The sequence below is a fragment of the Meriones unguiculatus genome, chromosome 3 (genome assembly GCF_030254825.1).
Source record: "Meriones unguiculatus strain TT.TT164.6M chromosome 3, Bangor_MerUng_6.1, whole genome shotgun sequence".
NCBI classification, from domain to species: domain Eukaryota; kingdom Metazoa; phylum Chordata; class Mammalia; order Rodentia; family Muridae; genus Meriones; species Meriones unguiculatus.
The window spans coordinates 81,664,736-81,736,824 of NC_083351.1; positions in this window are offsets into that span (position 1 = coordinate 81,664,736).

Here is a 72,089-nt window from a genome sequence, read left to right on the forward strand (position 1 = left end):
CTAGAAATCATTACAATAAATTCCCTTTTTAAATATAAATAAGATTCATTGCATACGTTCTGTGACTAAAGAAACCTAACTAACACATTCAATTTCAATCATAAGAAAGGAAAGTAGGTAAAGCTAGAATGACTACAGCTAGACTAGCATTTGAGCTGCAAGGTGAGGATTAATCATTTTAATTTCATGGAATATTTCCAAAGATGACAAAATAATGAAAATTTCTCATGCCTCTAATTATCATAGTATTTATCTTATATATTGTTCAAGCTTAAAAAAGAAACATCAAATATGCATATAATTTTTTGCTGTATTTGAGCCAATGAATCTCATTGATACATCCTTATAAACCATCTTCTGAACTTTTATCCTAATGAGGATGAAGTTTGTTTTGCAAGAATAATGTCATCATTTGAAGAGTCTACTTTGAGAAGCTGGAGAAGTCATTGTGGAAGTTTTGGTTTATGATATGTAAACATGTTTATTTTTTTAACCCAGGTGTATGATAAGGGACTACTGAGATTGTCCACAGCAGCAAAGTATTTGCCTCATGTAGGCTCTAGGAGGGGCTCTTTACCAACTGCTAATAGTTTAACTCTGAGGACTCTGAGAAGAAAAAAGGCCAAAGCCCAGTGAGAGAGAGTGCTCCAAGAAAGAATATTGCTTCTCTCTCCTGCTGCTCTCCGTTTCTGTTGATACAGTTCAAGGAGAAGAAGTTGGAGATATACTGAAACAAAGATTGGATATGCCCCAAAGAATCCAACAACCCTAAATAGCAGGAAGTAGCTAAGGAAAACCATGCCCCCTCTTCTCACTAATCTTCTTTCTCTCCTATTTGGTGTTTAGGTGTTAGAAAAGACTGGGGTACAGAAGGGAGGAAAAGGCACCAGAAATATAAATAAATCATTTTCGAAGGTAATACCAACAAAAAGTAAGTACCTCAGTAAGTAAAATGTTTCACGAGCATTAATGCATCCTGAATTTCAATCCCAGAACCCCATAAACTGGACAGAATTGTATACACATGTAAGTTCAACACTTGGGAGATGGGGTTATTATAAATATAAAGCCATCTTTGGCTAAATAGGAAGTTCAAAGCAATCTGAGCATCATAAACAAAAATAAAATAGTAAATGTATAAATAACACTATATTCAGAAATGAAGTACTAAAGGGTTGATGGCACAAAAGGTATCTAAAAGTATTGATTATAGAACCAGATCTCCATCAATACTCTGGAAGGCAATTTGTACTTGAATGTTGCCCAAATGATTATTTTTAAATATATGTCTTTCTGCTTCTGGGATAGCTCACTCAGGATGATCTTTTCCAGTTCCTACCATTTACCTGCAAATTTCATGATTTCCTTGTTTTTTATTGCTGAGTAATATTCCATTGTGTAGATGTACCACAATCTCTGTATCAATTCCTCCACTGATGTGTCATCTGGGCTGTTTCTAGCTTCTGGCTATTACAAATAAGGCTGCTACAAACACGGCTGAGCAAATGTCCTTATTGTGTACTTGAGCCTCTTTTGGGTATATGCCTAGGTGTGGTATAGCCGGATCTTGAGGAAGTGCTATTCCTAGTTGTCTGAGAAAGCACCAGATTGATTTCCAGAGTGGTTGTACAAGTTTACATTCCCACCAGCAGTGGAGAAGGGAACCCCTTTCTCCACAACCTCTCCAGCATGTGTTGTCACTTGAGTTTTTTATCTAAGCCATTCTGATGAGTGTAAGGTGAAATCTTAGGGTCGTTTTGATTTGCATTTCCCTCATGACTAAGGACGCTGGCCATTTGATATTCCTGTATTGAGAATTCTGTTTAGCTGTGTACTCCAAGACCATAATCTCTTATTTGGTTCTTTTCTACTTTTTTTGATTTTTTTCCTATTTATCTTTTATATGAAGCACTGTTTTCCAACCCTCAAACACATTCAAAAACTCCATGTAAGAATTAAAATATTTTTTAACCAATATTATTATAAGTCCTACATTCAAAAGTGAAGGAAGTGGCATATGTTTTAGAAATTTTATCTAAGAATCGATTTTATGAATGTTATTATTAGGCTATAATTATCATTCTCAATATAACTTTCAAATTCACATTGTCTTTTTCCTCTTCTAAAAACATTCACACACATGCACGCACACACACACACACACACACACACACACACACACTAAACAATTTGTATTTACCTGCAGAACTATTTTTTCTCATTCTATAATAAATACTTAGATTATTCTTAGATTTAAAAAGAGCTAAAAATTAAACAGGGAGTGTGGGTCCGTGATAAAGTACTTATAGAAACCAAATACAGTCAAATATGGTAGACTGCATCTGTAATCCAAGCACTTCTGTGCATAGCTGGGAGGGATGAAAAAGAATGTTTGAAAGCTGGGGGCCAGCTAACCTGGAAAATATGTCATAAGACCCTGTCTCAAATAAAGTAGAGGGTTGTGGATAACACAAAAAGTTCTGTGATCTCTACATATATGACAATGCATACACACACACACACATACACACCCAAAAAGAGAGAAACGCTAATAATATATAAGCTTAATTGCTTTGGAACATGCCATCTCTTGAATATTTCAAAACTATATGGTGGAGGGAAATTGTATTAATTTTATGGGATAGAACTTATTCTTCCCAGGAAACAAAACTACCTATAACTTCAATTTTCTGTTTATTTAGTAGGTGGTGAGACTTTCTGGTGACTGAACCTCCTAAACCTGAGAGTTTAGAGAAGATACTTCAATATTGAAGAATAACGTCTCTTGTGAAAATTTCCTTCCTTCCCATCAGTCCAAAGGAGAAGTCTTATATTTGTGATCATCCTTTCATTATCAAGATGATAATGAAAGATCATCCTTTCATTATCAATGAGTCTTATATTCAATGATGCAAATAATGGACATAAAGAGTATTTTGAGGAAACTATGGATAAGGTAAGAACTTTCTTCCAAAGAGCTTTCAGTGTCAGAATACCAACAATAGCAAAGTGAAGCAAATCCTGCCATTCACTCTGTGAAATAAAATCTGTTGTTGTCTTAAAGTTTCTAATATAGTACAGTAAGAATTATGTCTAACCATTTGCCCACAATAGAATAATTCCAATTTCTGTGCTCAGTACTTTGGATAACAGACAGTAGCAAAATGAAACACCACAGGTTATACTAAATGATGGTTGGGTTTGTTGTTGTTGCTTGTTTTGTTTTGTTTGTTTGTTTGTTTTACTTTTTACTTTCTTCCAAAATAACACTTTATCTCTTTTTATTATGTCCTCCATGGATAAAGTAAGAACACTTGGGAAATATTTTATGTGTTTTATAAATACCTGTAAATAATAAATATCCTATTAAGATACAAAAATACCATTATCTTAAAATATATAAAAATATCACCTGTAATTTTACAAATTTTTAGCTCCCAATTATGTGATGTGAAAGCTTCAGCTCTGTGGAAGCTGAAAGCAAGGCATAATGGGTTTTATTGATTTATGACCAATGTTCTCACCTCAAGAGCTTAATCATCTCAATATCACACTGAAAAGTACAAGAGAGAAATGTCTATTTTATTAGTTAATCTGTCCCTGTCTCACAATATGTAGCAATCTTATTTTTACTTTATTTTGAATTCCCCTGCAGAGAAACTGAAATTAATTACTCTTCCCAAACCCAAATGATTTTTAGTACATTATTTTGTTTAAGGTGCTATTATGAAATATGAAACAGATGTGTTGCATAATTTTAGTTTTATCAAATCTAGCAGCTACAAAGTCAAATGTATTAATTTTTAAACAATTCTTGATCTTTATTTTATATTTAAAACACAAAAGAAATATAATGTTCTACTTCTAGAATGACCGTCTACTAAAACTATTGATTGAATTAGCATGATAATACTATTAGACATAAAAACAGGTTTTGTGTAGCCTGACAAAAATAAATCAGCCACAGTCCATCCTAATGCAATGCCTTCTTCCCATCTCTCCTCCAGAATTGCAGGAAATAGTGCCCTGGCTTGAAAACTACCCATTCTAAGAGTTCTGACACCAGAAATGACCATCCTTTCTGAGAACAATTTAAGACTATTTCTCAGACTCTTGACTCGTGCTCACAGCTGAACCTACATGTGAATATGTTCTGGGGTTTGTGCCATCCTTTCTATAAATTGCAATTATACTGTGAGCCATTCCTAGACAGACTGGCAAGGCAATTTTTTCCCCTCACATTTTGGAAAAGCCTTAAAGAAATTCATTGTTCCAAATAGCCACATGAAAAAGTTCCCAGTATCACTTACTGTTGTCATCCCACTGTTGCAGGTTTGTGTCACTAGACTTAACATTTCTTCTTGGTTCATGTTTCAAAATTTTAAATGGTAAACACAGGTCAGTAACACAAAATAATTCCACAGGCCTCGGGACTGGCAACAAAGTTGAACACCAGATTCCACACAATGGAAGGAAAGAAGCAACTCCCGTAAGTTGTCCTCAAACCTCCACATGTGTTTCATGGCACATAAACCCAACTGTAAATATAATTTTAATTTAAAAATTAAAAAAGAAATAGTCATGGAAAATGATAGTTAATTGCTGTCTTTAAATTTAGAATGTATATGCAAAGATGTGCTCTTGACAGAAAAGGAATAATGACTAACACTCTAGAGATTCAAAGCAAAAAGTCATAGACAATTTTTGGTGAAAAATTATCCAAGAGAAGAGAGACAATATTCCTGAGTCTCTCACTTAGGTTTGACAGGTGAAGTGTGTGTGTGTGTGTGTGTGTGTGTGTGTTTGTGTGTTTGTGTGTGTTTTGCAGTTGGCTTTGTTGGTTTGATTTTTATTTTCATTAATTAATTTATCTATTGAATTTACATCCTGATCTAAATTTTTCCCTTCCTGCTCTGCTCATAGTTCCTCCCTCTCACCTCCACTTACCTCCCTTTTTGCCATCCTCTCTAGATACATGTTCTTCTATTGAGGCTAGGCAAGACAGTCTGGATAGGAGAAAGGGATTCAAAGTGAGGTAACAGATCAGAGACAGACTCTGTTCCTGCTGTTCGAGGTCCCACCATGCTGTATATGTTACATATGTGTGGGGCACCAAGGTCTGTCCCATGAACGTTTTCTCAGATTCAGAATTAGGAGCCTAATCAATTGTGCTATCCAAGCCTTTTCCCATAGATGATCTCTGGTTGGTGCTTCAGTCTTTGTGGATGCCTATGGGCCACGTTAGTTGATTTTGTAGATTTCCTTGTGCTGTTCTTGACAGCTCTGGATCTTTCAGTCCTTCCTCCCCCTCTTCCACAAGATTCTCAGAGCTTTTTTTCATGTTTGCCTATGAGTCTTTGCATCACTTTTCATCAGCTTCTGGTAAAGCCACTCAGATGACAGTTATGCTAAGCACCTGTCTGGAAGTATAGCAGAATATTATTAATAGTTTCAGAGGTGGGCACTCTCACTGTATGGGACTCAACTTGGGCTAGTCATTGATTGGCTGGATCAAAGATTTTGTGGATGGGTTGGTGTACCCCTCCCTCCACTGGAAGTCCTGTCTGGCTACAAGGGGTGGCCATTTCAGGCTCCCTATAACCCTGTGCTAGGAGACTCAGCTAGGGTCATCCCCATAGACTCCCTGGAACCTCCCTAGTCAGTCAGTCCCTCTACTGATTTCTGTTCTCTCTCCTAGTCCTCTCCCATCATCTTCCCACAACTGATCCCCACCCCAGTGCTTATCCACACCCCCTCTCACACCCAGTTCCCCTTCTCCTTCTACTTCAGATGTCTCTTTTATTTCCCCTTCTGAGTGAGATTCAGGCATCTTCTCCTTGTTACTTAGCTTCTTTAGCTCTGTGGATTGTAGCATGGTTATCCTGAACTTCATGGCTAATACTCACTTACAAGTTAGTACATACCATAAAGTGACTTTCTGGGTCTATGTTGCCACACTCAGGGTAATATTTTCTAGTTCCATCCATTTAAATGCAATTTTCAAGATGTCCTTCTTAATAGCTGAGTAGTATTTGATCATGTAATCCATTCTTTATCCATTCTTTGATTGAGGAACAACCAAGTTGTTTTCAGTTTTAAGCTAATACAAAGAAAGCTATTTTAAACATAGCTGAGCAAATGTCCTTGTGGTATGGTGGAGCATCTTTTGTGTGTATGCCCAGGAGTGGTATATATACCTTACAAGCTGGCTCATAAGGTAAATCTAGTTCAAATTTTCAGAACCACCAGATTAACTTCCAAAGTTGTACAAGTATTCCTCCACCAGCAATGGAAGAATACTCCCCTTTCTCCACATCCTCACCAGCATGTGCTAGTACTTGAGTTTTTGATCTTAGCAATTCTGATGTGTGTAGAATATTTCTTCAAGTGCTTCTCGCCATTAAAAATTTCTCTGTTGAGAATTTTCTGTTTAGTTCTGTACTCCATTTATTATTTGTTTTGTTGGAGTTTAATTTCTTGAGTTCTTTATATATTTTGGATATTATCCCTCTATCAGATGTAGGGTTGATGAAGATCTTTTATCCATTCTGTAGGCTGCCATTTTTTTTCCTGTTGATGGTGTCCTTTGCCTTACAAAAGTTTTAGGTTTCATGAACTCCCATTTATTAATTGTTGACCTTAGTGCCTGAGCTGTTGGTATTCTGTTTAGGATGTTGTCTCCTTCTAACAATGAGTTCAAAGCCATTCCCTACTTTTTCTTCTGTTAGATTTAATGTATCTGGTTTTATGTTAATGTTTTAATCCCTTGGGCTTGAGTTTGTGTAGGGTGGTAAATATGGATCTATTTGCATTCTTCCACATGCAATATTTAGTTAGATCAGAACCATTTGGTGAAGACATTTTGTTTTTTCCATTGTATGGTTTTGATTTCTTTTTCCAAAACAAGTGTCTATAGGTAGGTGGGTTTATTTCTGGGTCTTCAATTTGATTACATTGATCAAGTTGTCTGTTTTTATGTCAATACCATTCGATTTTTATTACTCTTGCTCTGTAGTACAGCTTGAGATCAGATGTTGGTACTCCCAGATGTTCTTTTATTGGACAGGATTGTTTTAGCTATCTTTTTGTTGTTGTTGCTTTTGTTTGTTTGTTTTTTTAAATATGAAATCGATGGTTGCTATTTCAAGGTCTGTAAAGAACTGTGTTGGAATTTTGATGGGGATTGCATATAATATGTAATTGCTTTTGGTAAGATGGCCATTTTTACTATGTTAGTCCTACCAATCCATGACTATGGGAGATCTTTCCATCTTTTGATATCTTCAGTTTCTTTCTTCAGAGACTTAAAGTTCCCATCATACAAGTTTTTCACTTGCTTGGCTAGAGTTACAACAAAATACTTTATATTATTTGTAGTTATTGTAAAGGGTTTTTTTTCCCCTAATTTCTTTCTCATCCCTATTATCACATGTATAAAGGAGGGCCACTGTTTTCTTTCTTTCTTTTTTTCTTTTTTTCTTTCTTTCTTTCTTTCTTTCTTTCTTTCTTTCTTTCTTTCCTTCTTTCTCTCTTTCTTTCTTTTCAGCTAACTAAATTTGTATCTAGCAACTTTGCCAGTTGTAGGAAATCTCTGGTAGAATATTGGGTGGTCACTTATGTATACTATTACATTCTATGCAAATATTAACACTTTGACTTCTTCCTTTCCAATTTTTATTCCCTTGATCTGCTTTAGTTATCTTATTGCTCTAGCTAGAACTTCAAATACTATATTGAATAGATACATAGATACAAAGACAGTCCCTCATTTTACTGGGATCGTTTTAATTTCCTTTCTGTTTAATTTGATGTTGGCTATTGGCTTGCTTTATATTGCCTTTACAGTGCTTAGGTATGGGCGTTGTTTCCCAGATCTCTCCAAGACTTTTACCTTGAAGGGGTATTGGTTTTTGTCAAAAGCTTTTTCAATATCTAATGAGATGATTCTTTATGGTGTTTTTTCTACAGTTTATTTATATGGTAGACTATGTTAATAGATTTTTGTATATTGAACCATCCTGCATCTCTGGGAAGAAATCTATATAATCATGGAGGATGATGGTTTTGATGTGTTCTTGGATTTTGGTTTAGAAGTATTTTATTGAGCATTTTCCCATCAATATTCATAAAAGAGTTCGATATGAAATTTTCTTTCTTACTTGGGTCTTTTTGTGGTTTATATATCAGGATGACTGTGGCCTCATCATAGAGTGTGTTTGGCCATGTTTCTTCTGTTTCTATTTTGTAAAATAGTTTAAGGAGTATTTGTATTAGCTCTTCTTTGAAAGTCTGGTAGAACTCTGCACTGAAACTATTTGGCACTATTTGGCTTTTTTTCTTTTCTCTTCTTTCTTTTTTATGGGGAAGCTATAATTGAATGCTTCTGTTTCTTTAAAAGGTTATAGGACTATTTAAAGGTTTTACTTGATGTTGGTTTAACTTTGTAAATGAAATCTAGTAAGAAAATAAATTATTTTGTTTAGATTTTCCAATTTGGTCCAGAACAGGCTTTTGAAGTAAGATCTAAAGAGTCTTTGGATTTTCTCAGTGTCCGTTGTTATGTCCTCCTCTTCATGTCTGATTTTGTTAATTTGGATACTCTCTCATTACTTTTTACTTATTTTAGCTAAAGATTTATCTATCATGTTGATTTTTATCAAGGAGTCAGCTCTTGGTTTTGTTGATTCTTTGTATTGCTCTGTGAGTTTCTAATTTATTGATTTCAGCCAAGAGTATGATTATTTCCTGTCATCTACTCCTCCTGGTTATATTTGTTTCTCTTTGATATAGAGTTTTCAGTTGTGCTTTTACATTGTTATCATGAGATCTTTCCAAGTTCTTTATGAAGTCACTCAGTGCAATGAAATTTAGGGTATGTTGCACCTTCATTTTCATTGAATTCTAGAAAGTCTTTAATTTATTTCTTTCCTGACTCAGTGGCCATTGAGTAGAGAGTTTTCAGAGTTGTTCAGTTTCCATGAGTTTGTAGCTTGTTGTTGTTGTTGAAGTCCAGCTTTATTCTATAGTAAGCTGATTAGATGCAAGGAGTTATTTCTATTTTCCTTGCTTTGAGATCTTGCTTTAAGATCTAGTTTATGGTCGATTTTTGAGAAGGTTCCATGTGACACAAAGAAGGTGTATTCTTCTGTGTTTGGTTGAAATGTTCTGTAAATATCTGTTAGATTCATTGGATTTATAAACTCTGTTATTTTCATTATATCTGTTTAGTTTCGTTCTTGATTACCTGTCCATTAGTGGGAGGGAAGAAATGAAGTCTCCCACTTTGTAATGTGTGTAGTCTGATGTGTGATTTATGCTTTAGTAATGATTCTTTATTAGAATGTGTGTGCTTTTGCATTTGGGACATACATATTCAGAACTGAGATATTATCTTGGTAGATAGTTCCTTTGATGAGTATGAAGTATCCTTTCCCATCTCTTTTGAATAATGTCTATCTTGTAGATATTAGAGTGGCTATTATAGGTATCTTCTTGCATTTATTTGCTTGAAAAAATTTTGCTAGACCAACTATGCCTTTCTGGGTTGAAACCCTGTTGACCATAGTATATAATCTTCTGCTTTTGTTTGTTTGTTTCCCTCCACCCATACTCTGTGTTGTGAATAAGTACATAACAAGCACTTGATGGTGAAAGTGTGAAATGCACAGTGAAACTCCACATTTTTACATGAATGTTTTAATTGTATAAAACTATTCTGAAAAGTACATACTTTGGCTGTGGCTAATTTTGCTACATGTTTTTTTTTTAATTTGCAAAATTTTTGTACTAAAATTTTCATTTCAGAAAAAGAGGGCTCTCTGGCTAAACACATATAGTAAAGGGAAAATAAGTTATATATTATGGAGAAATGTTATATATCACACATTGCATATGAATGTCCAGTGGCCTTATCTGAAACTGAGAGTGCAGAAAAGTGGGATTTGATGTCTCAAGTTGAAATGTTGGCCCTTAAATGAAGCATGAAATTTGTTTCCAAAAAGGAAGCTTGAGCTTGCGGCCAGTAGTTCCCTTAAGCTCAGGGCCTTGCTGCAGAGAGCTACTAGCCAATAGCATTCACCGATGGACTTACAAAACACAGTATCAGCTGCTGCCCAGCCATGGTATTTTGGTTTCTGCCTCTTTAGCTAAACTTCAGAAATAACCACAGTAGGATTGTTATTGGCTACTTATCCTGAAGGGAAATGTACCTAAAACCTAAGCAGAGATATCCCACTTTACTAAGACCTCAGATGTTTTCAAAGACATGGCTAATTTCATCCTTTCCCTGAATGCTACATGCTCTGTCTCCTTCCCTGTAGCTAGGTATTCATCTGATCTAAGTGGCTTTTCTGTATCATAAAGGGATCTGGGCTACCACTGATGATGTTTTGCTCAGACTGTGCCCATTGTGTTTGTCCTTTCTTTGTCGCCTACACAAATCATTGGATCACTGAAGGATGTAACATATTCTTTTCGTCTCTCCACGTGTAAGAGCAACCTTTCCTCTTCTGAAAATCATATTCAATCACACTTGCTAAGACACTGGCTTCTCTTTACACCTACTACATTCTACCAATTAAGAGCTCAAAGTAGCCCCATTTATTGATTGTTGCTCATAGAGCCTGTCTTGTAGCTGTTCTGTTCAGGAAGTTGTCTCCTGTGCCAATGAGTTCTAGGCTCTTTCCCAATTTTTCTTCTAACAGATTCAGTGCATCTGGATTTATGTTGAAGTCTTTGATCCACTTAGACTTTGGTTTGGCTCAGGGTAATAAATATGGATCTATTTGTATTTTTCTACATATAGACATCCAGTTAGACCAGCACCATTTGTTGAAGATGCTATCTTTTTTCCCATTGTATGGTTTTGGCTTCTTTGTCAAAAAATCAATTTACTGTAGGTGTGTGGGTTTATATCTGGGTCTTCTATTCAATTCCGTTGTTCCACCATTATATATTCTATGCCAGTACCATGAAGTTTCCATTACTATTGCTCTGTAGTATAGCTTGAGATCAGTGATAGAGATACCTCCAGATGATCTGTTGTTGTACAGGATTGTTTTAGCAATTCTGTGTTGTTGTTTTGTTTTGTTTTGTTTTTCCTTATGATATTAAGAATTTTTCCTTCAAGGTCTGTAAAAATTGTGTTGCTGTTATTATGGGAATTGCATTGAATCTATAGATTGCTTTTGGCAGGATGGCCATTTTCCTTATCCTACCAATACATGAGCATGGGATTACAGGCATGTGCCACCACACCCTACATGTAGCTACATGTCAATTTCTTAATTGAGCATAACCTGAATTCTGGGACCCAGAGAGGTTGTGGGGATGATTAATTTCTGGTGTTCACCTTTAAATGCAATTTGTCCTGTTCCATTGAAGCCATCTTTCATGAGAACATAGAGTTGTATCATTTGCATAGATGATCACTTCAGAGGACATTATCTTTCTACAGGCAAAAAGGTAAATTTTATCAAAATTCAAAATGATTTTCTGTTCCTTTTAGGGCAAAGATACATAAACAAAGGATTAAACTTTTCAGTAAAGTTTTTAGCAAACCTGTAACAGAGTTGGATTAATTGCTTGGACTGATGTAATTTTCTCAGAGATAGACATTTAATCATGTTTATATACACATCAGTTATGGTAAGTGGAGAACTTGCTTTTTGAAACTAAGTATAGTTTCTATCACCCATATGACTACATTCTAGTCTTTATTATGCCAGCAGTTCTGGTTGTCTGCCCATTATTTCTTTGTAGAAGCTGTTGGCTGGGCTCTGTTATGTCAACTGTGTATACTTGTTACCTAATGCATTTTCCACAACAGACAATTCATGATAAACTTTGAAAAAACAAATTCAAAGTCTTGTCTAAGAGCTGATGTATAGGGTTGATATACCCCTGCTCCATAATAACTTATTTCTGATTCTTAAATAATCACCTTTCGACACCCTAGACCAGAAAGCAAGAGCAATAATTTTTACCCATGAATGTACCCTCCAGATATGTACTTTTCTACTTAAAATGGATAATCCTATTTGCCACCAGTAGCTTGGCTATTGAAAGAATTTATTCTTATTTCTATCCCTCCAAGCTATTTCTGCTAAAGAGAGGCAAAATACAACCAGAGGAAAATTTCAGTTTGAGTGTATATAATGAGCTAAATCAGCAGATAATCAAACATACTCTTATTCCCTGCATTTCCAGCTTGTAATAAAGGATGTGCATCTTGTGGAAGCATACTATAAGCTAAAGATTACTTCGGTCTTTATTAATGACAAGGGACTCTCGACTAGTTTCTTCCAGTCATGTTCATGACTGATTGCTAATCAACAACATTCTTGATAGGATGATTTCCTGCTAGAGTTTTGTCTCAATCTCATCTACCATATCTTTAAAAAAAAACCAGTGGGTTTTCATTTTACTTTATTAGCCACGAATGGGAATATTAGAGTTTTCCACTATGGTTCTGCATATAACCCTGCAGTTGTGCATTTTTCCCAGGTCACCAGCAGACTTTTAAAGAGATTGAATACTGATATTTGTCATTGGTGGCACTTCTCTAGGATGAGGATACAATATTTTAGGACCTGACAACCTGGAAATCATGGTAAGATAATACTAATTATGTGTAATAAGATATCATTTCCTGACAACTGGATAAGTTGCAGTTAAAAAAAAATGAATGTATTGTAATCAGTGTAGGCCAACTCATTCACTGTTGGTCAGAAAACAACAATATAATTGATTCAAAGGGGCTGTATTTATAATTAGCCATACAATTTAAGACACTCAAATAAGAGATAGGAAATGATGTGAAAAATAATATATCTTAAAATATTTACTCATTATAGTGAAAAAAAGTGAGAAAGTACACAGATACCCAATAAAAGATGATCATATCAATTGTATAATAGCTATGCATTCATACAATAAATGTTTCATAAATTTAAAAGACTTAACAGTGACATATGAAATAATATTAATAGATATCTTTAAAATCACCTAGAATAAAAGAATTCAGTGAATACAAAAGACGTACTATATGACAAAAGTTATGTGAAATACAGTAGCAGTTCAATGCATAAAAATCAAAATTTTAGTTCCATCTGAGTATGAATATTGATTGGAAAATGTCACAAAAAATAATACGAAAGAAGCAAATGTCCAAAGCTGTGAAGACACGGCAAAATTCATTGACCTATCTACCTGTGATCTGTATATTTACACATGTTCAGTTTTATTCTTAAACAGATAAATGAAATAAGAATGTAATGCAAATCAAAACGACCCTGAGATTTCACCTTACAGCCATCAAAATGGCTAAGATCAAAAACTCAAGTGACAACACATGCTGGAGAGGTGGTGGAGAAAGGGGAACCCTCCTCCATTGCTCGTGGGAATGTCAACTGGTACAACCAATTTGGAAATCAAATCTGTCACTTTCTCAGACAATTAGGGATAGTGCTTCCTCAAGATCCAGCTATACCACTCCTAGGCATTTATCCAAAATATATTCAAGTACACAAGAAGAACATTTTCTCAACTACGTTTGTAGCAGTTTCATTAGTAATAGCCAGAATATGGAAACAACCCAGATGTACCTCAACCGAGGAATGGATACAAAAACTGTGGTACATTTACACAATAGAATACTAGTCATCAATTTGAAACAAGAAAATCATGACATTTGCAGGCAAATGGTGGGATTTTGAAAAGATCATCCTGAGAGAGCCATCCCAGAAGACACAAAGGGTATATACTCACTTATAAGTGGATACTAGACCTATAAGATAGGAATAACATACTAAAATCTGTACAAGTAAAGAAGGTAAACAAAAAAGAGGACCCAGGATAAGGTGATCATTCCTCACTTAAAAAGGCAAATGGGATGGACATTGGAAGTAGGAGAAAACAAGTGACAGGACAGGAGCCTACCACAGAGGGTCTCTGAAAGACTCTACCTTACAGTGTATCAAAGCAGATGCTGAGACTCATAACCAAACCTTGGGCAGAGTGTAGGGAATCATATGAAAGAAGGGGGAGTGCGTAAGACCTGGAGAGGACAGGAGGTCCACAAGGACCAAATGTATCAGGGCACAGGAGTCTTTACTGATACTGTTTCTCCAAACAAGGACTAAGCATAGATATAACCTAGAACCTCTGATCAGGTGTAGCCCATGGTAGCTCAGTATCCAAGTGGATACCCTAGTAAGGGGAACAGGGACTCTTTCTGACATGAACTCAATGGCTTGCTCTTTGACCTCCCCACCCTGAGGGAGGAACAGCCATGCTAGGCCAAAAAGGAAGACAGGACATTGCAGGCAGTCTTGAAGAGACCTGATAAACTAGGGTCAGATGGAAGGGGAGGAGGATTGCCCTTAACAGTGGACTTAGTGAGGGGCAAGGAGGAGATGAGGGAGGGAGGGTAGGATTGGGAAGGAATGAGGAAGGGGGCTAGAGATGGGATGCAAAGTAAATGAACTGTAACTAATATAAAAAATAAAAATTTTATTAAGGAGGGATCCAAGATGGTGGAGACCAAGGAGCACTGTTCTCGAGAAGCAGAGGATTTGAAACTCCAAAATTGGTGAGTGGAGGGGCAACTGAGGCCAGAAAATCGACTTTGAGGCTTCTAGAAAGAGAGTAGACATCATAGGAGCAGAGAACATTTAGATTCAGGTCAGCAGAAGACTTCTCTGCGAACAGAGAGGGGCACTTCCCTTTTTCAGTTTTCCTCCTCCTCAGTGGAGCTGACCCAAAGCAGCAGTGATGCTGAGCACAGGACTCACTGCCTGGGGACCCAGATAGAAGAGGCGGGGTTCCTAGTTCCTTAGCCATGGCTGCCAGCTGTACCTGCCTACTGAGTCCCAGATCCACAGTACCATCCTTCCTGAGTCACACATCTGTGAACAGCAGTGCTGACTCTGCAGGGCCTCACAGCCAGTGACTCTGTGGACTGTCTGATCCCTCAGTGGCAGATAGCCAGCTGTAAAGCCAACAAAATCCAGCAGACCTACAAAAACACCCAGGTACATCAGTCACTGGGCCACCTAGGTCTGTGGACAACTGTTATGGCTCCCAGGTCTTCCCAGCAGGAACCTGCGCACTCCAGTTCTGCAACCACAGCTGGACTCCCGAGTTCAGCAGCTGCAGCACCACTGAGCTAACTGAACTTATCCTGCCACATTTGACTCAGCAGGTCCAAACCTGCCAGTAGAGAACAGGGGGAACCCCTGTCCTTTACGATTTGACCTGCTACAGAGTGAGTGTACCTACAGAGCCCAAGATCCAGGATGCTTCTAAATTAGCAGCCAGTCATCAGATCCCTCCTATCCACATATCTACTGGGGAAAACAGAGTGTTTCTTGGGAGACTGAAGCCCCTGCTCTGCAGATCTACCAATGAAATTTAGGCAAATAACTCCTGGAGCTCAGTTAGAGATGATTACCAGTAGCCTATAGGTCACTGACATACCCAGGGAATTTGTGCCCGAGATCATCACCAGTGCTTGTGATACCCTTAGTGCCTAGGATCCCTTTGGTGCCTGCAAGGCACCTGTCCCTCACACTGAAGGCCTCTACATTCTGTAGCACCCTGCCCCTCAGTCACACTTCTGGGTACATGCTTGCCTCCATTTGTCCTTCTGCACCCATGCACTTTCCTCTCAGAGGTACAACTGGAATACCAACACACATGCTGAAACCACTGGACCTCTCTCATCTTCCTAAAGAATTCTCCAGATACCAGAGAAAGATGGTTCCAATCTGAACTGCAGAATCCAAGAACAAACAGTAAAGGTTACAGATAAGCAAATGGATAGAGGTTGGCAAAAGAATGCATCCAACAAAAATCAGGAAATCCTGGCTTCACTAGCAATGCCCGAAATCAATGTATACTCCAATTCATCAGAAACACGGGAAAATTATGTTAAAGATATGTTTAAAAAAATTTTAAAAATTAAAAAAATATGCTTATCCAGCTATTAGAGACACAAAAAGAGGAAACAAACAAATCTCTCAAAGAAATTGCCACAAAGATAGAAGCAAATAAAGAGGAAATGAAAAAAGACCTCAAAGAAACACAGGCAAATATAGCCAAACAAATAGAGACACAAGTAGAGGCATAATTAGTGACCTATACAGAAGAAATGAACAAAAATATAGAGGCCATCATATAGAGATAGGAAGCCACACTGAAACAGATGAAGGAAATGGTGCAAGGCATTAAAATAGAATTATGGGGGGATACAAAAGGAATAAAGTGTAATTAATAAAAAAATAGAATTAGAATCAATAAAGAAAACACAAACTGAGAAAACCCTGGAGCTGGAGAACTTAAATAAAAGATCAGGAACTACAAAGGTAAGCATCACCAATAGAATACAAGAGATGGAAGAGAGAATTTCTGCTGCTGAAGATACACTCTTAGAAATTGATACTTCTCTGAAAGAAAAAGTAAAATTAGAGAAGTCCCAAATACAAAACATCCAAGAAATCAAGGACACAATAAAAAGTTGAAATCTAAGAATATTAGAAATTGATGAAAAAGAAGATTCCAGGCTCCATTGTCCAGAAAATATCTTCAAGAAAATTATAGAAGAAAATTTTCCCAACTTAAAGAAAGAGATGTCCATAAACATACAAGAGACCTACAGAAAACAAAAATGTCACGTCACATCATAGTCAAAACACTAAATCTACAGAACAAAGACAAGATATTAAAAGCAACAAGGGGAAAAGGCCAAGTCACATATAAAGATAGACCTATCAGAATCACACCCAACCTCTCATCACAAACTATGAAAACCAGAAGGGCCTGGGCAGGTGTCATACAGACTTTAAGAGACCACAGATGCCAACCAACACTAGTATACCCTGCAAAGCTTTCAATCAGCATAGATGGAAAAAACAAAATATTCCATGACAAAACTAAATTTATGCAATATCTACACAGCAAACCAGCCCTACAGAAGATACTAGAAGGAAAACTCCAATCCAATGAAAAAAACTTCACCCAAAAAAACATAGCATACAGATAATATCCCAACAAAAATTAAAAGAAAACAAGAAATGGAATACAGTAAGAACACCAACTCCACAACAAAAAGAACTAACATTCATTGATCACTATTATCTATCAACATCAATGGACTCAACTCACCAATAAAAAGACACAGACTAACAGAATGTGTATGGAAACAGGATCCAACATTCTGCTTCATCCAAGAAATGCACTTTTGCAACAAAGATAAACACTACCCCAGAGTAAAGGGCTGGAAAAGATGTTTTTCAAGCAAATGGACCCAAAAAACAAGCTGGGGTAGCTATCCTAATATCTAATAAAATATACTTTCAACCAAAATTAATCAAAAAAGATGAGGAGGAACACTACATTCTCATCAAAAGAAAAATCCACCAAGAGGACAGCACAATTCTGAATATCTATGCCCCAAAATATAAGAGTGCCTACATTCATAAATGAAACATTATTAAAACTTATATCACACATAGATCCCAATACCTTAATAGTGGGAGACTTCAACACCCCACTCTTACTAAGGGACAGATCATCTAGACAGAAGCTAAATAGGAAAATAAAGGCACTGACAGAGGTCCTAAATCAAATGGACCTAATAGATGTCTACAGAACTTTCCACCCAAACTCAAAAGAGTATACCTTCTTTTCAGCACCACATGGAACCTTCTCCAAAATAGACCATATAGCAAAGCAAGCCTCAACACATACAAGAAGATTGAAATAATCCCCTGGACTCTATCTGACCACCATGGGCTAAAGCTGGACCTCAACAACAATGGAATTAGAAAAAAAGCCTACAGGCACATGGAAACTGAAAAACTTGCTACTCATTGACATCTGTGTTAAGGAAGAAATAACAAAAGAAATTAAAGACTTCCTAGAATTCAATGAAAATGAAGGTACAACATACCCTAATTTATGGGACACAATGAAAGCAGTACTCAGAGGAAAATGCAGTGCACTAAGTGCCTTCAAGAAGAAATTTGTGACATTTCATACAAGCATCTTAATTTCCCATCTTAAAGCCCTACGGAAAAAAAAGAAGCAGATCCACGCAAGAGGAGCAGATGCCTGGAAATAATCAAACTCAGGACAGAAATAAATCAATTAGAAACAAATAAAACAATTCAAAAAAGAGCTGATTCTTTGAGAAAATCAGTAAGACAGACAATCCTTTAGCCAAACTAACTAAAAGGAAGAGAGAAACTATCCAAATCAGCAAAATCAGAAATGAAAAAGGGGACATAACTACAGACAGTGAGGAAATCCAAACAATCATTAAATCATACTACAAAAACCAATATGCCACAAAATTCAAAAATCTAAAAGAAATGGACAATTTTCTTGATAGATTCCACCTACCAAAATTAAGTCAAGATCAGGTAGAAAGATTGAATACTCCCATATCCCCCAAGGAAATAGAAGCAGTCATCAACAGTCTCCCTTCCAAATAAAGCACTGGGCCAGATGGATTCAGTGCAGAATTCTACGAAACCTTCAAAGTGCTAACTCCAATTCTCTCCAAACTATTCCACAAAATAGAAACAGAAGGAACATTACCAAACTCATTCTATGAAACCACAGTCACCTTGATACCTAAACCTCACAAAGACCCAACCAAAAAAGAGAACGTCAGACCTATCTCTCTTATGAACATTTATGCAAAAATACTCAATAAAATACTTGCAAACCAAATCCAAGAACACATCAAAGATATCATCCACTATGAATAAGTAGGCTTCATCCCAATCATGCAAGGGAGGTTCAACATACGGAAATCCATAAATGTAATCTGCCACATTATATAGACCTATAAGATATAATAAACATAATGAAATTTATACACCTAAAGAAGATAAACAAGAAAGAAGACTGGGATAAGATGATCAATCCTCACTTAGAAAGACAAATGGGATGGGCATTGGACATAGGAGAAAACAAGTAACAGGACAGGAGCCTATTACAGAAGGCATCTGAAAGACTCTACCTAGTAGTGTATTAAAGCAGATTCTAAGACTTATAACCAAACCTTTGGCAGAGTGCAGGGAATTATATGAAAGAAGGGGGAGTTAGTATGACTTGGAGAGGACAGGAGCTCCACAAGGAGCAAATATATCTGGGCACAGGGGTCTTTTATAAGACTCTTTCTCCAACCAAGGACCATATATGGATATAACTTAGAACCTCTGTTCGGATGTAGTCTGTGGTAGATCAGTAACCAAGTGGGTTACCCTAGTAAAAGGAACAGGGACTGTTTCTGACATGAACTCAATGGCAGGCCCTTTGTCCTGCCCACTCCCCAAGGGAGGAGCAGCCCTGCTAGGCCACAGAGGATGACTTTGCAGCCAGTCCTGAAGACACCTGATAAAACAGGGTCAGATGAAAAGGGAGAAGGTCCTCCTCTATCAGTGGACTTGGAAAGGGGCAGGAAGGAAATGAGGAAGGGAGTGTGGGATTGGGAGGCAATGAGGAAGCAGGCTACAGCTGGGATACAGAGTTAACAAAATGTAACCAATAATAATAAAAGTCAATTAAGACAAAATAATAATAATTTGGAAACAAAATCAATACAAAACTAATACAAGTTAGGTTGAGAAAAATTAATTCTACTAAGCTATATCTAAAGTCTCTAAAGTAAAATTATTACAGGTATACTTTTACATAGACAGTCTATCATTTAGGTTTTAATTTTTTCTTTGTTTAGTATTGAACATAAGTAGTGCAATTTTCTTCAAGGTAGAATCTACTGACATGTTGGTCAACAAAAATATTTGAATCTGGCTTTGTAGCAAAAACCAGATTACAAAGGAATGAAAAAAAAAAACATTCTTTGAGATTCTTGTATTTAGCTTTTTCTTTTTAATTATGCCTTTACCTCTTCAAGATCAAGTGTTATTTATTTAGAGCACAGAAGAGATGTGTACCTTCAGAGGTATTGCCCATTTCATACAAGAATGTTTTATTCCATAATGCTAACCTTTGAATGTCTTACAGATTTTGAAAATCATCTGAAAGAAAAGTAAAATATAAGTTAAGGAGTTTGAAAAAAGTCACCATTAAAAAACATGGTTAGAAGTCAGGAAGTTGTTGGATAAAATTTCCTGTATCGTTGCTGGACTACTTCCCTCAGAGTTGCTCACAAAGGATGTTTCTGACATCTGCAAAGAATAAAACTATTGCCAGTACTTCTGGTTGCTTGCCAGAGTTAGAGGGTAAAACATTATTACTGGAAACACCTGATGTTTTAGCTACAGGGCATGGAGAAATCAGGCTGGGATTGAAACAGTAACTCCATCCTTGTTGGCAGACTTTCATGTTTCCCTTTAGTAGTATGCAGGCTATTGGCAGAGAATTGTCACTAACAATCCTCATTGGCCAAAATTAAAAAAAAAAAAAAAAAAAACACCAAAAAACCTGAATACTACAATATAAAACTATCAGGAAAGATATATCCATTTATACAATATTTGCAAAGCTGCTATGGATATGCCAATCTTATGATTGGATTTAAGACGTTTTTATAAAAGTGAACTCACATCTATTCTATATGCTTGTGACTGGAAAGTTTTAGGCCCCATTGTGGGAAGCAATTACTGTTTTTTTGCTAAAGTGATATGATGCGCCTGTAAATAAAACTGCCTTTTTTTTTGTTGTTTTTGTTTTTTTTGAAAACTTGTATTATTTATTTTTTAGTGAAATAAAGCTATCAGTTCCTTAATGAGGGTTTCAGCCAATTTCTCCAGACAAGAGAAATTACATTTTTTATAATTACACTTCATTCACTTTGTATCTCCCCAGAAGCCCTTCCCTCCTCCCCTCCCGATCCCACCCTCTCTCCTCCTTCTAAACACTCAGTTTTGAATTTGCACATCATTGCTGCTGTCTGCCTCAGTGAGCCATGGAAGGAAAGTTTCATGGGACTAAACAAGTGAAAGGTGGTTACTCCAGAGATTCATAATTGGTCAAGATCCTATGTATCTATTGTGGACTCCATAGTGTCCCACTTTTACAAGACCCCATCCAGTGCCCAGTGAACATTTCAGATGAGGAAATAGAAAGAATACAAGAGCAAAAGAGGTGGGTAGAGTGCTATATAATTATCTCCTTTGCTATGAAATTCTCTCCTGAGGGAAGGAGAGGCTCATAAGATACTCATGGAATTTGCAATATTCAGCAAATTTAAGAAGTAAAAGAGATTCATGAGTCCTTCTCAAGCCCATAAAAGTGGTAAATAATTGCTGAAGAGAGGAGATATTCCAGATAGCCCAATTGTCTCTAAGCTGTACAATGAGCTACAAGACTTTAGCGTTCCTGAGCTGTCACTCACGTTAGGAGTCAACATTACAGAGAATACAGTTTATTTGAGCTGCCCTTATTCCTATCAATCAGCCTCATTCTTGTGTATGTATGTGACACTAATAAAACTCATTGATAGACCAAGCTGAACTTGGAATTAACATTTTTGTTGTTGATGATGCCCTGACCCTCTGATTAAACATACAGCAAGACTCATAACAAAATACAGCTGAAGTGGTAATAGACAGAAAAAAAGTATTAAAAATGGAAGAAAAAGAAGTATCCTCAAAGTAAAAGGAAGACAAACATTAAAGAATAATAGAGCCCCAAAATCATTGCTCAATTCAAAGCTTGCTAAAGTTGTGATTGGCAAAAAGTCTTCCCTGATGTGTTGTTTAACATGTAGCCTGAGCGAAACACAGAATCATCAGAATAAGAATTTAAGACTGAGACAAAAACAAAAACAGAAAAACAACAAACAAGAATACTGGTACAAGATTGCCATGTAACACAAAAGCCGATGTATATGACCATAAGCAGAGGCTCTAGTGTTAAGGGATGATACTGAAACCATAGGCTGGGAAGCCAAATCACAAATAATTGATAGAATGGAAAGTCTTCATTTGCTTCCTATGTGAAATGAGCAGACTTTGAAAGTTTAAGCAGGGAGGTTTATCTTTAGCTTGTATATGTCACATTTTCAGTAAGTGTTGACTAAGTGCATTATATTTTTGGTATTATTTTAAGGATAAATGTCATTGAGATTGAAAATGTCCATCCCCTTCAATCTTATTTTTCTGAACACTTAGTGAGTCACCCAACTTTCCAAGATAATTCTGAAGAGTTCAAAGCCTTTTCTGTTTTCTTCTTGTTATATTGGTTTCATCCTTGTGTCTTCTTCCTAAGTAAATGTGTGAATCTTTGTTCACCTTCAGGCTCTTCCAAAAACAACTTACACTCGTAATTCAATATCTTCACTTCCAAACTTCTCTCATTTTCAAAATAAGTATCAGCTGTCATAAGCCAGAGAAAGCGCAGAGGCTGCAAACCCATCCTTCCAGCAGGTCACTCCTGTCATTTGCATATTCAGTGACATATCCTGATTCTGCATGAGTGTTACTCCGAGAATATATTTAACACTTGGTTGTTGTGTGTTATTTTATAGTAAATTATGTAAGCAAATATGGAATGTAGAGTCAAGGAGATTACAACTCATTGTTAGAGAAATACATGAGCAATAATCCTATTTTATTTTAAATCATATGGTATATTTAAACAAAATTAAATAATTAAAGCACACATTGTAATGCTGTATACACAACATAATAATTCATCATCTTACTTTCTAGCAGAGGTTGATTTAAGAAATTAAAATATCTTTGAATTTGTTATCTGTGAAACTTTGATAAAACTTAGCATTTCAAATATCCTACTTTAAAGTAAAAAAAAAAAACTGTGCTCTTCATAATGCTTTTATTCTGAAGTGTTTTCATTTTCAGCTCTCTTCTGGGGTTGTTTGGTTCAAACAAAAGAGAAAGAAAAGAAAGCATCAGAGTCCCAAAAATTGCTGATGCATGAGGTAACATATTATCTGCTTTGAGCTCTCTAAAGATAAGCTGTTAAATAATGTCACTACATTATTATTATACTTAGAATATAAATACATGCTTAGCATCTTGTCAAGATAGTACAACTTTCAAAAGAGTAAGAAGTGAAAAATCCACATGTGCAATTTTAAAGAAAGCAAGCAAAATTCAAAAGATTAAATCAAACAAAAGATGCTGTATTTTATCAACCATAGTATCTGTCATGGAAGTAAATTACAGAACAAATATAATTAAATAAGTTTACAGTTTTAACTTAGTTGCCCATTACCCCATGCAGAAGAGTATTTTGATCACTCTACATGGCTTTAATTGAAATGAAACTGTATAATTGGCTCATTTACATTTAGATCATTATCAGTATTTAAACTCAACATCTCTACATTTATTTTAAAGTAAAAAATAAACTATATTATCAAAACCATTCATTTTAACTAATTTAATATCATGCTTAAAATTTAAAAGAACTAAAATATTTAATGCTGTACCGTTTTTGTCTCTTAAGCCATTTTTTTCCAAGGGTATAGCGTTCTACTGTAAGTCATTTGGGTTAATACTCAAAGCTAAACAAATGTCTAATTATCCCTAGGCACAGAATCCACACCACAATTTTAAAACATCAAAATGAGAAAAGTAATTAGTCTCTTGGGTATAATTAATCTGTCTACTAAGAATTGGGCCAAATTGTAGTTTAGAGCTTTCTATAATTCAGAAGCCAATTATAATTACACTGAAATGCTGTGCTTGGAGCTGTGGACTTTGGCTCTAAAAGTGAGTCAGATTCATGTATTTCCTGTGAATGTGAAAGAGCACAGGCTCCATGGGAAAACAGCGCATTGGCAGAGATGTACTGTGAAAGCTAGCCTCAGAGATGTATACTTCTTTTTTTTTAATACACTACATGTGGTTTGGAAACTAGTATTCAATAAAATGTTTCAAAACATTTGAACACCACTTTCACTTAACTATGTCAAGCATGGAGTTAGCGAAGAGCAATTTACAGCAATTGACATAAAAATTAATAACATTCATGGTGACCTTTAGAAAAAGAGCATGTTGATACCAGCAGAAATAGATCATTTCAGCAAACAAATTTTCATCAAACGACCATTTCAGCAAATTATCAGTTCAACAGGATTTGTTTGGTGAATGTATTTACTCTATTAAAGCGATATTTTATGAGTTTTATAAATTTTATTTGAGTCATCAATAAAGTAATCCTTCAGAAGATTTCCACAGCAGTTTTAGCTTTCTTGACAGCAGTTTAAGATCTTCTGCTTTTCTAACTAGGGGCCACAGAGAAGTTTAAATTTTCTTGCAATATATTTGGTATTCATAGAAATCTGTTTCTTTTCTCACCTGTAGGCTAAATTTAAATATCACCTTGTAGTTTTCCATTTGTGCAAATATATTTTGAGTCATTTGCAACACACTTCCCTGTGTTATGCTGTCTGTGTTACTTTAAGGATACATTTTCCATTTTGTAACATGAATTAATCGAAGTTTCCTAGGCACATCACTTAGAAAGAAAAATATACTATATTGTGTTTATTTCATATAAATTTGGTCCTTGTGGAGGTCCTGTCCCCTGCGGGTTCATATTAACTCCCCCTTCTTTCATATGATCCCCTGCACTCTGCCCAAGGTTTGGTTATGAGTCTCAGTATCTGCTTTGATACACTGCTAGGCAGAGACTTTAAAGGCCCTCTGTGGTAGGCTCCTGTCCTGTTACTTGTTTTCTCTTACATCCAATGTCCATCCCATTTGTCTTTTTAAGTGAGGATTGATCAACTTACCCTGGGTGCTCTTTCTTGTTTATCTTCTTTAGGTGTACAGATTTCAGTATATTTATCCTATCTTATAGGTCTAGAACCCACTTATAAGTGAGCATATAACATGTGTGTCTTTCTTCTTCTGGGATACCTCACTCAGGATGATCTTTTCTAGTTCACACCATTTGCCTGCAAATTTCATAATTTCCTTGTTTTTAATTTCTGAGTAGTATTCCATTGTGTAAAAGTTCCACAATTTCTGTATCCATTCCTTCATTGATGGACATCTGGGTTGTTTCCAGGTTCTGGCTATTACAAATAAAGCTGCTACGAACATGACTGAGCAAATGTCCTTGTTGTGTACTTGAGCATTTTTAAATATATGCCTAGGAGAAATATAGCTGTACTTTGAATGCTTAAAGAATTTCTAAACAATGGCTCACATCAACATAGTGCTTGCATAGCTAATGTTTATAAAATTTAATGTTCAAAGAATATTATAAATTTAGTTATCATAGTAATCTTCTAAGAAGCTTCTGGGAAAAAATACAGGAGAGATGAAGGCGTTACATCAAAAACAAACATTTAAAATCGAACGAATAGAGAATGGGAACAAACACAGGTCTTATGCTAGTCCTGGGCAGGGTATGAAAAACAACATACTTTCCCCAGGGATCGTCAAGAAATCAAGAAACTTGGATGAGAATTAAGAAAAAAAAAAAAGTAAAGAAAGAAAAAAGAATCTGACATTATGGAGGAGGGTATGTGTACGTGTGTACGTGTGTACGTGTGTGCGCGTGTGCGTGTGTGTGTGTGTGTGTGTGTGTGTGTGTGTGTGTGTCTGTATGTCTGCGTGTGCATGCACATGAGCATGGACAGGTGTGTTTGGTTATAGACACGTGTGACCGAAGCAGGCTGGTTTTAATGGGTGGGAGTTAGGGATTAGTGCCTCATGCTAACTGTGGAAATTACCAACCATACCATTGCCTCTGTTTCATAAAAACATCTTTTTCTTCTTCTTTTTTTATTTTTTATTTTTTATTTTTTTTTATCAGTTACATTTTATTAACTCTGTATCCCAGCCGTGTCCCGATCCCTCATTCCCTCCCAGTCCCTCCCTCCCTCCCTCATCTCCACCGTGCCCCTTTCCAAGTCCACTGATAGGGGGGACCTCCTCCCCATTCATCTGATCCTGTTTTATCAGGTATCTTCAGGACTGGCTGCAAAGCCCTCCTCTGTGGCCTAACAGGACTGCTCCTCCCTTCGGGGGTGGGGAGACCAAAGAGCCAGTCATTGAGTTCCTGTTAGAAATAGTCCCTGTTCCCCTCACTTTGGGAAACCAATTGGATCAAGGACCTCAACATAAAACCAGATACCCTAAATCAATTGGAAAAAAAAGTGGGGAACAGCCTAGAACTCATTGGCACAGGAGACAACTTCCTGAAAAGAACACCAACAGCACAGGCTCTAAGAGCAACAATCAATAAATGGGACCTCATGAAACTGAAAAGTTTCTGTAAAGCAAAGGATACTGTCATCAAAACAAAACGACTGCCTACAGATTGGGAAAGAATCTTCACTAACCCTTTATCTGACAGAGGACTAATATCCAGTATATACAAAGAACTAAAGAAGCTGAAAAGCAGCAATCTTTTTCTTCTTTTAAACAATATTTATTATCTACCTTTTAGTCACTTTGGGCATTTTATTGGTTTATTTTTCATTTGTTTCCAATTGTAATTTTTAATGATTATTATTTACTACAATTTATTAACTTTGTATCCCAGCTGTGGCCCCCTCCCTCATCACCTCCCAAACTCACCGTCTTTCCCTCTCCTCCCCCTATGCCCCTCTCCAAGAACACTGATAGGGGAGGTCCTCCTCCCCGACCCTAGCCTATCAGGTCTCATCAGAACTGGCTACATTCTCTTCCTCTGTGGCCTGGCAAGGTTACACCCCACAAGGGGACGGGATCAAAGGGGATCAGCTACTGAGTTCATGCCAGAGACAGCCCCTGCTCCCCTTACTAGGGTACTCATTTGGAGAATGAGTCTATGGGCTACATCTGAGCAGGGGTTTTAGGCCCTCTCGATGTATGGTCCTTGGTTGGAGTATTAGTCTCAGCAGGTCACCCAGTGCCCAATTTTTTGGCTCTGTTAGTTGCTTTTGGAGCGCTTTTCCCCTCCATTCTGTCTATTTCCCGCTTCTTGCATAAAATTCCAAGTATCCTGCCCAAAGTTTGGCTAAGCATCTCAGTCTCTGCTTGATGCCTCCATCAAAAGAGTCTTTCCGAGGCCCTCTGTGGTAGGCTCCTGTCCTTTTCCATGTCTCCTCCTGCTTCTAATGTCTATCACATTTGCCCTTCTGAATTAGGACTGAGCTTCTTTACTAAGGTCTTCCTTTTTTATTAGCTTCTTTAGGAGTATAGATTTTAATGTGTTTATCCTATATTATATGTCTGATAACCCCTTAAGAGTGAGTATAATCCATGCGTGTGTTTCTGCTTCTGAGTTACCTCCCTCAAGATGATCTTTTCTAGTTTCCACCATTTGCCACAAATGTTCATGATTTCTTTGTTTTTAATAGATGAGTAGTTTTTCATTGTGTAAATGCACCACAATTTCTGTATTGATTCCTCTGTTGAGAGATATCTAGGTTGTTTCCAGATTCTGGCTATTACAAATAAAGCTGCTACAAACATAGTTGAGCAAATGTCCTTGTTGTATAGTTGAGCATATTTTGGATATATGCCTAAGAGTGGTATAGGTGGATCTTGAGGTAGCACTATTCTTATTATCTGAGAATGTGCCAGATTGATTTCCAAGGTAGTTGTACAAGTTTACATCCTAACAGCAATGGGGAAAGGTTCCCCTTTCTTTACATCCTCTCTAGCATGGATTGTCACTTTAATTTTTGATAATAGCTGTTCTGAAGGATGTAAGATAAAATCTCACAGTTGTTTTGATTTGCATTTCCCTGATGACTAAGGATGTTGAACATTTCTTTAAGGGTTTCTCTGTCTTTTGATATTCCTCTACTGAGAATTCTCTGTTTAGCCCTATACCTCATTTTTTAATTGGATTACTTGGGTTTGGTGCTTAACTTCTTAAATTCTTTATATATTCTGGATATTAGCCCTCTGTCAGATAAAGGGTTGATGAAGATCCTTTCCCAATCTGGAGGCTGTCGTTTTGTTCTGATGACAGTTCCCTTTGCTTTACAGAAACTTTTCAGTTTCATAAGGTCCCATTTATTGACTGTTGATCTTAGAGCCTGTGCTGTTGCTGTTCTTTTCAGGAAGTTGTCTCCTGTGCCAATGAATTCCAGGTTCTTCCCCACTTTTTCTTCTAACATATTCGTGTGTCTGGTTTTGTGTTGAGGCCTTTGCTCCACTTGGACTTTAGTTTTATGCAAGGTGAAAAATATGGATCTACTTTTATTTTTTCTACATACAGACTTCCAGTTAGATCAACACCATTAGTTGAAGGTGCTATTTTATTTCCATTTTATCTTTTTGGCTTCTTTGTCAGAAATCAACTATCTGCAAGTGTGTGGATTTATTTCTGAGTCTTCTATTTAATTCCATTGATAGTGTTGACTGCTTCTCTGCTAGTACCATGCAGTTTTTATTACTGTTGCTCTATAGTACAGCTTGAGATCAGGAATGGAGATACCACCAGATCTTTTATTGTACAGGATTGTTTTAAAATTCTGGGTTTTTTGTTGTTGTTTATCCATATGAAATTTAGAATTGTTCTTTTGAAGTCTATAAATAATTGTGTTGGTATTTTGATGGTAATTGCATTAAATATGTAGATTGCTATTGGTAAGAAGGCCTATTCACTATGTTAATCCTACCCATCCACGAACATTGGAGATCTTTCCATCTTCAGATTTCTTTTTAAATTTCTTTCTTCAGAGACTTGATGCTTTTTTTTTTTTTTTCACTTTCTTATTTAGAGTCATACCAAGATACTTTAGGTTATTTGTGGCTCTTGTGAAGGGTGTTGTTTCCCTAATTTCATTCTCAGTTCTTTTTTCTTTTTAAAAAATCAGTATCTCTCATGTATACAAATACATGAGAGATACTGATTTTTTAAAATTAATTTTGGATCCAGCCACTTTGCTGAAGGTGTTTATCAGCTAAAGGAGTTTTCTGATAGAATATTGGGGTTATTCATGTATACTATCATATCATCTCCAAATGGTGATATTTTGACTTCTTTCATTCCAATTTTTATTCCCTCAATCTCCTTTTGTTGTCTTACTGTTCTAGCTAGGACTTCAAGTACTGTGGTGAAAGAGAGCATGGGCACCCTTGACTTGTCTTGAATTCAGTGGGATTGCTTTACTTTTCTCTAGGTTTAGTTTGATATTGGCTAAAGGCTTGCTATATATTGCTTTTACTATGTTTAGCTAAGTGCATTGTATCCCTGACCTCTCCAGGACATTAAACATAAACCAATGTTGGGTTTTATTAAATGTTTTTTCGGCATCTAAGGAGATGATCATGTGTGGGGTTTTTTCTTTCTGTTTGTTTATGTGATGGATTACATTTATAGATTTCTGTATATTGTCCCATGCCTGCATCCCTGAGATGAAGATGGTCATAGTGAGTGATATCTTTTATGTATTCTTGGACTCAGTTTGCAAAAGTATTTTATTGAGTATTTTTGTGTCAATGTTCATAAGAGAGATAGGTCTCTTTGTTGGGTCTTTGTGTGGTTTAGGTTTCAAGGTTACTGTGGCCTCATATGATGAGTTTGGTAATGTGCCTTCTGTTTCTGTTTTGTGGAAGAGTTTGAAGAGTAATGGTGGTAGCTCTTCTTTGAAGAACTGGTAAAGTTCAGTCCTGAAATCATCTGGCCCTGGGCTTCTTTTGGAAGGGAGACTTTTGATGACTGCTTCTATTTCATTGGGGGGATATAGCATTATTCAATCTATTTACCTGATCTTGATTTAATTTGTTAAATGGAATCTATCAAGAAAATTGTTCATTTCTTTAAGGTTTTCAAATTGTGTGGCATATAGGCTTTTAAAGTAACCCCCAAAATCAATGTATATTTTAATTAATCGGAAACACAGGAAAATTATTTTAAAGCTATGTTTACCAAGTTATTAGAGACACATAAAGAGGAAATGAACAAAGCTCACAAAGAAATAAAGGCAAATATAGCCACACAAATTGAGGCACATAAAGAGAAAATGAACATAAATTCTGATGCTTTCTAATTGGTTAAATTTAAATTATATGCTTGATTCTTAGTCACTATAGAAAAGGACATGCTAATTAGATGCTAATTAATCTAACCTGATTAAAAAGCTACCAGTGGAATCAAAACCAAACCTCTTCCTGATTATCCAAGAATTTTGATAAAAGTGATGGCATTAAAATGAAAAAGTATCCATGCTTTCCAAATTAGTAACAGTTTGTTATACTTCCAATGAAATGTTAGTCAGAGTTATAGAACCCAAGGAGGTGCAAACCAATTAGTAGTCCAGTGCCAAATTGTCATTCCTGAAAATATAGTTGTAGGTAGCATTATACAGACTGAACAGGTTATATTTAGGAACATAATGCATGTATGGATAGATGTATACATATGCACATAAGCATGAATATGCATAACATATACCTATATGCTTACAATAAAAATTAGTGAAAAAGGAAGCTGTGCATTTGAAGAAAAGTGGGAAGGATTTTTATGGGAAAGTTTAAAACAAGAAAAGTGAAGGAAAAAATAATATAATTGAATTATAATCAAAATACAGAAACATTTATTTAATGTTTACCTATGAAAAAAATACCTCATTCCCCAAATGCTTAAGAAGTTAAAAAAAAAAAAAACATAGGTAACAAAATTAACTCACATGGAAAGGCATTTACAAGATGCAAAGAAATAGTAAACCTGTAACCATCCTGGCACACACACACAAAAAAAGATATTCTAAAGAGACACTTATGTACTTCCTTTTGGCTCTCAGACTACTAAGATCATGCACACTCCAAGAAATTAAAATTTTCCTTGGAATCCCATCCTAGCACAATGATGGGAGCCTGGTGTTATTCATAGAGGAAGCATATCTCCTAGAAAATTCCAGTGTTCTGATAATTTGTCAGGCCACCTTGCTGGAGAGACTTGAGCTGAGACAATGACAGTAGTATTTCCACATACATCTTGGGAAGAAGTGCTTTGTGATACAAATCCTTTGCTTCTATGTAAACTTACACTTTATTTTAGGACCCTGATGATAGATATGTCATGGGGAGAGAAGAGTTAGACTTTTTTTTTCTCTTCCCAACTAGCAACATTGACATCTCCTTTTTTCTGCTTTATACTATTAATTTCTACAATTAATTTAACAACTGATGATGAAAGACAGAATCTAATTTATCAGGGACTCTGATCCTTACTCTAAAATCAATGTATAATTTTTTTCTCACATTAAGCATAGAGAGCATGAAGTTGCTTTCCTAGCTCAAAGATATATAAATGATTAAAAGGGGTGACCATTAATTATTATCCTTAGGTAGTAGTTATAACACAGACTAGCCTAGGCAAAGTAAGATATGCCTATTATCTTCTCTCAGGAGGGAAGACTTTGAAAACTGATCAGCTATTGTCCCTGAGAGAGAGAGAGTCATAGTATATCATCAAATCTTCTGAAACCCTAAAAATTAAAAACATCCAATTCTTATAGGAAATATCCTTATTTTAAAATGTTGAGTGAAACTAAATATCCTAGAAATGTTTTTTGTTCCATTGGTCTAGGAAATGAATGAATAAAAATGTCCTATTTTATTTCAATGAAATAGAGAAAAATAGTTGATTTTACATATATTAAAACAAGCAAATAAGGAACCCCACAAGGAGAGCAACAGAACCAGAAAATTTGAACACAGGGGTCTTCCCAGAGAATCATACTCCAACCAAGTACCAGGCATGGAAATAACCTAGAACCCCTGCACAGATGTGCCCATGGCAGTGGGTTCCATAGTAATGGGAAGAGGGACTGCCTCTGAGATAATCTGATTGGCCTGCTCTTTGATCACCTCCCCCTCAGGGGGGAGCAGCCTTACCAGGCCACAGAAGATGACAATGCAGCCACTCCTGATGTGATCTGATAGACTAAGATCAGAAGGAAGGAGAGGAGGACCTCTCTTATCAGTGGACTTGGGGAGGGGCATGTGTGAAGGGTGTGTGGGACCGGGAGGGGAGGAAGGAAGGGCTTATGGGAGGATACAAAGTGAATAAAGTGTAATTAATAAAAAAAATAATTCAATAGCTAAAGCAATCTTTCTTTGATGTAAGAATTATGATGATAAAACCAACTTGTTGCACACATTGTAGCAACAAGTCCAATAATATATATGAATTCAATATGCCCTAAAGATAAGAGCTATTTTCTGATGTATTTCTTACTGTCCATTTGTCTAGTCTCCATCTCTTAACTGTATTTCATATAACGTCTCTGAGCTGTACCATTTGTGAGCTTCTGTGTCTCTTCCACGTATGTGACTCACTCTGCCCAGAGATTTTTGTTTTGACAAAGTTAAAGTAAAAATGCTAGTCTTCTCTTAAAGTACATCAATAACAAGAAATGGTTTTTAGCTCAAAACCAAAAACTCTTAAAGCCCATAATAAAAGACATAAGCTGACCTTCCTCTCCTTACACTTCAGGGTGCTGGTGCTCCAGATCTCTAGCTTTTGACTACTTTCTGCATGCACATATAAACATGAGTGACATGAGTGGGTATAAGAATCAGAGACCCACATGTTTAAAAAACTCTCATAAAAATACTAAACCAAAGCTATCATATACTTCCAGAGGACTGATGCAGACCCATGAAGGCTCTGTGCTTGCTGCTTCAGTCTCCTTGTGTTCATATGTGGCTTGCTTACATGATTCACAAGTTGTTTTTCTCTTGGTATCTTCCATTCCCTCTGGCTCTTACACTCCTGCTTCCTCTTCCATGAAATTCCCTGAGTACTGAGGAGAAGGATTTGATGGAGACATCTCATTTATAGCCATGTGTTCCAAGGACTTTCTTTCCATGTAATGGCTGGCTGTGGTTCTCTGCATGTGTTTCCATATACAAGAGAAAGCTTTTCTAATAATTGAATAAGGCACTAATACATAAGTATAGCAGACTTACATTAGGAGTCATTTTATTGACTTTTTTTTTAAGATAAGTAGTATTTGATCTTACCCGAGGTCTCTGGACTATCTAGTTTTCCTGAAAATTTATTTTCAAACTATTTTGTCAAAATATATTATGAGGGGACAAAAAAGATAGGTCACAAACCAAGAAAAGATGTTTAGAGGACCAATAAGCAATAAAGTACTGAAATACCACATATATAATGAAAAATATAGAAGTGTCTATTGAATAATTAACCAATTATATGAAGTAGCTATTCATAAATGTAGGGGCATGCTTGAAACTAATGGATATAAGAAGGTATCAATTGTCATCAGTAAGATTCCCAAGGGTTAAAACATGTATCTTTAACAGCTGTTGTAAAGATATGAAACACTAAATATACATATATATATATAATCAAATCTAGAAATAATTTGACCTTATGCCATAGAGATAACACATGTACATTTTAAGAGTTAAGCTGATGTAGAAACTGTAAAGAAAGATCTGTGCAAACACGAGATATAAATAAGCATATATGAATGTTATAGGAAATTACAGTTATAAAATATAAGTGATTTAAATGTCCATTAATATAGTAATATTATTTTTTTTAAAAGACTGAACTATGGACTAAAAAAACACATAAAGTACAATGTTATATCTATACAAAAATGAGGAACAGCAAGGAATTCATAGTTGTCTGGTTTTATATGTTGAGTTTTTTTAGTGTTATTGGAATGGTTTTGTGCCCTATTATGATGTGATTTTTTTAGATGTATGGATTTAGTATTTTAATCTCAAACAAAGAAAATGGGGAAGTCAGGATATGACTTATTTCATTAATTATTTCATATCAGTGCTGTGGTTCTGATACTTCAATATGGCCAGGTAAGATATGTTTAGGGAAAGCTGAGTAGAGTATATCATTAAGCTCTGTATTATTAATATTAATATGAATATTATTATTATTATTACTTGTATGTCTTTATTTCAAAATAACGATTAAAACAAAAATTTCACACTGTTGCTAATTAGTTTCATCACATATAAAAAACCTAACCAAGTACTCAGAAAACATTTTTCTTCCTTCTGAAGAAGACTAAGCATCTTTTCACAAACTAACATTTAAACACTATCTGTTTCAATAAATAACATCATGCAGCAGTCTTTAGGAATATTAGCCTTTTCTGAATTACCACTAACAGAAAATTACTAGCAGTGTGATCTTGCAATAATAAGAGAGGCAGCATAAATGAGTATCATCTAGACTATTCACTGACAAAGCCTGTGGCTTACATAGCCACTAATAGGTGCCTTTTGTCCATTGAATGGTTTTGGCATCTTTGTCAAAAATCAGGTGTCCATAAGTGTGGGGATTTATTTCAGGATCTTCTATTTGATTCCATTGAGCCACCAGTCTGTTTCTATGCCAGTACCATGGAGTTTTTAGTATTGTTGCTCTATAGTACAGCTTGAGATCAGGAGTGGAGATACCTCCTGAAGATCTTTTACTATAGAGAATTGTTCAAGCAATTCTGAGTTTTTCTTATTCCATATGAAGTTGAGAAATTTTCCTTCAAGGTCTGTAAAGAATTGTTTTGGTAATTTGATGGGAACTACATTGATTCTATAGATTGCTTTTGATAAGATGGCCATTTTTACTATATTAATCCTGCTAAGCCATGAGCATGGGAGATCTTTCCATCTTCTGATATCTTCTTCTAATTCTTTTTTCAGAGACTTGACATTTTTTTTCATACAAGTCTTTGACTTGCTTGGTTAAGTTCACACCAAGTTACTTTATGTCCTTTGTGGCTATTGTGAAGGGTGTTGTTTCCTTAATTTCTTTCTCACCCCTTTTGTCTTTTGTATACAGGAAACCTACTGACTTTTTTGAGTTAATTTTATATCCAGCCACTTTGCTGAAGGTGTTATTCAGCTAATTATGAGGGAGGACTCATGCTAAAATGCTCAATCCCTATCCAGAAAGGCAAAGAGGACAGACATCAGAAGAAGAAAAAAAGAGGGAACAAGTCAGGAGCCTGACACAGAGGACCTCTGAAAGGCTCTGCCCTGCAGACTATCAATGCAGATGCTTAGACTTATGGCCAACCTTTGGGCAGAGTGCAGGGAATCTTAGGAAAGAAGTGGGAAACGATCAGGAGAGGATAGGAACTCCACAAGGAGAGCGACAGAACCAAAAGAATCTGAGCACAGTGGTCTTTCCTGAGACTGGATACCTCCAACCAAGGACCATGCATGGAGATAACCTAAGACCCCTACACAGATGTAGCCCATGGCTGTTCAGTATCCAAGTGGGTTCCATTGTAATAGGAACAAGGACTATCTCTGACATGAACTAATTGGCCTGCTTTTTAATTACCTCCCCCTGAGGGGGGAGCAGCTTTACCAGCCACAGAAGAAGAGAGTGCAGCCACTACTTATGAGACCTAATTGAAGAGGATCAGAAGGAAGGAAAAGAAGACCTCCCCTATCAGTGTACTTGGGGAGGGGCATGGGTGCAGAGGGGAGAGGAAGGGAGGGATTGGTACTGGAGAGGGAGGGAGCCACAGGTGGGATACAAAATGAATAAAGTGTAATTAATAAAGATTTTAAAAAATTCAAAAAAATACATAAGGGCCTGGGTAGATATCTTGCAGCCTTTAAAAGATCACAGATGCCAACCTTGATTACTATATCTAGAAAAACTATCAATCACCATAAATGGAGAAAACAAGATATTCCAAGACAAAATCAAATTTAAACAATAGCTACCCACAAAACCAGCTCTGCAAAAAATATTAGAAGGAAAAACCCAACCCAAAGAAGTTAACTACATCCAAGAAAACACATGAAACAATAATTTCACATCTCAAAAACAAAAGAAGCAAACACACACACACACACACACACAAACAAACACACAAACACCACCAATATCAATGACAAGAATTATCAATCACTGGTCATGTATGTCTCTCAACATCAATAGACTCAATTCACCAATAAAAAGACAGGCTAACATAATGGTAGTGAAAACAGGAAAAACATATTTCAGCTACAAAGATAGACATTACCTCAGAGTAAAAGACTGGAAAAATATTTTCTAAGTAAACAAACAGAAAAAGGAGGAAAGCTGGATAGCCATTATAATATCTAATAAGATAGACTTTCAACCAAAATTAATCAAAATGAGATAGAGGACACTTCACACTCTACCAATACGACGTCTTAATTCTGAACATCCTTGCTCCAAATGCAATGGCACCCACATTTGTAGAAGAAACATTGCTAAAGCTTAACTCACACATCAAACCCCACACATTAATAGTAGAAAAATTCAACATGCCTCTTTCACCACTTGTCAGGTCATCAAAATAGAAACTAAACATAGAAATAATAAAACTAACTGATATGATGAGTCAAAAGAACATAACAGATATCTACAGAACTTTTCACCCCAACACAAAAGGATATATATTCTTCTCAGCACCTCATGGAACCTTCTCCAAAACTGACCATATATTCTGTCAAAAAGCGAGCCTCAACAGATACAAAATAATTGAAATAACAACTTGTATTCTATCGGACCACCATGTATTACAGTTGGACTTCAATAATAATAGAAACAAAACTCCAAACTAACGGAAACTGAACAATCTACTCAATGACCACTGGGTCAGGGAGCAAATAAAGAAAGAAATGAACAACTTCCTAGAATTCAATGAAAATGAAAGAACAGCATACCCAAACTTATGGGGCACTATGAAAGCAGTGCTAAGAGAATAATTCATAGCACTAAGTGCCTTCATAAAGATAATTGAGAGTTCTCCTACTAGGAAGTTAAAAGCATACCTGAACACTCTAGAAGAAAAAGAAGTAATCACACCCAAGAGGAGTAGATAGCAGAAAATAATCAAACTCATAGCTGAAATCATTAAAATGATAAACAAACAGAACTATTGAAAGAATTGAAGAAACAAACAAACAAAAAACAAAAAACTGGTTCCTAGACAAATCCTTAGCAAATCTAACCAAAAAAACAGAGAGAGAGACAGTACCCAAATTAACAAAATCAGAAATGAAAAGGGGACATAATAACAGACAATAACAAAATCCAAAGAATCATTAAGTCTTACTTCAAAAACCTGTATACTAACAAAATTGGAAAAACAAAATGAAGTGGATGAATTTCTAGATAGATACCACTTAACAACATTAAGTCAAGATCAGGTAAATAATCCAAATAGACCTATAATCTGTAAGAAAATAGAAGTAGTCATTAAATGTTGTCCAAACCTACCCCCCTCCAAAAGTCAAGTACAAGATGGTTTTAGGGCAGAATTCTAACAGAATTTAAAAGAAGAGATAATACCAATACTCATCAAATCATTCTACAAAATAGAAATAGAAGGAATATCCCCAAATTTATTCTATGAGACCACAGTCACCCTGATGCATAAACCACACAAAGACTCAAACAAGAAAGTAAATTTCAGGCCGGGAGAGCACTGTGTCTGAGAAGCTGGACAGCACTCTCGGTGCAGCGACCAGGAGACTGAACTCTCGGCCCTAAAACTGCAGTGATCATATTTCCCAGGTGAGGGGAGGCTCCCACGGTGTGGGAATCAGTTGGGTCCACTCTCGGGCTGACCAGAAATCCCGGGTAACATGGGCTTTGGGTCTCCGGACTGGAGCCGCAAGCCTGCAGGTCCCGATCACTTTCCCAGGCTGATCGGTGGGCACAAGGGTAACAGACACTGGGAGTCCCAGTCACAAGAAAACCCTACGGGGAAGCAAACTTAGGAGTCTGATCACGGGTCACCCAGTCTTTCCTCAGAAGGTCTCGCGGAATGCGGGTACCCGCCACCGCCATCACAACTGAGCTCCCACCACGCAGAGAGCAGCTGTGCACGCCCAGCTCACCTGTACAGATGAGCTGCTTGCTCCAGTGCAAAAGAAATTGGGAATCCCTGTCTGGAGAGGGCCCCACAGGGAAGGAAGAAACCGTGCTGCTGGGGTCACCTAGGCGTTGCCTGGGGAAAGTCTAGCAGACCACAGATCGCAAACAGGCGAGTACACCCAGCCATCACAGATCCAGGCCCAAGCAGGGAGCACAGAGGTATTGGGAACCCAGCTCCTACAGGCTAGCAGGCTGGTGCACATTCCACCATCCCAGAGCCCTCCTTACAGTCAGAACTGTCAGCCCCAAGACACCAGAGTCTTAGAGACACTGTCTGGAGAAGCCCTCACAAGGAACAAGGAACGAAGCAAAGACAACAGACTTAGCCAACCCAGTATATCCCCGGAAAAGGTCCCACATAATGGCCCAACCCAGGGAACTGCTGTGCCACAGATAACCTGCTGTTACCAGGAGAGCAGTACTCACCCCCCACAGATTACCTCTTGGGTTCTGGGGCACAGAGCCCCAACCTCAGACATACAAAAGACCAGGAACCCTGAGATCAAACCCCAGATACTGCTCCAAGGGGCAACCAGTTATCCCTAACAAAACCGACCAAACCACGAGACACACAGGTTACAGCAGCTGATCACTAAATTTACAGCAAGAAACCCAGAAGGAGGGCAGCTTTCTACAGGACTTCTCCCGGTAAGAGGAGAGCCCTATTGACTAATCAGGACCACAGCTACCACCCAGGTCTCTATGCCTGAGGTGAGCTGTAGCAACTCCTGAAAAACACCGGCCATCCAGTGACTATACCCAAAAAGCTGAGAAGGCTTCCTTCAGGAAAAACCATCTTCCTGCCAAAGGGATTCTCTCCACTAAAGGAGTCCAAGAACAACCAGAAACCAACTTCAAACACCTAAGATAGACCAATGGGTAGAGGACAGGGTAAAATTTCAACCAACAAAAGCCAGAGCAATATGGCTTCTCCAGAACCCAGTTATCCAGGAGCAAATAGCCCTAGACACCCCAGCATAACTGAAATTCAAGGAGATGGCCTAACATCTATGCTCATGGAGAAGATAACAGAGGAAACAAATAAAATACGAAAAGAAATAGAGTAAGCTGCAGCCAAACAGTTTGTGGCCTTTAGAAAGGAAATGCTTAAATCACAGAAGGAAATAAAAGAAACAGTGGATTGCTTAAACAAACAGCTGAAGGAATTGACATGAAAATACAGTCAGACAGGTGAAGGAAAACAACAAAATAACTCAAGACCTGAAGATAGAATTAGAAAAATTAAAAAAAAAAAAAACACAAATGGAAGAAATTGTGGAGAGAAAGAACTTAGGGAAGAAAGCAGGAAATACAGAGGTTAGCATAACCAATAGGCTACAAAATAGAAGAAATAATCTCAGGTGTGGAAGATACAATGGAAAAAATAGGTGTATCAATCAAAGAAAAGGTTAAATCTAAAAATTCCTGACAGAGAACATCCAAGAAATTCAAGACAACATAAAAAGACAAAACCTAAGAATAATAGGAATAGAGGAAAAAGAAGATTCCCTGCACCAAGGCCCAGAAAATATTTTCAACAAAATCATTGAAAAAAATTTCCCCAACTTAAAGGAGAGGCCAATATGAATACAAGAGGCCTATAGAATACCCAATAACTTAGATCAGAAAAGAAAATTCTCCCGCCACATAATAATCAAAACAGTAAGTATACACAACAAAGAAAAAATACTAAAAGCTGCAAGGGAAAAAGGCCAAGTAACATATAATGGCAAAACAACCTGGCTGTCAATGAAAGTATGCTGGACTTTGTGTCACTAGCATACAACATGAGAATTTTTCCTGTGCTGCAAATCTGTCTAAACAATTGTCGAGCTATATTTTAGGTAATTGGACTGGAGAATTCGATACTACGATGGAGCAGCTAAGAGTGGCCATTGTCACAGTAAATTCTACCGGAGTGGACACAGGACTAGCCACAGGATTATCAACATGGATTGCTGCAGCCATGAATCATCTGAAGGAATGGGCGGGCATGGGAGTGTTAGCAGGCCTTCTGGTGTTGGTCTCCTTGGTTTGCCTGTGGTATATATGCAAGATTAGAGTCTCACAACAGTGTGATGCAGCCATGATCATTCAGGCCTTTACAGCCATTGAAGCAGGACATTCTCTCCAAGCATGGTTGGATACCATAAAAAGCTAAAATGATACGCTCAGGATGCGAGGCTAAGCACTGCACTCAGGGTCAGCCGCTTTGGACCCAGAGAAGAGCATGTCTGATTGCATGCGGGTTGATGCCCCAGGTCTCGCCTCTGAGAAAAAGGTATCGGACGGGTCTGATGCTCTTTGGGTGGATGACACCTAAATGAACATCTGTACAAAGTCCCAATTTATTTCTAATATCAGAGATCAGACCTCTACTCTTGCCTGATGCGTCTAAAACAAAAAGGGGGAACTGTAGAGAGCTGCGGAATGCTATGCCTTAAAGATGGAGCTGGTTTCCGCCTTCCACCTTCCCGATGGTGAGTGCTCTCTGTCACGAACAACTCCACATTTGGCTAAGGCCGAGGATCTGGCTTGCTTCCATGTATGTGGACCTATCTGCATTGCCCCCATGGCACGCCTGGGTTGGCTACCCAGAGGCTATTTAAGCTGTGGGCTGGCTTTCTCCGGGGTCCGAGGATTGTTCAATGTTCCTGAATAAACTGCATTGAAAAAAAAAAAAAAAAAAGAAAGAAACAAATAAAACAACTCAAAGAATCAATGAAACCAAGAGCTGGTTCTTTGAGAAAATCAACAAGATCGACAAACCCTTAGCCAGGCTAACTAAAAGGCAGAGAGACACCACCCAAATCAACAAAATCAGAAATGAAAAGGGGGGCATAACTACAGACACTGAGGAAATCCAAACAATCATTAGGACTTACTTCAAAAGTCTATATGCCACAAAATTTGAAAATCGAAATGAAATGGACAATTTTCTTGATCGATTTGACTTACCAAAGCTGAATCAGGACCAGGTAAATCAATTAAATAGTCCTATATCCCCCAAAGAAATAGAAGCAGTCATCAAAAGTCTCCCAACCATAAAGAGCCCAGGACCAGATGGCTTCAGCACAGAATTCTACCAGACCTTCAAAGAAGAGCTAACACCAATTATCTTTAAACTATTCCAAAAAATCGAAACAGAAGGAACATTACCAAATTCATTCTATGAAGCCACAGTCACCTTGGTACCTAAAACTCACAAAGACTCAACAAAGAAAGAGAATTTCAGGCCAATCTCCCTTATGAACATTGATGCAAAAATACTCAACAAAATACTCGCAAAACGAATACAAAAACACAGCAAAGATATCATCCACCATGACCAAGTAAGCTTCATTCTAGGTATGCGGGGGTGGTTCAATATACGGAAATCCAGCAATGTGATCCATCATATTAACAAACTGAAAGAAAAAACCACATGATAATCTCCCTAGATGCTGAAAAAGCATTTGACAAAATCCAACATCCATTCATGTTTAAAGTATTGGAGAGATCAAGGATACAAGGCACATATCTAAACATAGTAAAGGCAATATACAGCAAGCCTATAGCCAACATCAAACTGAAAGGAGAGAAACTTAAAGGAATCTCACTGAAGTCAGTGACAAGGCAAAGCTGCCCACTCTCTCTCTATCTCTTCAACATAATTCTGGAAGTCCCTGCTAGAGCAATAAGACAATTGAAGGAGATCAAGGGGATGCAAAGGGGAAAGGAAGAAGTCAAATTATCACTATTTGCAGATGATATGATAGTATACATGAGTGACCCCAAAAACTCTACCAGGGAACTCCTACAGCTGATAAACACCTTCAGCAAAGTGGCCGGATACAAAATTAACTCAAAAAAATCAGTAGCCCTCCTGTATACAAAAGACAAAAGGGCTGAGAAAGAAATTAGGGAAACAACACCCTTCACAATAGCCACAAATGACATAAGGTACCTTGGAGTAACCCTAACCAAGCAAATCAAAGACTTGTATGAAAAAAATTTGAAGTCTCTGAAGAAAGAATTAGAAGAAGATTTCAAAAGATGGAAGGATCTCCCATGCTCATGGCTTGGCAGGATTAACATTGTAAAAATGGCCATTTTACCAAAAGCAATCTACAGATTCAAAGCAATTCCCATCAAAGTACCAACACAATTCTTTACAGACCTGGAAAGAAAAATTCTCAACTTCATATGGAATAACAAGAAACCCAGAATTGCTAATACATTCCTCTACAATAAAAGATCTTCTAGAGGTATCTCCATCCCTGATATTAAGTTGTACTATAGAGCAACAGTTTTAAAAACTGCATGGTACTGGCATAGAAACAAAATAGTGGATCAATGGAACCGAACAGAGGACCCCGAAATAAACCCACACACTTATGGACACCTGATCTTTGACAAAGGTACCAAAATCATACAATGGAAAAAAAAATAGCATCTTCAACAAATGGTGCTGGTCCAACTGGGTGTCTACATGTAGAAAACTGAAAATAGTTCCTTGCTTACCACCCTGCACAAAACTGAAGTCCAAGTGGATCAAAGACCTCAACGTAAAACCTGACACATTAAATCGGCTAGAAGAAAAAGTGGGGAATACCCTAGGACTCATTGGTACAGGAGAAAACTTCCTGAATAAAACACCAACAGCACCTGCTCTAAGAGCAACAATCAATAAATGGGACCTCATGAAACTGAAAAGCTTCTGCAAAGCAAAGGACACTGTCACCAAAACAAAGCAACTGCCCACAGATTGGGAAAGAATCTTCACCAACCCTTTTTCTGACAGAGGACTCATATCCAGTATATATAAAGAACTAAAGAAGCTGAAAAGCAGAAAACCAAGTAATCCACTTAAAAAATGGGGAACACAGCTAAACAGAGAATTCTCTGTAGAGGAATACCAAATGGCAGAGAAGCACTTAAAGAAATGCTCAACCTCATTAGCTATTAGGGAAATGCAAACCAAAACAACCCTGAGATTTCACCATACACCCATGAGAATGGCCAAGATCAAAAACTCAAGTGACAACACATGCTGGAGAGGTTGTGGAGAAAGGGAAACCCTTCTCCACTGCTGGTGGGAATGTAAACTTGTACAGCCACTGTGGAAATCAATCTGGCGCTTTCTCAGACAACTAGGAATAGCGCTTCCCCAAGATCCAGCCATACCACTCCTAGACATATATCCAAAAGAGGCTCAAGTACACAAAAAGGACATTTGCTCAACCCTGTTTGTAGCAGCCTTATTTGTAACAGCCAGAAGGTGGAAACAACCCAGATGCCCCTCAACTGAAAAATGGATGTAGAAATTGTGGTACATCTATACAATGGAATATTACTCAGCAATGAAAAATAAGGAAATCATGAAATTTGCAGGTTAATGGTGGGACCTGGAAAGGATCATCCTGAGTGAGTTGTCCCAGAAGCAAAAAGACACACATGGTATATACTCACTCATATAGACATACAATATAGGACAAACCCACTAAAACCTGTGCATCTAAAGAAACTGAGCAAGAGATTGGACACTAACTAAAATGTCCATTCCCCATCTCAAAAGGCAAAGAGGATGGACATCAGAAGAAGAAGAAAACAGGAAACAACCTAGGAACCTACCACAGAGGGCCTCTGAAAGCCTCTGCCCTGCAGGCTATCAAAGCAGATGCTGAGCCTGATGGCCAACTGTTGGTCAGAGTGAATGGAATTTTATGTAAGAAGTGGGAAATTGTTAGAGCTGGAGAGGACAAGGTCTCCACAAGGAGAGCAACAGAATAAGAAAATTTGAACACAGGGAACTTCCCAGAGACTCATACTCCATCCAAGGACTATTCATGGAGATAACCTAGAACCTCTGCACAGATGTAGCTCATGGCAGTTCAGTGTCCAAGTGGGTTACATAGTAATTGGAAGAGGGACTGCCTCTGACATAATCTGATTGGCCTGCTCTTTGGCCACTTCCCCCTGTAGTGGGAGCAGCCTTACCTGGCCACAGTAGAGGACAATTCAGCCACTTTTGATGAGAACTGATAGTCTAAGATCAGAAAGGAGAGGAGAACCTACCCTATCAGTGGACTTGGGGAGGGGCATGCATGCAGAAAGGGGAGGGAGGGTGGGATCGGGAGGGGCTTATGGGGGGAAACAAAAATGTATAAAGTGTAATTAATATATATATATATATATATATATATATATACACACAAAAGAAAGCAAATTTCAGACCAATCTCCCTTATGAACATTGATGTAGAAATACTCAATAAAATACTCACAAAATAAATCCAAGAACACACCACAAACATCATCCAACATGATCAAATAAGTTTCCTTTCAGCAATGAAGGGATGATGCAACAAATGAGAAGTCAGCAAAGTAATCCACCATAAAAACAAACTAAAAGAAAAAGAAACACATGATCATCTCATTAGATGCTAAAAAAAAATTTGACAAAATCCAACACCACCTCATATCATGGAAAGTCTTAGAAAGATCAGAGATACAAAACACATACCTAAACAAAATAAAGACAATATACAGCAAGTCTATTCCCAACACAAAATTAAATGAAGAGAAACTTAAAGCAATTCCACTGAAATAACACAAGGCAATAACACAAGGCTTCACATAGTCTCCTTATCTATTCAATATAATAGTTGAAGTTTTATCTAGAGCAGTAAGTCAACTAAAGGAGATAATGGGGATTTAACTGGAAAGAAAGAATTCAAATTATGGCTATTCGTAGATGATATATAATATATTGCATTTACCCCAAAATTATACAAGAGAATTCCTACAGGCGAGAAACACCATCATCAAAGTATCTGGATACCAAAATAATTTTTAAAAAAATCAAAAGCCCTACTGTATACAAATGACAAATATCCTGAGAAAGAAATTAATGAAATAATACCCTTTACAACAGCCATAAATAATACTAAGTATGTTGGTATAACTCTATCCAGGCAACTGAAGAACCTTTATGACAATATATTCAAGTCTCTAAAGAAATAAGTTGAAGAAAATATCAGCAGATGAAAAGATCTCCCATGCTCATGGATCAGTAGCATTAGTAAAAATTGCCATCTTACCAAAAGCAATCTTTAGATTCAATATAATTCTCAAAAAATTCCCACCCTTGAAAGAGGCCTTGAAAGAGCAATCCTCAACTTCATATGGAAAAATAAAAGAGTCAGGATAGCTGAAAAAATCCTATACAAAAAAAAAAGAGCATATGGTGGTAGCCCCATCCCTGATTTCAAGCTGTACCACAGAGCAATAGTGATAAATAACCACATGGCCTTTGCATGGAGACAGACAAGGTGAACAATGCAATCAAATTGATGATCAAGGAAAAAAAAAATCCACACACCTACTGACATCTGATTTTTGACAAAGAAGTGAAAACCATACAATGGAAAACTAAAGCAAATTTGACAAATGATGCTGGTCTAACAGGATGTCTACATGGAGAAAAAAGGAAAATAGAGCCCTATCTATCACACTGCTCAAAACTCAAATCCAAGTGGATCAAAGACCTGAACGTAAAACCAGAAACCATATTTATTAGAAGAGAATGTGGGGGAAAACCTTGAACCCATTGGCATAGGAGACAACCTTCTGAACAGAACACCAACAGATTAGGCATTAAGATCAACAATTAATAAATGGGACTTCATGAAACTGAAAAGGTTCTGTAAGACAAAGGTCACTGTCAGAATGAAACAGCAGCCTACAGATTGGGAAAAGATCTTCACCAACCCTCCATCTGACAAAGGGCTAATATCCAAAATATATCAAGAACTCAAGAAATTAAACACCAACAAAGTAATCCAATTAAAAACAGGGTACAGAGATAAACTGAGAATTCTTAACAGAGACTCTCAAATGCCTCAGAATGACTTAAAGGAGAGCTCAATATCTTTAGTCATCAAGGAAATACAAATTAAAATGACTCTGAGAAATCATTCTTACATAAGAATTGCTAAGATTAAAGATCAAAATTCAAGCTATAGCACATGCTGGTGAAGTTTAGAGAAAAGGGAACATTCCTCCATTGCTGGTGGGAGTGCAAACTTGTACTAGCACTCTAAAATCAATCTAAAATTTTCTCAGAAAGTTGGGAATAGCTCTACCTCAATCACAACTATACCACCCCTGGGCATGGACCCACAAGATGTTCCACCATACAACAAGGACATTTTCTCAACTACTTTCATAACCACTTTATTCATAATAGCCAGAGACTGGAAACAGCCCAGATATTCCTCAACCAAAGAATGGATAAAGGAAACTGTGGTACATTTGCACAATGGAATACTACTCCACTATTAAAAACAAGGACATCAGAAAACTTGTAGGCAAAGGAGGGATCATCCTGCATGAGGTAACCCAGACCCTGAATTCATACACCTATAGAAGATAAGCAACAAGGAGGACTCAAGGGAAGATGCTAAAATCTCACTCAGAAGGGGAAATAGAACAGACAGCAGAAGTAGTTGAAGAGAGGTAAGTGGGTAAGAGAGAGAGCAAGGAGAGGAAGGAGGGTTGACATCAGACCTGGGGAGACTGGGAGCAGGTGGACAGAGGGCTTGCAGAGAGAGAAAAAAATATATCAGCAACTGTGGGCAGGGGCATCTCTGTGACAAGCTGGAGATCTACCACAAGGTAGGTTCCTGGGAAGATATGAGGGTGACACTTTCTGAGATTCCTAGCATAAGGGTCATGGAGTCTGAAGAGGTCAGCCTCTCACTAGAAAAGACTCTTAGTGGAGGAAGGGAACCACCAACCCACCCACAGAAAATTGACCAACAATTTACCCTGCCTACAAGATGTACAGGAACAAAAGTAAAGCAGTGATTGAGGGAACGCCTAGCCAATGCTTGGCTCAACCTGAGACCCACCCCATTGGAGACAACCAACCCCTTACCCTATTAACAATACTGTGCTCTTCTTACAGATGGGAACCTAACATAACTGTCCTATGAGTGGTTCCACCCAGCAGCTGATGGAAACAGATGCAGAGACTCAAACATTAGATAGAGTGCAGGGAATCCTGTGGAAGACTGGATGAAAAGATAGAAGAACTCAGAGAGGACAGGATCTCCACAAAAAGACCAACAGAGTCAACCGTCCAGAGCCAGGAGGGCCTGTGGAGACTGAAGCATCATTTACAAAAACATATTAAGGTAATGTTACAAACAATCTACTTCTTCAAATTCTTTCTAAGAGTGCTGGTCATTGTTAACATTCAAAACCTCTAAGTTTTTCTTAGGGTGGTGGATGAATCATTTACCTGCTCCAGCATCAATTCTTGAAAAAGATCAAACACTGTTAGGGTTAGTGCCTATAGTACTGCCCAGTAAGGGACTGGAAGCCTCCTTAGAGATTTTTATACAATTTATAAATTGAGAAGGATGTAGTGACCATGAAGACAACAAGCAAAGCAAAACTCTATAACTATAGCAACTAACATCCTCAGGACATATAGTCCTCAGGGTTCTGCCTCTCTGAAGCCTGGCCATCATGGTTGTACTAACCGGTGGGCAACATTCCATGATTTTAAAGCCATTTGTTGTTCCTCTCAAATGATCCTCAACACATAACTGACATACTATTGTGTAAGAAATCTGGGGTAGATATGCCAATACTTGACAATTTTTTTTAATATGTGGAAGTGTGTTTGTGTGTGTGTGTGTGTGTGTGTGTGTGTAGTAGTAGTAGTAGTAGAAATGTTAGCGGTGTATCACCTCACAGTAAGGAAGGGATTTAAGTGTGGCCTTTCCAGTCATACAGATGAGAATTCAAGGTGCAAGTTCTTCCATTCAACATATAAATTAATAAAGGAACATGAATGAGCTTTCTCTTTTTTAGTCTTTTGTTTTAATTTTAATAATGTGTATGTGTTTGTTTGGGAGCATATTTATGAGCAGGTGTCCAGAGTGGCAAAAACAGGCTGTTGAACTTCCTGTAGCTGGTTTCATCCAGTTATAAGCCATGTAAGAGGAATTTTATGTCCACTGAGCCAAATCTGCAACATCTTTCTTAAGCCCAGTTTTTTCAGTTAATAAAATGTAGATATAAGGAAACTGTAATATAAATAAAAGTGTAAAAATTGTCATAGTGTTAGAAAAACTGAGGTTGATACAATTATTGTACCACTGATCACTCTGTCTTATTAAGCTATGATCTGTTACTGTTAAATGTGGGTGTGTTTCCTAAGTCAGAGCTGTGGACTAGGTGACCACAAAGAAACGTCACTTCTAGGTCATTACGTCACGTTATTTCTTCTTTCAGTTAGAAATCCTGTGAACTATTTCCCTCTTCCTATGACAATATTTTAGCATACCACTTTTTTAAGTTTTAGTGTGGTAAAATTATCCATTTTTAACGTGGCCAGATATAGTATGTCTGAGATATCTCCACTATGTAAAGTGAAATACTGGTGAGTGTGTGTAGGGTAGTGCACAAGTGAACACAAGCTTATGTTTGTGTCTGTCAGTCATAACGGAAAACTGGGATAAAGTTACTTCTTCTATACATTTATGAAATGTTTTTCTAGAGCTATGGGTAGAAATGAAATTATTATGTTTTAGAGCTCTCAACATGTTAAATATTCTTAGTGTTGTTTTTACTTATGTCTGTATAGCACATGGAATATGAGAAAAGAATTAAGATGTTTATACTTTATATGACAACAAATACTGCAAAAGTACTAAGAATGTGGCAAGAAGAAATAGATGCCGTATATTATATTAAAAAATCAATTGCTCCTCCACAAAGGATCAACAACTTCCACATGTAGGTGTGCTCCCTGAGCATAAGTATTATCTTAATAAAATCTTGAAAAAAAATCTGTGAAGCCCACAGAACAAACCACTTATAAACTCAAACATCTCACTCATTAAAATCCTACCATTAGGAAGCTGAGACAATTACCACTACAGCACTCTTGTGGGTTGTATAGTTCATTTGTAAGTGATGAATTCAGAAGCCAGACACATGGTCTACAATGAGTCATCTTACAATATCCCAGATATACCTCAGGACAACTCATTACAGATAGAGCTGGTTGGAATTTGAGTCACTTGTAAGTACTCACTTCATTTAATAAAAGTCTTGCTAGAACAGCCACGAGTGTTCCCAAAATTATCTCAACTTTGCATGAAGTTAGAATTCTCAGAATGGGAGATCTCGTCACTGTTTGAAGAAACTCTTAGTTTCTAATAAATGTATGGGGGAGGGTGGTCTATGTAATTAGGCAGCTTGTGCTTGCTAACGGCCCTTGTTAAAGTGAGGCTTGCACATGCCCATAAAGAACAAAAGATTGGGATTCTCTCTCTCTCTCTTTCTCTCTCTCTCTTTCTCTCTCTCTCTCTCTCTCTCTCTCTCTCTCTCTCTCCGTAATTATATCTCAGTCGGTTCTTGAGAAGCATGTTCCTTGTTTGTAACACCTGTCAGACAACCAGAGATTACAATCTCAAAAAATTAGAGAAAGAATTTGAAATTTCAAGTTTCCTAAAGGAAATGCTCAAAGTGCATTAGCTATTTTACTCAGTAATCTACACTTTGTTATCTACATTCCATAAAGGTTAGACTGCTGGCAATGCTGTCATCAGCAACCAAAGACATCAGGTACTATCTGCAGGCTGGCCCAACTGCTTCCTCTGTTACAGGAAATGGAAGATTGATATAGGTATTCTTTTCTCATAGTCATTGTTGAGTCAATGGGCATCTAGATTGAGCCTGTTTCCTGGCTACCATGTAGAGAGCAGCAGTGAACAAGTATATCCCTGCCTTTGTAGTACACTAATGTCTCTTGGCCCAGGAGTGGTATAGCTGGGAGATGTGGTATAGCTATTTCACGTTTTGTTTTTGTCTTGTGTTTTGTTTCGTTTTGCTTTTGAACCTTCAGTCTAATTTTCACGGTGTCTCTACTCGTCTACATACTCATCATTATTGTTTTCCATTCCCATACCTTGGTAGGACTTGTTGTCATTTGTAGTCCTGGTGATGGACTCACCCCAATTGACTGGGGTGAGACAGAATCTTACTGCATTTTTAATCTTTATTTCCTGATGCCTAAGGATGTTGAACAATTTTGAAGTCTTTATTTTTTTTATTACTTTATTTTTTTTTATCAGTTACATTTTATTAACTCTGTATCCCAGCCGTGTCCCACTCCCTCATTCCCTCCCAGTCCCTCCCTCCCTCATCTCCACCGTGCCCCTTTCCAAGTCCACTGATGGGGGGACCTCCTCCCCATTCATCTGATCCTGTTTTATCAGGTATCTTCAGGACTAGCTGCAAAGCCCTCCTCTGTGGCCTAACAGGACTGCTCTTCCCTTGGGGGGTGGGGAGACCAAAGAGCCAGTCATTGAGTTCCTGTTAGAAATAGTCCTTGTTCCCCTCACTTTGGGAAACCAATTGGTTACTGAGCTACCACAGGCTACATCTGAGTGGAGGTTCTAGGTTATATCCATACATGGTCCTTGGTTGAATGTCAGTCTCAGAAAAGACCCTGTGCCCAGATATATTTGGTCCTTGTGGAGCTCCTATCCTTTCCCCATCAGACTAACTCCCCTTCTTTCTTATGATTCCCTGTACTCTGCCAAAGGTTTGGTCATGAGTCTTTGCTTTGAAAACACTGCTAGTTAGAGTCTTTCAGATGTGCTCAGTAGACTCCTGTCATACGTTCAATGCACATCCCATCTGTCTTTCTAAACGAGGATTGATCATCTCACCCCATGTCCGCTCAATTGATTATCATTTTTAGGTGTATAGATTTCAGGACCTGGAGAAATGGCTTAGTGGTTAAGTCTTTATTTTTTAATTTTAATTTTATTTTTATTAAAGTCTTTAGTGGTCCTCTTTCTTTCTTTCTTTCTTTCTTTCTTTCTTTCTTCTTTCTTTCGTTCTTTTTGAGAAATTTCCATTAAGTTTCATGGCCCATCTTTAAAATTTTGTTGTGATTTTGAATTATTTTTTAATAATTTTAATAATAATAATAATAAATAACTATAACTATATCATCTATGAATGCATTCAAATATACGTTGAGCCAATGCATTCACAAAATAAAACATTCAAATATTAGTTTGATTAATCAAATAAATATAAAACATAGAAAATTTTATTTTGGATTCTTAAAAAAAACCCACCATTTTTCTAGTAGAAATTACACTTAACTAGAATTTAATGTACTACACAGGGCAAGTCTTGGAGAAGACCTAGAGATAGGAATCACTTATATATAATAGTTTTAATTGTTGGGAAGACATATGGCCATAATTTGCTATGAGAAAATATTTTTATTTTTATTTAATTTTATCAGCTATTTATTTAAATTTCACTTTCAGTCTTAGTGAACTGCTTCTTTTGGTTTACTGCAAATGAGAGAACAGTATCAATTAAACACTAAATTATATTGAAGAATCATTCTTCTATTGTAATTATTATAACAATATTACAAATTACTGGAGTTATCTTGTGTTTAGTACAAAAGTATATATTTCACTCTGAGTCTCCTAGGGAAGAAAATAACTTTCAATATCTTTTAATATGTCATATTCTTATAATTATATTTCAGAGATGCTGTACAAAATGACTACTTTGCCTAAAAACAATTAATGAAAATTATCCAACCAATACTATTTAGTACAGTAGCTTATAAAAATGACATTAAAATATTGTCAAATAGTTCTCTCTAGCACACAATAGAGCTATTACTAAGACAAATTATGTCCACTATTAATGCATTCAGTTCAAACAAATTGGTTGAATGAGAGTAAACAAATGTGATTTTTGTTCATGGCCATTCTTAGAGATCTTGGTTTTGAATTAGGATTGTTCACTTAAGTTCTTTGTTTATACTGTCTCCCAAAAAGTACCATTATGTAGGTACAAGCAGAGTAAAAGAAAATGCAATGGCCAATGATTCATATGTAACTGGAAATGTATGTATGTGAGTAGAAAATACTATAGGGACTGGCTCTCTCCACTCACAAAATTGGCCTATTTGCCATACAAAGACACACAAGTAGGTAATTGTTGACTTGTGGAAATGACTTATACTTATTAGCGAGTTTTTACAATTTTCCATTCATAATATTAACAGAGAAACTGACATGACTTTGTGTCATTATTCTATGACTTTGACAAGCACTACATAAAGTCTTTGCTATTTTTCTCAAACATACTTCTACTGGGTGGGCAGCTGGCCCAGTAGATAAAGCATTTGCTGCACAAACATGAGAACCTCACTTTGGTTCACCAGTACTCCTGTAAAATGCTGGGTGTGGTGGCAGGCACTTCCAATTCTAGGACTGAGAAGAAGAAATGGAAATCCCAGAATGGAAAGTCTAGCCAATCCGTGAACTGTGGGTTCAAGGAGAGATTCTAAAACTAAAATGGAGAATGATAGAATGATGGAAGATCTGCAACACAGACATTTTCTTAAGATGCACAGGCACAAGCATGTGTATACACATATGTACACACACACACTCATATAAAAACCCATATATAATGACCATACACACAAGAATAGCCTTACCAGGCCACAGAGGAAGACAATGCAGCCAGTCCTGATGAGACCTGATAGGCTAGGGTCAGAGGGAAGGGGAGGAGGACCTCTTATTAGTAGACAGGGGGCATGGGAGTAGATGAGGGAGGGAGGGTGAGATTGGGAGGGGGGCAGGGAGGGGGTACAGCTGGGATACAAAATGAATAAATTGTAATTAATAAAAACCACCAGCCACAGAGCATCCATGGACAAAATTAGGCCTCCCCACATGTAACAAATGTACAGTTTGGACTTCATGTGGGACCTCTAACAGCAGGACCAAAATCTGCCTCCGAATTTTTTGCCTGCGTTTGGATCCCAGCCTCATAGCTGGGCTGTTGTGTTTAGCTTCAATAGAAAAAAGATATGCTCACTCCTACTTGATATACCAAGGTGAGTTGATACCCATGGACATTCTCCTTTTCACTGAGAAGACAGAGAGGGGGCCCCGTATGAGAGGAGGGAAAAAAAAGAGACTTGAGAAGAGATGAGGGGTTGGAAGAAGGAGGTACTGGGAAAAGAAGGGGAAGAGGAACTTCCTACAGGAATGTTAATTAATTAAAACATAATGTTCAGCATCCAGGTCATTCTATACATCTAGCAGTTGCCTGCAACCTGTTCTACTTGGAGATGTTAGTTTGTGCAGAAGTACCAGGGATCTTTCACACTTGTGTTCTGATATCTGAACTGAAATCCTTTCTCTGAACACTCTTAGAGTTCTCACCATCTCTTTCTCCCAGCTTTTTTCTGAAAATCAGCATCACCCTGGATCAGCTCACTCATCCCACTCTTCTATGGAAGCAGGCAAGTCAACAGGAAATTAGAGAGATAAATTCAAATTTGTCAGAGGCAGGGCAAGATGGCGGCGCCAGGAGGACTCTCATTCTGAGCAGCAGCACAGCCGGATCGGCACAGTGACCAGTAATCAGAACTCGATGCAATAAAACACAAGTGATTCTGTTTCCCAGGTGAGAGGCTACCCCACGGTGGGTGATTCAATCAGCTTTTAACTCACCCAGCTAAACTGTGGAAGAGATCCCGGTTCTGCCAGACACTTGGCTGCCAGCCCCAGCCCCAGCCCCGAGCCACAAGCCAGCATCTCTGGTCACGGTACCAGACTGAACCATGTGCACCACACTATCAGAGACTGGAATTTTCAGTCGACAGATAACCCAAAGGTGCAGGAAAAAAATTGGGACCGACCTTAGGTCACCCAGACATCCCCTGGAAAACACTCAGGTTCCGCAGGTGCCTCAGAAGCCAGCCCAGAGCCAGAACCAGGGACCCAGGCTTCAGCATAGAGCCCTGCCTGCATGCCTGATTCACTGCCCCAGATAGAACTGTGGGCTCCAGAGCACCAGAGACTGTGTTTCACTATCTGGTGCAAACACACAGGGAGGGAAATGGCTGGTCTGATCTCAGAGCACTCAGCCGACACCCCCACCCCGAAAAGGTCTCGGGAAAATTACCCATTTAGGGAGACACCCAGGCTCCCAAAGGCAGACACAGGCAGTTTCTGCGCACCAGCTAGCTGGCTGAGAGTGAACGGTGCACCCTAGGGCAAAAAAGAGACTGGGAGTCCCTGTCTCCAGAGATCATGAATCAAATGGACCTAACAGACATTTACAGAACTTTACACCCAAACACAAAAGAATTTACCTTCTTCTCAGCACCTCATGGAACCTTCTCCAAAATAGACCATATAGTTGGTCACAAAGCAAGCCTCAACAGATACAAGAAGATTGAAATAATCCCTTGTATCTTGTCTGATCACCATGGAATAAAGCTGGACCTCAACAATAACAGAAATAGCAAAAAGCCTACACACACATGGAAACTAAACAACTTGTTACTAAATGAAGACACAACATACCTAAACTTGTGGGACATAATAAAAGCAGTGCTAAGAGGAAAGTTCATAGCACTAAGTGCCTTCAAGAAGAAATTTGAGACAGCTCATTCAAGCAACTTAATGGCTCACTTAAAAACCCTAGAAAAAGAAGAAGCAGACACAGCAAGAAGGAGTAGACGGCTGGAAATAATCAAACTCAGGACTGAAATCAATTAGAAACAAATAAAACAATTCAAAGAATCAATGAAACCAAGAGCTGGTTCTTTGAGAAAATCAACAAGATCGACAAACCCTTAGCCAGGCTAACTAAAAGGCAGAGAGACACCACCCAAATCAACAAAATCAGAAATGAAAAGGGGGACATAACTACAGACACTGAGGAAATCCAACAATCATTAGGACTTACTTCAAAAGTCTATATGCCACAAAATTTGAAAATCGAAATGAAATGGACAATTTTCTTGATTGACTTGACTTACCAAAGCTGAATCAGGACCAGGTAAATCAATTAAATAGTCCTATATCCCCTAAAGAAATAGAAGCGCTCATCAAAAGTCGCCCAACCAAAAAAAGCCCAGGACCTGATAGCTTCAGCACAGAATTCTAACAGACTTTCAAAGAAGCGCTAACACCAATTCTTTTCAAACTATTCCACAAAATAGAAACAGAAGGAACATTACCAAACTCACTCTATGAAGCCACAGTCACCTTGGTACCTAAAACTCACAAAGACTCAACAAAGAAAGAGAATTTCAGGCCAATCTCCCTTATGAACATTGATGCAAAAATACTTAACAAAATACTTGAAAACCAAATCCAAGAACACATCAAAGATATTATCCACTATGACCAAGTAGGCTTCATCCCAGGTATGCAGGGGTGGTTCAATATACAGAAATCCATCAATGTGATCCACCATATAAACAAACTGAAAGAAAAAACCATATGATAATCTCCCTAGATGCTGAAAAAGCATTTGACAAAATCCAACATCCATTCATGTTTAAAGTATTGGAGAGATCAGGGATACAAGGCACATATCTAAACATAGTGAAGGCAATATACAGCAAGCCTATAGCCAACATCAAACTGAACGGAGAGAAACTTAAAGCAATCCCACTGAAATCAGGGACAAGACAAGGCTTGTCTTTCCATATCTTTCCACATCTCTTCAACATAGTTCTGAAAGCCCTTGCTAGAGCAATAAGACAGTTGAAGGAGATCAAGGGGGTACAGATTGGAAAGGAAGAAGTCAAATTATCACTATTTGCAGATGATATGATAGTATATGTGAGTGACCCCAAAAACTCTACCAGGGAACTCCTACAGCTGATAAACACCTCAGCAAAGTGGTCAGACACAAAATTAACTTAAAAAAAAATCAGTAGCCCTCCTGTATACAAAAGACAAAAGGGCTGAGAAAGAAAATAGGGAAACAACACCCTTCACAATAGCCACAAATGACATAAAGTACCTTGGTGTAACCCTAACCAAGCAAGTCAAAGACTTGTATGAAAAATATTTCAAGTCTATGAAGAAAGAATTACAAGAAGATATCAGAAGATGGAAAGATCTCCCATGCTCATGGCTTGGCAGGATTAACATAGTAAAAATGTCCATATTACCAAAAGCAATCTACATATTTAATGAAATTCCCATCAAATTGCCAACACAATTCTTTTTTTTAAATAGAAAATGTATCAGTGTGCGTGTTTTATTTTACTTTAACTGAAGTAAAATATAAAAATATAAAAATAAAAAAACATATCATGATGTAGTTTCCCCTATTCTTCACAGACCTGGAAAGAAAAATTCTAAACTTCACATGGAATAACAAGAAACTCAGAATTGCTAAAACAATTCTCTACAATAAAAGATCTTCTGGAGGTATCTCCATCCCTGATCTCAAGCTGTACTATAGAGCAACAGTTATAAAAACTGCACGGTACTGACATAGAAACAGAACAGTGGATCAATGGAACAGAACAGAAGACCCAGAAATAAACCCACACACTTATGGACACCTAATTTTGACAAAGATGCCAAAACCATACAATGGAAAAAAGATAGCATCTTCAACACATGGTGCTGGTTCAACTGGATGTCTACATGTAGAAAAATGAAAATAGATCCTTACTTATCACCCTGCACAAAACTGAAGTCCAAGTGGATCAAAGACCTCAACATAAAACCAGACACATTAAATGGGCTAGAAAAAAAAAAGTGGGAAATACCCTAGAACGCATTGGTACAGGAGAAAACTTCCCGAACAAAACACCAACAGCACAGGCTCTAAGAGCAACAATCAATAAATGGGACCTCATGAAACTGAAAAGCTTCTGTAAAGCAAAGGACACTGTCAACAAAACAAAGCAACTGCCTACAGATTGGGAAAGAATCTTCACCAACCCTTTTTCTGACAGAGGACTCATATCCAGTATATATAAAGAACTAAAGAAGCTGAAAAGTAGCAAACCAAGTAATCCACTTAAAAAGTGGGGAACAGAGCTAAACAGAGAAATCTCTGTAGAGGAATACCGAATGGCAGAGAAGCACTTAAAGAAATGCTCAACCTCATTAGCCATTAGGGAAATGCAAATCAAAACAACCCTGAGATTTCACCTTACAGCCATGAGAATGGCCAAGATCAAAAACTCAAGTGACAACACATGCTGGAGAGGTTGTGGAGAAAGGGGAACACTCCTCCACTGCTGGTGGGAATGTAAACTTGTACATCCACTCTGGAAATCAATCTGGCACTTTCTCAGACAACTAGGAATAGTGCTTCCCCAAGATCCAGCCATACCACTCCTAGGCATATATCCAAAAGAAGCTGAAGTACACAAAAAGGACATTTGTTCAACCATGTTTGTAGCAGCTTTATTTGTAATAGCCAGAAGCTGGAAACAACCCAGATGCCCCTCAACTGAAGAATGGATGCAGAAATTGTGGTACATCTACACAATGGAATATTACTCAGCAATGAAAAATAAGGAAATCATGAAATTTGCAGGTAAATGGTGGGATCTGGAAAGGATCATCCTGAGTGAGTTGTCCCAGAAGCAAAAAGACACTCAAGGTATATACTCACTCACATAGACATACAACATAGGACAAACCCACTAAAATTGGTGCATCTAAAGAAACTAAGCAAGAGAGAGGACCCTAACTAAAATGCTCAATCCCCATCCTGAAAGGCAAAGAGGATGGACATCAGAAGAAGAAGAAAACAGGAAACAACCTAGGAACCTCCCACAGAGGGTCTCTGAAAGCCTCTGCCCTGCAGACTATCAAAGCAGAAGCTGATCCTGATGGCCAACTGTCAGGCAGAGTGAATGAAATTTTATGTAAGAAGTGGGTAATAGCAAGAGCTGGAGAGGACAGGAACTACACAACTAGAGCAACAGAACAAGAAAATTTGAACACAGGGAACTTCCCAGAGACTCATACTCCAACCAAGGACTATTCATGGAGACAACCTAGAACCCCTGCACAGATGTAGCCCATGGCAGTTCAGTGTCCAAGTGGGTTACATAGTAATGGGAAGAGGGACTGCCTCTGACATAATCTGATTGGCCTGCTCTTTGATCACCTCCCCCTGAGGGGGAGCAGCCTTGCCAGGCCACAGAATATGACAATGCAGCCACTTCTGATGAGAACTGATAGTCTAAGATCAGAAAGAAGGAGAGGAAGACCTCCCCTATCAGTGGACTTGGGGAGGGGCATGCATGCAGAAAGGGGAGGAAGGGTGGGATCTGGAGGGGAGGAGGGAGGGGCTTATGGGGGGATACAAAATGAATAAAGTGTAATTAATAATAAAAAAAGATAACCAAAAAATTTAAATTTGTCTCAATCATTTGCCATATGTATTAAATTTAACATCCATAAATATATGAAACAAGATCCTTGTCTCTCACATTACACAAAACTCAGCTCTGCATAGAGAAAGGACACCAACATATACCAGATATTTTGAACCTTTGAGGGGAAAGATATAAAAAGATATAAGAATTTAAACACAAACAAAAACTTTCTGGAAAGGAGGACCCTTGTAAGTAGCATAGGAAACACAACCAACAATTGGCAAATGGGATCTCATAAACCATAAAAGCTTCATTCATTTGGAATAACTGTCTATTTAACAAAGAACATTATCAGTCAAGTGAAGATGAAGCTATTGGAGTGGAAGAGAAACTGTCCCAGCTATATCCCCAGCAGAGAATTAATATCTATAGTACTCAAAGAATTCAATAAACTATATGCCAAGAAAAAAATTAAAAAATATATAGGTCATTGACATGAACAGAGAGTTCTCAGAAGAGGAAAAGCAAATGCCTCTAAACACATTAAAAACCATTCAACATTCTTAGAGATTATAGAAATGCAAATTAAAATTACATTGAAATTTGGTTTTAGCCTAATCTGAACTACTACCATTAAGATATTAAATGTCAAATAAAAAAGGCTGATGAGAATAAAGAGAAAGAAGTACCTTTAACCACTATCTGTGTGAGTATAAACTAATGTATTTACAATGCAAATCAGTGTGAAAGTTTCCCTCCCAGAAATATAGAAATAACATGACTGCTCTGCTCACCCCTTGGGTATATGTAACAAAGGATGCTAGATAACACTATGGATATATGATTTCACAATAAGTAGGAAGTGGAATCAGACTAGAAGGACATTGACTAAAGAATAGAAAATGATTGCTTTTGATAAGATGACCATTTTTATTATGTTAATCCTGCCAAGCCATGAGCATGGGAGATCTTTCCATCTTCTGAAATCTTCTAATTCTTTCTTCAGAGACTTGAAGTTTTTTTTTTTTTCATACAAGTCTTTGACTTGCATCACACCAAGGTACTTTATGTCCTTTGTGGTTATTGTGAAGGGTGTTGTATTCCCAATTTCTTTCTCAGCCCTTTTGTCTTTTGTATACAGGAGGGCTACTGACTTTCTTTGAGATGAATTTGTACACAGTCACTTTGCTGAAGGTGTTTATCAGATGTAGAAGTTCTCTGGTACAATTTTTGGGGTCACTCAGGTATACTAACATATCATCTGCAAATAGTAATACTTTGACTTCTTCATTTTCAATTTTTATCCCCTTAATCACCTTTACTTGCCTTATTGCTCTACAAAAACTTCAAGAACTGTGTTGAAGAGATATGAAGAGTATGGGCAGCCTTGCTTTATCCCTGATTTCAGTGGGACTGATTTAAGTTTTTCTGTGTTTAATTTGATGTTTGCTATAGGCTTGCTGTATATTGCCTTTACTATGTTTAGATATGTGCCTTGTATCTATGATCTCTCCAAGACTTTAAACATGAATAGATGTTGGAATTTGTCAAATGTTTTTTCAACATCTAAGGAGATGATCATGTGGTTTGTCTCCTTCAGTTTGTTAATATGGTGGATCACATTGATAGATTTCCGTATATTGAACCACCCCTACATAGTCAATGAAATTCCCATCAAATTACCAACACAATTCTTTACAGACTTTGAAAGAAAAATTCTCAACTTCATATGGAATAACAAGAAACCCAGAATTGCTAAAAAAAAAAAAATCCTATACAATAAAAGATCTTCTGGAGGTATCTCAATCCTTGATCTGAAGCTGTACTATAGAGCAACAATACTAAAAACTGGATGGTACTGGCATAGAAACCGACTGGTGGATCAATGGAACTGAGTAGAAGTCCCTGAAATGAACCCACAGGCTCTGAACACCTAATTTATGACAAAGATGCCAAAACCACACAATGGAAAAAAATATAGCATCTTAAAAAAAAAGATAACATCTTCAACAACAAATGGTTCTTGTATAACTGGATGTCTACATGTAGAAAAATGCAAATAGATCCATCCTTATCACCCTGCACAAAACTAAAGTCCAAATGGATCAAAGACCTCAATATAAAACCAGACACACTAAACCTGTTAGAAAAAAAGTGGGAAAGAGCCTTGAATTCATTGGGATAGGAGACAACTTTCTGAACAGAATACCAACAGCACAGGCTCTAAGAGCAACAATCAATAAATGGAACCTAATGAAACTGAAAAGTTTCTGTAAAGCAAAGGACACTGTTGTCAGAATAAAATGACAGCCTACAGATTGGGAAAGGATCGTCACCAACCCTATATCTGACAGAGGACTAATATCCAGAATATATAAAGAACTCAAGAAGTTAAACAATAACAAATCAAGCAATCCAATTAAAAAATGGGGAACAGAGCTAAACTGAGAATTCTCAATAGAGGAATATCGAATGGCAGAGGAACACTTAAAGAAATGCTCACTCCAATGTTGCCAGAGAAGCATATCAATAGATTGTGCTACAGGGCAGGAGACACGCTTTCTTCGGAAATTTGTTCCCTGGAGAACCCTAGCAGACTCCCCACCCCCACCCCCTACCTGGCAAAGGGGCGTATTCTGAGATTTCTGTGCTTTTCGGGCACGGTCTTGGGAAGGGAATTTTGAATTCTTTGATCTTTCTCTGTGACTCTTGAAACAGCACAACTAATTTTATAAAGAAATTTATTATTAGTAGATTATTAAAGGCTTTAATAAAAATAAAATGTAAAAAGAATAAGCTTAAGAAAAGTAATGAATCAGATTCAGTATTAAAAGGCATTATAAGAATAGTAAAAAAATAATGGGCTCCTTCTTAAGAAAAAATAATATGAGAAGTACAGTTGGCACGAGTTTACCCCTCCCTTCAGCGTCTAGTTCCTAGGGAAGATCATAAATCTTTAGCAGAACATATGGGAGGATGGTTGACAAAGGTGTGTTTAGACTTTGGCAGGTATTCGACTTGGCTGGGAGGACTATTACAGCTCCTGACTTTCCTCTTCACTAGTCAGTGATAATTAAACCACAGTTTGAGGTTTTTGTTTCTTGTTTGTGTTGATCAGAAAGTTTCTAGGCAAAGATTTCTTGTGGGCACTGCCCTATGTTAAAACATAAACTTTGTATCCTTGGTAAAAGTCTAAATGTTCTGGGAAGCATGCCAATTTTAAGGTGCTTCCTTATGAGATCACTATAAAATTATCAGCTTGACTTCAGTAAAATTGCAGCAGATTCCAAAGCCTCACTGGTCTCTGTCTGTCAGTTCATCGCCGAAACCATGTCTTCCTATCCAAAGCCTTGTTCTCATGCGGATGCTGGGAGCCGGACTGGGCCAGTCCATGGCAAAGGTCCTTAGTCATCAGAGAAATGAAAATCAAAACAACCCTGAGATTTCACCTTGGACCCATCCGATCAAAAACTCAAGTGACAACACATGCTGAAGAGGATGTGGAGAAAGGGGAACCCTCTTCCACTGCTGGTGGGAATATAAACTTGTACAACCACTTTGGAAATCATTTTGGCTTTCTCAGACAATTAGGAACAGTGCTACCTCAAAATCAAGCTATCCCACTGCTAGGCATACATACAAAAGATGCTCAAGTATACAACAAGGACATTTGCTTAATTATATTTGTAGCAGCTTTATTTGTAATAGCCAGAAAACGGAAACAACCCAGAAGCCCCTCAGTTGAGTAATGGATACAGAAATTGTGGTACAACTACACAATGGAATATTACTCAGCAATAAAAAAAAAAAAACCAAGGTAATCATGACATTTGCAGGCAAATGGTGGGAAATGGAAAAGATCATCCTGACTGGAGTATCCCAGAAGCAGAAAGACACATAGGGTACATACTCACTTATACATGAATATTATTCATATAATATAGGAAAAGCAAACTAAAATCTACACACCTAAAGAAACTAAGCAAGAAGAACGAGGATTCTGGCTAAGATGCTCAATCCCCATTCAGAAAGACAAAGAGGATGTACAACAGAAGAGGGAGAAAACAGGCATCAGGACAGGAGCCTACCACAGAGGGCCTCTGAAAGGCTCTAGCCTGCAGGGTATTAAAGCAGATACTGAGACTTATAGCCAAATTTGGGCAGAGTGCAGGGAATCTTATTATGAAAGAAGTGGGAAATATTAAGACCTGGAGGGGACAGGAGCTCCACAAGGAGAGCAGCAGATCCAAAGCAGATCTTTTCTGAGACTCATACTCCAACCAAGGATCACTTATGGACATAACCTAGGATCCCAGCAAATATGTAGCCCAAGGGAGTTAAGTGTCCAAGTGGGTTCCATAGTAATGGGAACAGGGACTTCTTCTGACATGAACTGATTGGTCTGCTCTTTGATCACCTCCCTCTGAAGGCAGAACAACCTTACCAGGACACAGAGGAAGACAACACAGCCACTTCTGATGAGATCTGATAGACTATGTTCAGAAGGAAGGAGAGAAAGTCCTCCCCTGTCAGTGGACTGGGAGCTTAGTTGGAGAAGAGGGAAGGAGGGTAGGATTGGGAGGGACTGAAGGAGGGAGCTACAGGTGGGATACAAAATGAATAAACTGTAATTAATAAAAATTAAAATACAAAATACAAAAAAAGAATGGATAATGAAAATGTGGTACAAATACATACTGGAATTTAAGTATCTGATAAATAGAAGTGAAATTTTCTGTCAACTGGGTTAAACTAGAAAAAAAATCCAAATGAGGTAACCAAATGTTAGAAAGACATCACGTATTCTGTTTTATATATAGACTCTAGCTTCAAATCTTTTTAAAATTTAATTATATTTACATATTTATTTATTACAATTTATTCACTTTGTATCCCCCTGCAGCCTCCTCCCTTGTTTCCTCCCAGTCTCACCCACCCTCCGTTTTCTCCCTCAATGCCCTTACCCTAGTCCCCGTGTTCTCTCCTTTCATATTTTTTCTTTTTTAAATTTTTTTATTTTCTTTTTTTATTAATTACAGGTTATTCACTATGTATCCCACCTGTAGCTCCCTTCCACCTCCCATCCCTCTGCCCCACCCTTACCCCTCCCTCAGTCCACTGACAGGGGAGGTCTTCCTTCCCTTTCTTATGATCCCAGTCTTTCAGGTCTCATAAGGAGTTGCTTCATTGTCTTCCTCTGTGGCCTGGTAAGTCAGCTCCCACTCAGGGCAAGGTGTTCAAAGAACAGGTCAATCAGTTCATGTCAGAGACAGTCCCTCTTCCCATTACTATGGAACCCACTTGGACACTGAAGTGCCATAGGCTACATCTGTGCAGGCGCTCTAGGTTATTTCCATGAATGGTCTTTGGTTAGTATATCAGTCTCAGAAAAGACCCCTGTGCCCAGATATTTTGGTATTGTTGCTCTTCTCGTGGGGCTCCTCTCCTTTACAGGTCTTACTATTTCCCACTTCTTTCATAAGATTCCCTACACTCTGCCCAAAGTTTGGCTATAGGTCTCAGCATCTGCTACCTCAAATCTTTAGAACTATTTTACTACTGTGAAGTATCCATAGAAGCAAGGGAAATCCAAATGGGTCACTGGGGTGGGAATTGCCTTAAAAGTGCAAGAATGGCAGTACATACGTCATATAAAAACAGAGAGGGGTAGTTTTGGATTAAAGAATTTGAAGCAAAAATGAGGGCAGGTAAGGATTAACACAAACAAAGCCTTCAAGGAAAAGATTTCGAGAAACTTATTTCTTTGAGAAAGAAGGAAGGAAGGAAGGAAGGAAGGAAGGAAGGAAGGAAGGAAGGAAGGAAGGAAAGAAAGAAAGAAAGAAAGAAAGAAAGAAAGAAAGAAAGAAAGAAAGAAAGAGAGTTACAAAAAATAGATTCCCCATGATGTCTGGACAATGTTGGTGTTTAAAGTAAAGCTTTTCCAAGTACAATCCACAGAATCTCATATGAGATATGTCTTTGTGAATTGTTGGTCAGAGAGGGGCCCAGAATTCTCTAACACTATACATACTCTGGTTACCCTTATTGGTTGCCTACCAGAACTAATTAGTAAGATTCTATTGTTGAAGATACAATATACAACTCATACTGTATAAAGAAATTACTCTAGAAGTTCCTCTGATGACTAGGTTTGTGGGTGCTACGAGGGATTATATAGGCTGTCAATGAAGAAAAGGTATCAATGATATTCTCCAACCCTGAACCATAAATTCTACAATATTTCCACATGCACAATCTGAACAATACCGCCACAACTTTTGTGCTTTTGTGGAAGTATTACCTGTTCTCTGAAGGCATTTGAAACCTGATTCCCAAAAATTATTTCATATCTGGTATGGTCAGCTTGGCCAGAAAGCCATGCTGACATTTTAGGCTTTTTACCAAACTTACTATTTTTGTTTAGCTACATTGTCACACCATTGTGCTGCCTTCTAACTATCTTTAAATCCATACATAAATGCTGCTTTTCTTTGTAAGGAACGTATGTTAATGCAAACTCTGATTCCAACCAAGGACTATGCATGGAGATAACCTAAGACCCCTGCACAGATGTAGCCCATGGCAGTTCAGTATCCAAGTGGGTTCCATTGTAATAGGAACAGGGACTGTCTCTGACATGAACTTATTGGCCTGCTCTTTCATTACCTCTCCATGAGGGGGAAGCAGCATTGCCAGGCCACAGAAGATAACTCAGCCACTCCTGATGAGACCTAATTGACTAGGATTAGAAGGAAGGAAAAGAGGTCCTCCCCTATCAATGGATTTGGGGAGGGGCATGCATGCAGAGGGTGGAGGAAGGGAGGGATTGGGATGGGAGGAGGGAGGGAACCAGAGGGGGATACAAAGTGGATAAAGTGTAATTAATAAAGAAAAAAATCAATCAATCAATCAATCAATAAAAATAAATTGAAAAAATAAATTATTAATTTAAAAAAAGGATAAGAATAAGTGATACTTGGGTATTTGGTCCTGAACAAAATTTATGACACCGCCTTTAAGGCTCAGGATCATTGAAAGAGAGCAGAAAGAACAGAAGAGATAGAAGATAATGACAAGGTCTATGAGATGATTACTTATGGGGACAGTAGAACCACTGCAATCATGACTTTACTGGAGCTTTGATGGATGCAAAGGTCCTGTTCAAGGTTGTGCCCACCAACCCCAGCAATAGAGAATCATGGATTGAAGAAAGGGTTCCAAGTTCCTACAACTCCCTACTGATGGATTCTGGGGAAGAGGCAGTAGTTGTATTTGGTTTATTTTCCCATTGGTGTGCACAGAGCCTCTAAGTTGTAGTCCCAAATCCACAATCATGCAGATTATTCTCCTTAAGCACAGAAGAATTAACATAGTGATAGAGCTAGGAGGAAGATCAGAGATGAGAGGAGATGGAGGTTTAGAGTAATCAGTATTCCACTTACGCATATATGAAATCATCAAAGAAACAATTCAAGAAAAGTGTAATCCCATCTCTATTTTTGGAATACTTATTCTCTTCAAATATTTACATGGTTTAAGAATAAGTGACACAAATGCAGTTATATATAAATACTGAGGTTCCTTTCTATGACACAAAAGTCAACAAGGACTTTTCTATATGAACCAGATCTTAACTATTTTAACTCTTCTACTTCAGACACAAAACAAAAGCCTATTACTTTGGTTGTACCTATTCCTTTTCATTATGTGGAAATCGCAAAAAATAATTTTCAATTCAAATTTATTTATAGGCACAAATACATGAATTTCATGTGTTTTTCTGTTGTGAATTAAATTCATTTTCATAAAGTATTATTCCTTTTGACTTTTTTTTAACCACTTAATGTGAAAACCCTTTTTGTCTTCGTGGCATCATGAAAGGTGATTTCAGACTGCACTTGGCTGACCGTGGCTCTCAAGCAAAGGCAAGAATTGTGTTTGAGACGACCTGCTTTGAAAGGAAATTGAATTTCAGTAGAGAAATATTTCAATTGAGGAGAAGAATAGCATGTACATAGAACAGCCACCAAATGCATTTTCAAGAGTCAATGTACAATGCACCTCCTTTGATAAAATAAATTTATTAATGTTAATGAGATATCAATTCAAAAGCAAAACAATACATATGAAACAGAAAAAATGGCTTAATATTTAATTCCATTACTGTTCAGAGAAATATATAGCACTAGCAAGGCAGCAAAACATAATTAATTTTTCAAAATATAATAAGTTGTCACTAAGATTCCAATTTTTATTCTTTTAATGCAAAATACATGAAAAAAGCTCTTCTGAATTCCATAACTGTTATGATTTGTGGAAGTAATTTTGAATTTGGGACAGATTTGATAAAGAAGAGAAATTCAACTACATTCATTCTGTAAGCATATATAATATGAAATATAGTTTAATGTTATGGTGGTACATTCATCAAGCTTATATACCACATTGAGACTTTAAAATACTGTATACAAGGTGTTTCTTTAAGCAAATTTTGTATTATTTCATTTCTATGCTAGACTGAGATTCAAGAAATTGACCAGTAAAATAATAGCACATTAAGGCATTTAATTGTTAAATATTATATTTTATTTTTACAATAAATTAAGTTTTCTGGGGAGGGGGAAATGCATAAACAGACTAAGCCAGAATTTATCTGTTTCATTTTCTTCCCACATTGAAAATTAAGATCAATTCTTTATTCACATTTAATGATTTCAGAAAGCCTAACTGAGTTTTGGTGAAGCAACACTAATTCAAATGACTACATTTGTAATTAGTTCACTTCACATAGTTATCTCTGCTTCACATTAAAATAAATATCTTCTATATGCAATGTTTATCACTTTTGAAATTAATTCCCATCATGGTGAGAAGCAATCAGAGAATCAAGCTCAGTGAATAAGCATGAGACATATTTGCTTTCATAACTCTGGTAGGACTGAAGATACTTAACAATATTCTCTTGCTCTATGATATCACCATGTAGAATCATTAACAAATGACAATTTTTCTTTAACTATGGCTTTTACTGCCTCAAGAGTGTGTATCATTTCAGAAAACATTGACCACAATTTCTTTTTTGTTTTGTTAAAATTTTTAATTATCATTTATTACAATTTATTCAATTTGTTCCCTAGCTGTGGCCCCCTCCCTCTCCCTCATCTACTCTTAAACCCACTCTCCCTACCTCTTTACCCGCTACAACTCTCCCTTAGTCCACTGATAGTGGAGGTCCTCCTCCCTTTCTAGTTAGACCTTAGTCTATCAGATCCCACCAGGACTGGTTTCATTGTCTTCCTCTGTGGACCAGCAAGGCTGCAATCCCCCAGAGAGGAGGTGATCAGAGAGCTTGCTATTGAGTTTATGCCAGAGAAAGCCCCTGCTACCCTTCCTAGGGACCACACTTGGATACTGAGTCTATGTACTACATCTGAACCTGGGTTTTAGGTCCTCTCCATGCATTGTCTTGGTTGGGGTTTCATTCTGTTCAGAGCTCAATTTGTATGGCTCTGTTGGTTTCTTTTTGGAGCTACTGTCCCCTCCATGTCTTTCCATCTCCCCCTTTTTTCATAAGATTCTCTGTACTGTGTCCAAAGTTTGGCTATGAATCTCAGCCTCTACTTATTCTCAAAAGAGGAATATAGAATGGCAGAGAAACACTTAAAGAAATGCTCAACCTCATCAGGGAGATGCAAATCAAAACAAACACTGAAATTTCACGTTACACCCATCAGAATGGCCAAGATCAAAAACTCAAGTGACAACACATGCTGGAGAGGTTGTGGAGAAAGGGGAACCCTCCTCCATTGCTTGTGGGAATGTAAACTTTTATAACCATTTTGGAAATCAATCTGGCTCTTTATCAGAAAATTAGGAATAGTGCTACCACAAAATTCAATTATACCACTCCTGGGAATATATCTAAAATATGCTCAACTATACAAAAAGGACATTTGTTTAACCATGTTCGTAGCAGCTCTATTTATAATAGCCAGAGCTGGATGTCCCTCAGTGTAAGAATGGATACAGAAACTGATACATTTACACAATGGAATACTACTCAGCTTTTAAAAACAAGGAAATCATGAAATTTGCAGGTAAATGGTGGAACTAGAAAAACATTACCTTGAATGAGGTAACCCAGAAGCAGAAAGACACATATGGTATATACTCACTTATAAGTTGATATTAGCCACATAATAGGATAAACACACTAAAATATAAACTCCTAATGAAACTAAACAACAAGGAAGACCCTAGGGAAGATGCTTAATCCTCACTTAGAAGGACAAAACACTATAGACATCAGAAACAGAAGACAGGGAACAGGACAGGAACCTACCAGAGACAGCCTCTGAACTCACAATTTCTACATCACAGGTTAACTGTAGATTCTTACCCTACTCTTTTATTTTTTTTTACATCAGGTACTCAAATAAAATAAAACCATTTTAACACATTAAAAAATCTACTTAAGAAAATATTATACATGCAGGGGTCGTTCAACATACAGAAATCCATCAATGTAATCCACCACATAAACAAACTGAAGGAGAAAAACAACATGATCATCTCCTTAGATGCTGAAAAAGCATTTGACAAAGTCCAACACCCATTCATGTTTAAAGTCTTGGAGAGATCAGGGATACAAGGCACATATCTAAACATAGTAAAGGCAATATACAGCAAGCCTATAGCCAACATCAAACTCAATGGAGAGAAACTTAAATCAATCCCACTGAAATCAGGGAAAAGACAAAGCTGCCTACTCTATCCATACCTGTTCAACATAGTACTTGAAGTCCTAGCCAGAGCAATAAGACAACTAAAGGAGATCATGGGGATACAAATCGGAAGGAAAGAGGTCAAAGTGTCACTATTTGCAGATGATATGATAGTATATATGAGCGACCCCAAAAATTCAACCAGAGAACTCCTCCAGCTGATAAATACTTTCAGCAAAGTGCCAGGATACAAAATCAACTCAAAAAAGAATCAGAAGCCCTCCTGTATACCAAAGACAAAAGGGCCGAGAAAGAAATTAGGAAAACAACACCCTTCACAATAGCCACTAATAACATAAAGTACCTGGGGGTGACACTAACCAAGCAAGTGAAAGACCTGTTTGAGAAAAACTTCAAGTCTCTGAAGAAAGAAATTGAAGAAGATATCAGAAGATGGAAAGATCTCCGGTGCTCATGGATTGATAGGATTAACATTGTGAAAATGGCCATCCTGCCAAAAGCAATCTACAGATTCAATTCCCATGAAAATACCAACTCAATTATTTACAGACCTTGAAAAAAAAAAGATTCTCAGCTTCATATGGAGAAACAAAAAACCCAGAATCTCCAAAACAATCCTGTACAACAACAGATCATCTGAAGGTACCTCCATCCCTAATCTCCAGCTGTACTACAGAGCAATAGTAATAAAAACTGCATGGTATTGGCATAAAAACAGAATGGAGGATCAATGGAACTGAATAGAAGACCCAGAAATAAACCCACACACCTATGAATACTCGATTTTTGCCAAAAATCCAAAACCATTCAATGGAAAAAAGACAGCATCTTCAACAAATGGTGCTGGTCCAACTTTATGTCTACATGCAGAAAAATGAAAATAGATCCATATTTATCACCCTGCACAAAACTAAAGTCCAAATGGATCAAAAAACCTCAACTTAAAACCAGATACTCTAAATCTGTTAGAAGAAAAAGTGGGGAACAGCCTAGAACTCATTGGCACAGGAGACAACTTCCTGAACAGTACACCAACAGCACAGGCTCTAAAAGCAACAATCAATAAATGGGACCTCATGAAACTGAAAAGCTTCTGTAAAGCAAAGGACACAGTCATCAAAACAAAACGACTGCCTACAGATTGGGAAAGAATCTTCACTAACCTTTTATCTGACAGAGGACTAATATCCAGTATATACAAAGAACTAAAGAAGCTGAAAAGCAGCAAACCAAGTAATCCAATTAAAAAATGGGGAACAGAGCTAAACAGAGAATTCTTGACAGAGGAATATCAAATGGCAGAGAAACACTTAAAGAAATGCTCAACCTCATTAGTCATCAGGGAAATGCAAATCAAAACGACCCTGAGATTTCACCTCACACCCATCAGAATGGCCAAGGTGAAAAACTCAAGTGACAACACATGCTGGAGAGGTTGTGGAGAAAGGGGAACCCTCTTCCACTGCTGGTGGGAATGTAAACTGGTACAACCACTTTGGAAATCTATCTGGAGCTTTCTCAGACAATTAAGAATAGTGCTTCCTCAAGACCCAGCTATACCACTGCTAGGTATAAATTTGCTCAAGTATACAAAAGGGATACTTGCTCAACCATGTTTATAGAAGCTTTATTTGTAATAGCTAGAGCCTGGAAACAACCCAGATGTCCATCAACGGAGGAATGGATACAGAAATTGTGGTATTTTTACACAATGGAATACTACTCAGCAATCAAAAAGGAGGAAATCATGAAATTTGCAGGCAAATGGTGGGATCTAGAAAATACCATTCTGAGTGAAATATCCCAGAAGGAGAAAGACAAACATGATATATATTCACTTATATAGACCTATAAGATATGATAAACATAATGAAATCTATACACCTAAAAAAAGATTATCAAGAGAGCAGACATGGGGTAAGATGATCAATCCTCGTTTAGAAAGACAGATGGGATGTGCATTGAACGTATGACAGGAGTCTCCTGAAGGCATCTGAAAAACTCTAACTAGCAGTGTTTTCAAAGCAGATACAAAGACTCATAACCAAACCTTTGGCAGAGTGCAGGGAATCATGAAAGAAGGGGAGTTAGTCTGATGGGGAAAGGATAGGAGCTCCACAAGGACCAAATATATCTGGGCACAGGGTCTTTTCTGATTCTGACATTCAACCAAGGACCATGTATGGATATAACCTAGAACCTCTGCTCAGATGTAGCCTGTGGTAGCTCAGTAACCAATTGGTTTCCCATAGTAAGGGGGAAAAGGACTATTTCTAACAGAAACTCAATGGCAAGCTCTTTGATCTCCCCACCCCCCAAGAGAGGAACAGTTCTGTTAGGCCGCAGAGGAGGCCTTTGCAGCCAGTCCTGAAGATACCTGATAAAACAGGATCAGATGAATGGGGAGGAGGTCCCTCCCTATCAGTGGACTTGGAAAGGGGCAGGGTGGAGATGAGGGATGGATGGTGGGATTGGGAGGGAATGAGGGAGCAGGATACAGCTGGGATACAGAGTTAATAAAATGTAACTGATAAGAAAAATTAAAATTAAAAAAAGAAATAAAAAAAGAAAATATTATAGAATGCCAAAGTAAATATAAACAGTCACTGTCCTAAGATAACTAATGATACATTGTCATTAGCTAACTCTGAACAATATGCTAGTCATGTCTTTACATCTTATTGCAAATTTTCTTTAATATTGATAGTCATTTTAAGTATGGATAACTATCTATTTTTCCTGAGCTTAAGGAAAGGCTAAGAGGCTTTTTTCCAAGGTCATATATATAGTAGATGACCCATATTGAATTTGAAACCAGGTCTTATTAATCCCAGATGTCTCTGTTCTTCGGTGGTATCTTTAAAAGTATTTGCATGCAATATCCTTTAAGTCACTAAATCATATCTATTATGCACCCTTTTTACAACCTCACAACTTAAGCCAATAATAAACATATGATAAGATCCCAGAGAATAAATATTAAATTTGTGCTTTTTGTCAGAAATTGAATGTTGTAGAATTAAAGGCAATTCTTGTATTTGACAATCAGAATTTTCAGTAGCATGTAAAAGTTAAATCCCACAAAAAAAAAAACGTAATAATAATGGTGACAGAAAATAATAAAACATGAGAAAAATGCAGTAAGAGAAGCATCAATAATGTCAATAACTTTCTCATTTCTTAGGCACTGATAGTGTCAGCCAAAGTGCGATAAATTGAGTATATCTCTCACTAACAGTGATTATGTTTTCTGGCTGTAGTTCAAACAGCATCCACTAGAGAACTTTTAAAAGAGAATAAAAATGGATAGCA